At 43.7% G+C, this 52,664-nt stretch overlaps 3 protein-coding genes across 8 annotated transcripts; 2 read left to right on the top strand and 1 right to left on the bottom strand.

Moving 5' to 3' along the window:
• Positions 1–17,375: 17,375 nt before the first annotated feature.
• Positions 17,376–22,417, bottom strand: LOC100680349. 2 transcript variants are annotated; one of them, XM_016981106.2, is made up of 3 exons: positions 22,360–22,417; positions 18,551–18,994; positions 17,376–18,127 (listed from the first exon to the last, which is right to left on the bottom strand). In XM_016981106.2, the coding sequence occupies exons 1-3, from the start codon at positions 22,400–22,402 to the stop codon at positions 18,024–18,026; spliced, it is 591 nt and encodes a 196-aa protein (XP_016836595.1). In that variant the 5' UTR covers positions 22,403–22,417; the 3' UTR covers positions 17,376–18,023. The 2 variants fall into 2 exon arrangements, with proteins under 2 accessions (XP_016836595.1, XP_031789545.1); XM_031933685.1 differs by lacking the exon at positions 22,360–22,417 and adding an exon at positions 22,063–22,301.
• Positions 22,418–24,239: 1,822 nt separating this feature from the next.
• On the top strand, positions 24,240–25,876 carry LOC100115897 (protein roadkill-like). Of its 3 annotated transcripts, none has more exons than XM_016981105.3 (2): positions 24,240–24,459; positions 24,532–25,876. In XM_016981105.3, the coding sequence occupies exon 2, from the start codon at positions 24,620–24,622 to the stop codon at positions 25,652–25,654; it is 1,035 nt and encodes a 344-aa protein (XP_016836594.1). In that variant the 5' UTR covers positions 24,240–24,459; positions 24,532–24,619; the 3' UTR covers positions 25,655–25,876. The 3 variants fall into 3 exon arrangements, with proteins under 3 accessions (XP_016836594.1, XP_008216321.1, XP_001600488.1); XM_008218099.4 differs by having other exon boundaries at positions 24,242–24,459; positions 24,560–25,876; XM_001600438.6 differs by having other exon boundaries at positions 24,243–24,459; positions 24,557–25,876.
• Positions 25,877–26,201: 325 nt separating this feature from the next.
• On the top strand, positions 26,202–27,873 carry LOC100115936 (speckle-type POZ protein-like). 3 transcript variants are annotated; one of them, XM_003424605.3, is made up of 3 exons: positions 26,203–26,421; positions 26,511–27,060; positions 27,145–27,873. In XM_003424605.3, the coding sequence occupies exons 2-3, from the start codon at positions 26,571–26,573 to the stop codon at positions 27,606–27,608; spliced, it is 954 nt and encodes a 317-aa protein (XP_003424653.1). In that variant the 5' UTR covers positions 26,203–26,421; positions 26,511–26,570; the 3' UTR covers positions 27,609–27,873. The 3 variants fall into 3 exon arrangements, with proteins under 3 accessions (XP_008217344.1, XP_008217105.1, XP_003424653.1); XM_008219122.4 differs by having other exon boundaries at positions 26,202–26,421; positions 26,514–27,873; XM_008218883.4 differs by having other exon boundaries at positions 26,202–26,421; positions 26,511–27,873.
• Positions 27,874–52,664: the final 24,791 nt, after the last annotated feature.

Here is a 52,664-nt window from a genome sequence, read left to right as displayed (position 1 = left end):
CAAAAAGCAAAGTCGCGCGCGCTATTTATCGCTGACTTTTTCCGCAGCTTTGAGAGAGAAAGCGCGCTTTTCCGATTCTTTGATTTCGTATTCTAACAGTTTATTCGCGGAATATTAATTCGTTCTGCTCGCTACTTTGTATTTTTAATTTAAAAGCTCCGCATCTAAATAGCAAATCTCCCGTTTCAGCGACTCCCGAAAAGTCGCCTCCCATGACCGACTCGAAAAAATACCCATATTAAACACGAGAAAACGGATGTACTCGGACACGCTGTTTTGCGCGGCATCTCGTCCCGCGAGTTAATTTGGAAAACTTTGACCGCACAAATTGTTAGCATGGAAATGAGACCTCTCTCTCTCGTCAAGGCTTCTTTCATATCCTCCGCTGCACGAGCGGGAGATCGTCTTGGAGCGAGATAACTATGGAGCGCAGCTTCGAGAGGCGGCTCGAAATTAAATCCAGTGTATACAATCCGGGAGATTCGAGTAAAAAAAGTCTCCCTTGCACCACGCTCCAGAAAGTTATGATATTTACAATCGAATAATTAAAGCGTCTGGCGTTTCGCTGGTGAGTATACGCGTATGCATAGTCCCATGCGACGGCGTGTTATACAGTCGGTGTCTCGGAGCTTGGCATAAATCTCGCCATTTAGCGTAACAAATGGCCGCTGTCGGATGTTCTGCGTGTTTCGTGGACGATAAGACAGCGCGGCAGCTCTCTCTCTCTCTCTCCCCCTTATACAAGCGTCTGGAGACGACGCATCCTTTTAAACGTGAAAAACGACGACGCGTCCACCCGCTCGCTGCCGCAAAGAGTTTGCGCTTCGTTTAGCGAGAGAGAGAGAGAGAGAGAGAGAGAGAGAGAGAGAGAGAGAGAGAGAGAGAGAAAGAGAGAGAGAGAGAGAGAGAGCAGTGTGGGAGGAATTTATTTCGCCCGGATATCTCTCCCGCGAGGAAAAACAATCTCCTTGGAAATTGAATGGACGATCTTGGCTTCGACGAAAAAAAGGAGAGAGCGGAGAAACAAGCGCCGGCTCTTAAGTTGTCGGAGCGTCGATCGTGACTCTTTTCACCGGAGAGCGAGAGGTCTTCTTTTCTTAAACACGCCTCTGCGGCGGGATGATGGCGGCTGATGCTGTGCTGCGGTGGTGTTTATTTTATGAAAGAGGTGCGTTTCGAATAGTGGCTGCCGCGTGCGGGGAGTTGCGCCGCTTTTTTTCGCTTCTGACTCTCTTTCTCTCTGCGGAGGGGCTTAAATTATGGCTGCGCCGTTGTATTTACGGGGAGGAGGAATTCAAATTTTTCGATCTGCTTTAGAGAAGTCTAGAATACATAACGCAGTGGAAAAAGTCGGACCAAGTTCAAATATATGTTAGTGTAACTACGAGAAACAAAACTAAAGAAGCCCGACTGCTCGTCGTACACATTCATTACTGCAACCCCCTCGTCGTGCTTCATCTACGAATGCATCCCCCTCTTATATAATGTAAATACAGCATCAGCGTCTCGATCCTCTCCCCTCTCTCCAAGCCTCACTTGAGCTTCTCAGCCACTTTTCTATATCCTTTACCCCTAATGAGATTAACGGATCATCCGGTAAGCTCTTTGGACATCCTCCACTTCGTCGGAATATTTCAAACTGCTGCTGCTGCTGCTGCATAGCCTCTCTCCTGCGTATCTGTGTATAAATATATACACGCGTTGTTGCTCCGACTCTCGTGAGAAGCTGCGCTGCAGAGGGACCCTGATATTTTTTCATATACCGTCCCGCTGCTGACCGTCTGATCTGTATACACGTATATCTCATACATCTGGATCTAAATCTCGATATTGCCACGGGGCTAATTACTGTGATTTACAAGAGCCCGCGCGAGCGCAGCGTTATTACTGTATACGCGCAGTTTTTCTTCACTTCTTTAACGAGTCTCCAGCGAAAATTACGAACGCTGCACCTGCACTATACCTACGCGGATGATATATACCCCCCCCCCCCTAACCCCTCGTCGTCGACGTCTTCGGCATAAGCGTCGCTCTCTCGCATAAAAGGCGCAGTCGTCAGGCAGATTTTGCGACTGGTCGCGATGTTGTCGCGCGCTTTACCTTCTATTTTTTTCTTCTTTCCCGTTTATTTGTTTCATTGCAAACTGTGTATAAAAGTAGGGCTCTCGCGCGGGCTTTTATATTACATTTACGAGCGCTACCTATACACGCCAAGGAGCTTTTACGACTGATATTCTCTCGCGAGTAGTATAAAAGGGCAGCCCGGTATTTACCGCTCGCAGCAACGCGTCGAACGGCAGTAAAGGAGTGAGAGGAGAGGAAAAAAGTCACGAAATGTAAGTGTCGCTCTGTGATCGGCAAAAACACGTTTCGCTGGAGTTCGAGAAGTTTAGTGAAGCGGACTATGTGTTTGTTGTGGATGGGAGAGAGAGAGAGAGAGAGAGAAACGTAAGTGCGTGTGGAGATGTGCGATATGACAGTACGAAGTTGAGGTGCTCACAGGTTGGATTTATTGATTGTGCGATAATGTGGATCGCTTATATTTATATATTTTTCGGCAAGATATTGATTATAAAATTTTACTCAACAATAAAACGCGAACGAAGGTATTGCATCGATATAGAAACAGGTGCTCGCAGCTCTGCCACTCGGGAACGAAACGAGAAGCGAGGGGCGAATAGATGAACAAACACACGGAGTCTTTATATAGGAAAATCCAGAGCTGAAAAATGAATCGCGTATACACGCGGTGCAGGTATAACAAACGAGGATAGTCGAATGCGCTAACGCGATGCTCTAGTTGTCCCAAAAAAGCATAGAAAGAGAAATGGCCGAAGCATCAGGCAAAGTTGCCTTCGTCTCCTCTTGTTTACCAACTATGAAGGGGATATGGCGTGACGGATCTACGCGAATAAGCCGCCGGAGTTCGGACGCGGAAGAGATTTTCTCGCAAAGACGCGCGCTGAGAGGCAATATTTTTTTTCTTTCTTAATTGCTTCTCATCTTTGCGCTTTTTTCATAAGTGCTTTTTTGTGAGGTCATGTTTGCTATAATATCAAAGAAAATTTTAAACAAACTTTATCGTTATTTTGTAAATAACAGATCACGAGAGTTTTTTTCAAACGCGACGCGCAAGGCAAACGAACCGCGTAGATATCGACAAGGAATAAAAGGCGCAAAAAGCTCTCTCTCGTGCTTGCGCATAAGCAAAGCGCGTTATATTGGACAAATTACCAGAGGGCAATTAAAGAAACCGAAGAGGTATATCCGCTGCAGTCGAAAACAGATGAGAGATAAACAGAATTGAAAGAGCGGTGGCCGGCGAAAAAGCAAACCCTCGTGTCTCTCGCCCAGCCCAGCCGCGCAAAGTAATTAATTCAGCGTGGAATCTGCGCGACGCGCCGCCTCTGCAATGAAATTCTGTTTTGCTTCGGGCCATTAATTTGCCGAATAGGTTTTCGAGTTCTCGCCGCCCCACCACCGCTTGTTAATCTCGAGAAATTCGTGTACAAAAGCGACGATGGATGCGGATATAGGGGTTTTTTTGTCGAAGCTTATTCGATCGCTGGTTTACTACCAGTTTAGGAATGTGAGATCGGCGAGAAGAATTTGCGCATAATGAGAAGATCACTTTGAGGGTGCTGTTTTTAATTGTTTCAATTTTATAACTCTACAGATAATTGAATGTACTTAATTCCAAACGATCGTCACCTCGGAGAGCTCAGCACGTGGCGTAAGAGTAATCGCTTTCGAGCTATATGCACCTGCTTGGCTACCCGAGAAAGGTCCCACCGGGGGTGTGTATGAGCCAATTCCACGATTTTCATCTCGTCGCAGCAGCGCGTCACTCTTGGCCGGCTTCCATCGTATCTCTTCTACGGCTGAGTATAGTTCATGCTCCGCGCCGCTAATGCCGAGGCTTATTATTTATTTCGCGCGCGAGGATCTTCGCGATGATCTTTTGCTTGCTTTTTCCAATTTTTGGCGGCTGCAATATTGCTCCATTCTTATCTATACTATATATACAAGAAAGCGCGACGTGTTAATGGAATTTTCAAAGATGCCGAGTCGGAGATTAACAGGGGATGGCTTGGCTTTCGATCGCGGAGAAAATTTTCTTTTTACTGAAGAATTCGAATATACCTCAGAACGATACTTAAGCTTGATGAAGGTATATCTAATAAGAAAGAATGCCGCTGAAATCGTACAACACAAACGTGTATAACTTTTCTTTCACTTCACTGCGGCTCATCCCCACTATATAGTACGCGGCTATCATCCCGGCTCGGATTCATTTAAAACTTTGTTCGCACTCAAGGCTCTTTCCTCCCACAAACGATTGTGTCTTCTCCCCCTCTATAGTATACCAGCCATTTCATCAGCGCGAGCTTTTATTACCGTCTCTATCATAATTCGACGAAAGTCGAGTCGCATCCTCCTGTGTGATACACCTCCAATTTCATTAACAGAAACGCTTTTTTTCTTTCTTTTTTCCGTGGGCATATACCTTCCAAATTAAAAAAAGCGAGACGGCGACGCACCGGGGAGAAATCTCGTTCACGGCACAGCCGAGGAATGAAATTGATTAATGGTCAAAGTGCGTCGCGCGAGCGTCCTTTTGAAGTTTTTCGCGGGAGCGGAATAATCGATTGGTCAACAGAGGGGTAATATGCCAGTCCTTGAAAAAAAAAAATCGTCGCCTTCTATATAACCACGTTCGGTGTGAAGCTGCCCGACGAAGGAGGAAAATAGCGCTTTTTTCGCCGCGACGTTTGCCGCTGCCGATGCTGATATGCGCGCGCGCGTGCGACGCGGCTTTCAGCAAAATTGAATTTTGCATTAACCACCGCCGCTGCGAGTAAGCGAGCGAGCGCTGACGTTTATGAGGTCCAATCATTTTAAAAGGTTCGAGACGCGAGTACTTAACTAGCTATGAATGGCTGTAACTTTTTTTCGGAAATTAGTGCGCGAGCGGTGTACAGTTGCGCACACGATTTTCGCTGTGACACACACACACATATATATATATATATATATATATATATATATATATATATATATATATATATATATATATATATATATATATATATTTACTTTTTCGCGCCACACAGCCGACGTTATATCGAAAGAGAATCCGAACTAAAACAGAGATTCGAAAACAGCCGGTTGTTTCGTCACGAAACAGGGATCGCGCGCGAGAGGAGCAGGAGAAGTACAAGTGCACCGATCGTCTCTAACACGATCAGCTGTTGTATCCCGGTGTCACGGTGTATGCGCCTTTAAAGCAGTCGCAGTTGGGATTTTTCGGCGTCAGGCAAGTCGTAAAAATACCTTTCGCACGAACGTATAACGCTCTAATCGACGTATCATACATTTCGAGCAGAATGACAAGAGCGAATTCCAAAGCAAGCACCGCAGAATCAGTCCGGCAACATTGGCCAACTCATCAGCTTGCGGAAAAGCTCAAGTTTGCATAGAGCACACCAGTGGGAGAATCTCTCCCTCTCGCGCAGCGGAGGAATCGATCCGTAAAGACGTGTAGCCCTCGGGGAGAGAGGAGCAACGCGCGATAGAACTATCAGACCTCAACAGTAGCCTAAAGGGCTTGCTGCATCGTCCGAAAGGTAGCCCGGGAAACACACGGAGCCCAGAGCTGGATCCCAAAATAAATAGACGCGAGCGAGTTCTATCATCCTGGCTATTTCTCCCCTTTTTTCTTGCGTCTTATCGCGCGGGAGCGATGCTGAGTTGATGGATTAGCTGGCTTCGATGTGAAAAGGAAGAATTGCATATAGAGGAGTTTGCAGAATCATATTTTGCCGTTCAAGATTTCGTCTTCTCGGAATATTATAGGATATGTAGGGGTATGAGCGCGTTTGCATCGAGAAATAACGGGAGACTCGTGTATTCTATATGCTATAGAAAATAGCATGTCTCGTCTATGCTCATCCATTATAGGATAGGGATTCGTCGCGCGTTATTAAACATAAAGCATCGTCCTTATCAATGCATTATTCAGCGGAAGAAATGGAAATAAAGGGTATCCAGTTCTCTCGCTCTCTTACAAGAGTACCACGCCATGCAATGAAATCGATATATTAATGAAAGGCTTTATGCAGCAGCCCGATGTCGGCCAGATATACATTACTTACGTATGTATAAAATACGCAGCAGCTATAGCAGCCTCGGTTGCTGATGTATTACTTTGCCGTCGCGTGTAAAAGCCGACGCGAAGCAAAGCGAAGGAAAGAGAAAGAGAGCTATCCGGAAGATGGCCGGCTGCGATGGAAAAAACGCGAGGCGAAATAATTCGCAACAAGAATACGGCGGTTCTGATGCAGCAGCATCTCTCTTTTCCGCTGAAACACGAATAGAGCGAGATAGCGCCAGCGGAGCACCGAAAAATACGAAATATGAAATCGTAGCACGCTTTGTGCGCGCCTTTTGCCTCCGCCCCTTATACACGGCTCTCTCTCTCTCTCTCTCTCTCTCTCTCTCCTCGTTTTTTCTTCCTCCTCTCTCTCTCTCTCTCTCATTCCTTCGTCCCGAGAGCGCGCGAGTATTGAATATTCAAAAGTTTCCTCGCGCGCCAGGGAGAGGAGAAAACTTTCTTGTCTGCGCGCTGCTGGCCAGAGAGGAAGAAGAAGAAGAAGAAGAAGGAGGCGAAGGAATAAGTTCCTTCGACGCTCGTTCCCCGGATCGACTTTCCTTAGCGAGATTTTCTTTGCTGTATACCGGGGAGAGTGAGAAGGGAAGGATATGCAAGAGAGAGATTGTTGCTGCAGCGGGTATTTTTGCACTTTTTCTGATTTTATTACTTTTTGAAAAGCGTATACTTTTCCAGCGAGACTGATTCTGCAGGCTCGCGTTGTCACGCACTCGTGCGGTGGTGAAAGAAAGACGGAGCTTTTTTGCGATGACCTCTACTGTCGTTGTTGCATTGAACGACGTGACGCCTTTTGCTTTTACTTGGAGGCTTCGTAGGTATTGTTGTTGTTACGTGGGCATATTTTATTTGTCTTTTGGCTAGGATGTTACCGTATTGATTTTTAACACGTCATTGCGCATATCGAAGACGCTACAATGCTATATATTGATTGTACGTTTGAAAATTCAGCGACTTCAGTGTCTTGAAAGTTGCTGCAGCAGTGGAAACAAGCTTCAACAGAATCATATGAATGCAGAGCCTGTTATGAAAGTAGCGGAAAAATGTGCCTTTATTAACGAAGATGCAAATAAGCCGCAAGGTTTTCTGAAAGATATTGTATCGAATCAATGTAATTTAGTAAGTAATGCTGAAATTATACATGATTATTGGACATTATCATGGCAAACGTATGCACATACCGCAACAACGATTGTGATAGTAACAGCGAACGATGAAGCTGTATCTAGGAAAGTATATTTTTTTACTTTTTATTATTTTTTTAATGAATATGTCAATAGTAAGCCGACTTGCTGAAATAAAAACTGTCTCGGAAACGCGGTTTGTTAATTCGTTGCAGAATTTAATTAATTTAAATTTAAAACTTTATGGGCCTACTGCCTATAACGACTTAACAATTTACGAAAAATGCTCTGTTTGAAAGCAATCTATCCTTCAAATGTTCGAAAGATTAGCCGCTTCTTAGCAAAGTCAATTGGATTTTATTGAAACTAAGTTCAGGCGGATTCATTACGTTATTTTACAAGCGTCAAGAAATTTATTATCTTGAAGATCCTGATATGCATAACTACACTAAAGATCCTTATTGTATCCATATTGTTTTTACACAGAATATAAACACCTATCAACTCAACTCCAAAATTCAGTTAAAAAAGCTCTTCTATCTCCTGCCCACCTGACAACTCTGAATTATTTACACCTGATCATCATTGTCGCAGCTCGCAACCGTCATCCCCCCCCCCCCCCCAGAAGTCGACACCATCACAGCAGCATATCAACCCCATTTCTCCGCTGAAAGCGCGCGCAATAAGTCTCTCGCAACTATAAACTAAAGCCGCAGCCCTGTCCTCGTCCACTCCAATTACCACTAAGACCTCGAATTCCAGGCTCGCTGAACTAGCCGGTAAGAAATGCGCTCCTAAAACACTGTTCACGGCCGAGCTAGAACTTAAGCTCTCTCTCTCTCTCTCTCTCTCTCTCTCTCTCTCTCTCTCTCTCTCTCTCTCTCTCTCTCACACACAGTGCGCGTAACTAGGCAAAAGTTAGCGCGCGAATTTCGCGGACGCCCGGCGAACGTTAATCGAATCGCTCATTGTAGTGCAGTAGGAGCCGCCGCCACAAATGCATACACGCTCCATACTGCAGCGAGCGAGTTACACGGACATAGAGCGGCGTATGTGTTGTGGAAAGTCACGCAGTGGCTCTGTTTGGCCAGAGGGAGAGAAGGCCAAGCGTGTATATACCCTCTGTCTTTCAGCCCTAAGCAAGCCTCCCGCACCCGCGCTGCTCTGTATCGTAATTCAGCGCTGCATTCCTGACATCAAAGCGCGCTATTCTCTTTCCTCTCTGCGCTGATGCTCTTGCAGTCTTCGTCGGCGTGCATGTGTGTGTGTGTGAGTGCAGCTTTGCGCGCACTTATGTTAACACAGTCACCCGTGAGCGCGATAGGCATTTAACCTAATCTGCGGCCATATACCGCGCTGCTCATCCACCGACACTTTGTCGCCGCCGCGCGAGTGGATGGGGCTCTTCGGACGGATAAGGTGAAGGTACTACGTAGTGGCAGATTTTTTCCGATGCTTGCTTCTGTGAGAGCTACTGTATCGAGGGTTCTTGACGCGCGAACTGCTCTTTTAATTTAGAACTGTCGCTTTATACAAAGAGCTAATTGTCCGAACGAAACTCATAGCATAAAAGCTCGACGGAAAGGGCGCATCTCGTGTATAAGTGTGCGTGTTTGTCTATCGCTGCATCCACTCCGGTGCTCTTTTGTTTAGACACCGCGGGGCCGATGTTTCGTTTGGCATCCCGCGGCGTGCAATTACCTCCCGCCAGTCCCGCCGCCGTTTACACGCGCTTACCCCCTTGTCTTCTTGTATACGTGTACACATATACACACAAGTGGTCCGCGAAGTTGACGTTGAAGAAAGGCCTCTGCGAAAGCAAGCTTGTGTAATCCGAGTCTACTGTGCGTGGCTGATGTGGATTTCACCAAAGAAATATCGCGCGGGTGTTATGGAAGTAGAAAATTTTTATTCGTTTTAAAATAAAGAGGAGACGCTAGTGGACTAAAAATTTCTCCTCGCGATCGGTGTTTTATTTGCAGCGCATAGCCCGAAAATTTTCTGCTAAACTAAGAAAGTTCGAAAGCTCAGCAATCCTTGCGAGAGAAGCTAACTCGATTCTCGAGGAGCGCGAGAGGAGAGAGAAAAAAACAACAAGTATAAAACTCCCTGAAATTCGTCGCGTAATCTCTTTGACTCCTCTCTCTTTCTCTCTCTCTCTCCCTCTCTCTCTCTCTCTCTCTCTCTCTCTCTCCCTCTCCTTCTATCTTCGTCTTATACTATCTTTAACTTCGTTTACTCTCTTTATCTCTATCTTTCATTTTCACTTTGTACCAGCTCAACCCCTGCCTTCGTAACTTTCCACGCTATTGCTATACCACGTATTGCCTCTTCCGCCGCTCCGTTTTACGCTACTCGCGCACTTGTAGCCTTGTTCTTTTTTCTCTCCTCGTCTTCTCAATCTTTTTCCATTTTAATCTCCTCTAAATTCTGTTAGCTTCTTCGCTTGCCAATTTAGTCGTTCTCGGTTCGCTCGAAATTAACTCGGTTGTATGGAGCTTTTTGAATTGCCCGTATATTCATTTTATACGAGTTAAAAAAAATTTTATTCTATTTTTATGTATGAATAGAGCTTGCTTCAACTTCGGAGTTTTCTATTTTGTCAAAATCAGTGACTAATCTTTCAAGCAAACACGTGTTCTTTATAAAAGCAAAACAAACTATATCTCCCAACCTATATTTCCACCACAGACTCGAGAAAAATTCTCTTGCACCAATAAAACAAGCAGTCTCCTCTTCGAGAGTTTTCTTTCGCATCGTGTCTCTCTCTCCCCTGCGCAAGAGCCTCTGCAGTCAGCAGCTCGTGATGGACGGGTTAATTCGCGAAAAGGCCGAGATTAGAGACACGGAATTTCTCGTCGCAGAGAGAAACGTCATATCCCGAAAGTGCGAAAGTCAACTCTCTCGTCGTCTACCACTACCCCCCCCCCCAACTTCCTTCCCTATACACACACACACACTCACACTCGTGCACGCATAAGCGAGCTTCCCGCGCCGACTTTTCATGCAGCGCAGCTTGAATTCGAACGGGATTACGCAGCTAGGCGCGAAATGCGATAAGTTCAAATGCGAAAATTCCTCGCGCCTCGAGTGAGAGAAATATTTAGATATACACGCGCTCGCGCAAAAGTTTGAGCTTTTCCCGCCTTTATTTACGCAAATCAGCGGCGTTTTTTCTCTCTTTTGCATAAATGCATTCGCTTGCGTACAGCGTGAGATTCGAGAATCAGGACTGTTGGTAACGTCTCGTCGCTTTTTTTTCCCCCTCGACGCGACGTACGTCTTGCAAAGCTCGCGATTTTGCGTAGTCACTGTTGCGTACGAAGCAAATATCGCAAGAAATCTGCGAGTTTGCACTTTCCTTGCCTGCGGTGAAAATTTAAAATATAAAAATCGGCTGTATGCATAGACAAAAAGTTGGCCAATCTCAGAAAAAAAATGCCCAACACTCGCAGTCGTCAACATCGCATAGCACGTGCTTATATAGTCGCTTCTAAAAATCGCGTCTAGCCGTGCGGTAATTTTTAAAGTGCCAGCGAGAGAGAGAGAGAGAGAGAGAGAGAGAGAGAGAGAGAGAGAGAGAGAGAGAGGGAGAGAGAGAGAAAGAGCGCGCGTAAAATCCCCGGCGTCGCGCAAAACGTCGCCGCTAACTGGATTATACTCGGCGGGCGCGGCAAGCACTCGCGCGACTGAATAATGCCGCAAAAAGACAAAATCAGCAACCGTACCAACGAGAGGCGGCTCGCGAAAAAGCCGGCTGAAAATCGCGTCAAGAAAAGCTCTCTCTCTCTCTCTCTCTCTCTCTCTCTCTCTACGGCTAATCTCGTCCTCTAATGACGCGCCGAAAAAAGCTTTATCTCGCGCTCCGCAGCCTCATCAACATTCTTCGCGGCGGATCGGAAAGTCCACCAATATGATAGATTTCTGGATTTATATGTAATTTTTCCGTCTGCGAGCGCAATTCCTACTTTATTTATCGCATTATTCTTCTTATAAATAGAGGAAAGTGTAATAAATTAAGCTTCCGCGTATTGTGTACGGACATTCCTTTGTCATTCTTTTCCCGCGTAGGCCGAAGGGAGGATACAGTGACTCAAGGCGAAAGTAAAAGCCGAGGAATTAAGAGCCGCGAGCGAAGAAAGGAGGATCAGTAAATCGAGTCGGCTGTACAGTCCCGCAGTATATAGTGGCCGGGAGAAGGAAAAGTGCTTTTACGCGTCAGTCCGAACCACCTATCCCCGCAGATATCGCGTCTTGCAAGTAAGAATACACGTGGCTTCTCGATGCCGATTTTCACCGCGGATGGAAAGACTCATTTATTATGCATAAGTCATTGAATTATGCATCCGAGGAATAGAGAACTGTGCCTGAATTGAGGAATAAAACTTTCATTAGCCGCGAGAGCTTTCAATCGCGACGTATATAGCGCGAAGTGGTGATGAGATTTCGAGGATCCGCACAGGATTGATGAGAATCGAAGGAATCATATTATATCTAGATCAGAGTTTGAAATTCTTGACTGAAAATAAACTCAAAATCTCTCCAAACACCGCATTTTCCTATATAACAGCCACACACAGCTCGATCGGAGTAGAATCGCTCGACAAAGAGCGAGAGACGTAGAGAAACAGCGACACGATCGCGATTCGACTGCGAACGTGCTTTCGTCTGTTCTGCGCTACTGTGCCGCCTGTCGCTATGTATATACCTTCTCCCCCTCTCCCCGCGCGTATCTCTACGTGTATACCTAAACCCCTGCCGGAAATTTCCGTTAACGAGCTTGATTGGAATTACTTGCGAGAGATGCTATACCGGCGCGGAGTACACGTCGGCTCGCTTTGCGTGTCTCTCTTGCATCCGCAGTATGTATAGGTTTACTTTGGAATCTTCTTTTGGACTCACTGGATGATCAAGAGGTGCGGAGCTTTACCTGGAATCCTATTACCTGTTTTTATACTATAATCCGATTTTGAACTAATGCGAATCGCGAATCATCATCAATGCTATACAGATTATTGTTTTCAGTTCGCAAAAAACGCTCCATTACGTAACGAGCATCGAAAGCTCAACGCTGCATTATCAAATTACTCGAAATCCATTACGCGATTATAATGCAGCATCCTCACTGAAGAAAAGCCCTATATTTATTCTCAAAACCTCGGCCGCGGGGTGTACGCATACGTAGGAATTCCTCCCTCGACAATCGGCCGGGAAACCATTAGAGCGAGCGTTGACCTCGAGCGAGCGAGCTTATCGTGGTCTAGCAGAGAAAGCAAAAGGAGAGAGGAGCGCGAAAGGGACCAGCAATAGCATAGCGGCGTCTTATCCAATTGCCGCGATAACCTCGGCATATCCGGTGTGCAGTGTATATCCTCGAGACCCGTCGAGTCTGGAGACGGTTTCCTTAGCTCGGGATCGGAAGCCTTCGCCGACACTTCCGGCAGAGAGCGTGTATAAAGTCTCTCGCCGCTGCAAGTGTGAGTCGTCGAGTTTTGACAGCGACGCTGTTACATTAATTTTGGCAAAATGATCTTATCAAATTACAATTTTTTTTCCAGCAAAACCTATACTCTCTCCACTATACGTTCCTGAATTTTACAGCCAAAGAAACTCCGCAGCAACGCCTATAGTTATATCGATATACCAGCCCGATACACTTCACGTCCGACAAAAAAATTTCACGCGTACACTATATAAGCCTTCCCTTCCAGTGTATAAAAACTGCTGAGCAGAAGAGCTTTCACGTCAGTCGGTTAATAAAATCCAGAAACGCTCGGGCGACTACACTGCGCGAAAAAAAGGGCCCAGCGTGGAAAAACTCTTTCTAGCCCGCGCGCAACAAAAGCGTACAAACAAATGATGTATCGCAGCGGCAGCAGTGGTGAACGGTTAGCTGGCGCTGATGGCCAAGCGCACAGGTGGATGATTGTGATGTATCGTTCCTTTGAATGAGCGTCGAACGTCGCACATTCACGTCCCGGAGCTGAGTATGACGTGCCGCTCGTTGAAATAATAAAAAAAAGAGGTCGAGAGAGTAGTTTAGTGAAAGGCCGACTAGAGACTCGACGAACCATTTCTGTTCCGATTGTGGACGCGATCGTACGTGGGTGTGTGGAGGTTTGATTTTTTTTTTGTTGGCTCTCGCTGTGCACTTTTGTTCGGAAGAACTGGAGTTTCTTGTATTATAAAACTCGAGATTTACTCACGGGGGAAAATTCTCGAATCGAGTGCATTTTAATGCATTCTGTCTACGTTCGCGCGGCGGTTGGTATTGAATATGCTTCGAGCGGAGGATTTACATTTTAATTCAAATATATAATTTCAATAACAAAGAATGACGTTGACATGGAAATTCGAGGGAATCCGCTGGCGAAAAGCGTTTTTATCCGACTTTAATGATGCGCATCACAATGTGAAAGCGTGCGCACATCGATGCTGGATGTAACAATCGTCAATTATCGGTATGTATGAAATCTCGTTCGATTTTCTTTTTATTAGAAATAAAATCTTCGACAGTTCATTCTTCCTCTATACACACTTATTAATTTCAAAGTCACCAAGATTTTCCCGCGATTATATAAAAACTCGCAAACACAAATGCTGAAACTCATGTCTACACGCTTATACCAGCCATATGATTAATAGTCCCCGTCAAGATTCTTTCCGTATCGCCGTCGCGTTCCCATACATAATTCACACTGTCTTATATTCGAATTTCATCGTAAAAAAAAATATAGTCGCGAAACAAGGAAACCCGACGAAGATGCACGTGCGGAAAGACTCGCGAAGCGAAATATTCCACGCTTTCGTCACTCTCCAAGCTGTGAAATAATAAAAATCGGCGAATAGCTCGCGAATCATCGAAGAATAGCCAAGTCCGAAGAAAGACGAAGCCGCCGCTGTATAAGCGGTATAGTCGTAGCGTATATGGTTCGCGCGAACTCAGCAGATATTCCGCTCACGTAGGATATATATATATATATATATATATATATATATATATATGCGTGTGTGTGTGTGTGTGAGTCGGGAGGAGTGCGTATACGCGATACTACACGCCAATGCGATCATCATCGAAGACTAGAGAGTGGGGCCGGTGTACGGGTACACCTAGTGCCGTCGCGCTGCGCGCCGATGGAATTCTCGCGCGCGATTGGTATCGCCGACACGTACGGGCATTCAAAGTATTTCGAAATATTCAAAGTGTTCCTTGAGCCTTGCTATAGCTCTGGTATCGATTTTTACGGTGGCTTTATACGCCTGGATTACGCCGCGGAGAGAAACAATGAGGACAATGCGTTTGTTTTCAAGGACGTTCCGAGCTTTTGCTTTCGTTTGAATGTTTTGACGCTTTGAATGAATTGCAGCCGCTCGCGGTTGTTGACCTTAATTTTCGAGATATGCAATTAGTCGCTCCAAAGTCCAAGGATTATGGTTGCGGCGACGGCAAGCGCGAAAGAAAGATAGCATTGTTTCAAGGACGTTTTTTCGCTCGGAATCGCGTGAAAATAAACGTATTCGACATTCGGCATAAGGAAGAAACTACTTTGTTTTCACGCGCATCATCATACAAAGTGCCGAATTATCAAATCAACGGAGAGCACTATATATTGAATTTAACATAACGCTACAGCTGCAAATCTCGTTCTTCGCGTGTCCTTATACACACATCCTTCTCTTATTATCGCATACTTCACGCATTGAAGATAAGCCCATCTGTATGAACAAACACATCTACGCAGCAATTGCAGCTCCTAATTAGGAACTCGTCGTTTGCGACAATAAACTTTTATACATACGCACGTCCATATGCATACGCGACAATATAAAGCAACGAATGTTTTTTCCGGTTCCCGATCCTCTAACGGCATATCAATTTACGCGTTATATGCTAAAGACGTTTTGTATACCGACGTACGCGAGTGATGATGCGAATGCTCGCGCCAGGGCTGTGATATATACCGAAAAAAATTGACGTGGAACTCACGTATCTCATAGACGCAAACGCGTATAGCGGAGTCGGTGCACACTCGCGGAAGGAGATTTTCTTTCTCCGAAGTTTTATGGATATAGACGCGCCGCGACTCTGTATATGCAGGAAGTTCAGAGAGCGACGCGAAGGACAGTCGCTTTTTTTTGGCGAAAGACGCGCGTTTTTCTTTGTATGACGTTTCTCGGCTATGCAGCGTGACACGGCGCAAAGTGGATGTGGAGTTGCAGTGGGAAAAAAGACGCGTGCGATTTGCATGTGTCAAGAAAAAATTGTTGAAGGAAGCTGTTATTCGGAAAAACATATAGTCGTACGGTTTTTAGGCGTTACTATGTTGCAGTGATGCAACGTTGACGCGCGTTTTCTGGTTCTAGGTTTTGCTTATCGGGAGATGCGATTTTTTTAATTTAGATATGCAATTAAGTGATTGCATTCGCTGATAAAGTATACATTTATGAATCATGCGTGGTGTATTTGTCAGAGCTCATTACAATTAAAAGTCAGAGCTGTATATGTGTATAGGGAGCGCATAGTTATTAATTAACTTTGTGTCCTCGTGAGTATTTTGTTCATTGCAATGACGTGGTTTAATTGATCTTGTCGAATATTAATTAGAGCAGTCTAATACAATCGTGTCGTTCGTCGCATCAAAGTATAGGATTTTTTAGATCGATGTATGTGTGTCAATGAAATGTCGAGCTTATTAGTTAGGTAAATTAGTTATAGAATTGTCTGCAGTATATATGCGCAGCAATGAAAGTTTGTTTCTAATATATTATATATAACAGCGATGCTCGCGCACCCTAGCATTGTAATTAGCAAACGGCAGAGTGCATATCATGGATGATTTACGATACAATTATCCGGTCCTTTGTGAAGTCATAAATTAACGGCGCAAAGTTAACCAACACAAATATATATTACACGCTGTATACACTGCGCTGTCGATATGATAATTAAGCAACTTGTGTATATGCTGTACGTGTACAATTTCACAGCTTCAGTTTTAGATAACTATCCCCAAAACCAAAAAATTCTCACATCCCATCACGAACCAGTTCCTCCGATCAAAACAACTATACATCCATCGCGCACTTCAGGCGCGTAAACAATTATAAAAATTCAGCTCACATCCGAAATCGACGACGACAACACCGTGTGTGGCATAGGCGCGAATGCCTACACAGCAGCAGCAACCGCATATAGCCACCGACGGAGTCCGCGAGGCGGAAGTAAAGCGAGAACTCGGGGATCGAGTTACGAATTAGAGTCGGCGGACATGCTCCGCGGACCCTATTAGTTATCTCTTAGCCGGCTGGATACAAAAGCCGGGCTTGTCTAGCCTAGTAATTTCCCCGGTGACGAGTCTCCCCGTCTCTCTACTGCTGCTGCTGAGTCGAATGGATGGGCCGAGAGATATGAGGGTAGCTGCTGCTACTGCTGTTCGCGTATGGAGGAAAAAGGAGGAGGAATTATTGCGGACCGGCTGCTGCTGCGCCCGTGAGATTTCGGTGCGGGTTCGTTTGTGTTTTGGTTAGCAAGGAAAGTCGGAGATCGATGAGCTGTGTAACAGGTTTACCGGCTTTTCTGCGCGGGATTAGCTATGTGGCTTTGGTTTATTCTCTGTTTTGGAGCTGTATTATCGATCGTGTTATTCGTTAGTTTTTAACTGGCCAAAAGTTGAGTGACCCCCTGCTGACCGGTCAACAAAGCGATAAGCTCGTGTCCTTACAATATACTGTGTGCGGATCACCTTGAATGCAAGGAATAATACAGCTGTGCGAGATGGACGAACGAGAAATAGCAGGGACAAAGTTTTGTCGGGGTGGGCGAGGGATTGCGTTTCGTTGACTCGAGGTGACAACTAATAATTAACGCCGATGTATGCATTCGATGTCGCCCGAACGAGTCTACTAATTAAGTTTCAGAATTACTTCATCCGGACGCTAGATTTCGCCTTCGCGGTTCACGTGCTGCAGCTCGTTTCATCTCGGTGGTTGCTTTACTTTTATCTGATACACCTGCAATTATATTTTAGAGTTAAATGCAATGAATGAGGTTCTGGTAAATAACTGATATGCGAGTCTGACGATTTTGTTACGAATAAAAAACTTTATCAATAACAAAGCTTATCGGTAACAACGTTGTGTATACCATAATTATAATATAATGAACAGACCTTAGAGTTAATAAATAGTCTTACGTCCTAGAATATGCTTATACACATTCGTACAAAAGTGCATCGTACAGCGCTGTGTGTATAGATTTAGGCAACGCGATAGTAACGTCATCGCCATAGTCGCAAACTGCAAACGAGCGACTTATCGCTTTCATTAACATGTTTATAAAATATCTATATTTTACAGCGATCGATTCGCGATTTCTCTCTGACGCATCGCCATTAATCGCGGAGCCTTGAACGTGCGCGGACATAATAATGCGCGATAATGTAACTTATATTGCGCGTCAGTGTAAAATTTAATTCGCCTCCAGTAGGAGATATCATACATCGACTCGTTGAGCTGCGCGAATGATTTTTCTCGAGGTGTTCTATACTTGCGATTTTAAATTTAAAGTCACGTGTGAATTATTTTTACAAAAGGTTTTTCGAAAGCCTTATAAAAAAAGTAATCATATGATCGTTATAAACTAAATAGTATCGAATTTAGATTCGGAATACTTTCGTAAGTAAAATCACAGCAGAGAGCAAAGACGTGGAACACACTATGCGTTGGCGATCTTATCCCCGACTCAATAAGCTCTTCTCGGTGACGAAGCGCACCATCAGCGACAGAGCCATGAGGAAAACGATGACCGTTGCGGCTATCAGGATGGCACCGTATTCTGGAAGACCAAAATAGCTTATTTTAATTTTCATAAAACTAGAAAAGCTGATCTCAGAGAAAAGATACAAAATTATATTAACAGAAGAAGATATCGTGTTACGAATCGCGACGCAACATCTGATCCATCAGACGCATTTTTTGCTCGGTGGGAAACAAAAAGTTTGACCACCGATGTTATCTTTTGTTGCAAAAAGTTACTCTTTTTGCGCGTTATTTGATCGGCGTCAAAAACACAATGTGAAACGATTATCATATTTCTTTTGCAAACTTTAATACCTTCCTCATCAATTCGATGAATGAATATTGATCAAACTTTTTTCTCTTTCGAGATCACTCATTTAGCGCTACGAAAATAGTCATCTATCTATTTATAAAACCTCTCAATCAATCGCCGAATAAAAAACAAAATTTGGCCACTCACTTCTCGCCCTCCCGTTGGAAGACTTGACAGCTGGTCCTGGCTCGGACATCATGATCCTGGGCATCTGCGGCTGCTGCACCTGTGACATAGCCGCTGCGTATCTCGGTGGTTCGATCTTAAAGATCCCATAGCTCGTCAGAGGTATGGAAACAAGCGGCCTAGCGATCGTTCGATTCTCCGGGGCTCCATTTCCGGACGCCCCCGCGGCAGCATCGTATCCCGGCAGTCCCGGAAAGACGTAGGACCAGGTGACCCGGTGATGTCCGGGCGAAGCGTTGATGAGCGAGGCGTAAGGCGGTGGATCATCTTCGCAATGCCAACCGGCTGCTCCCAGACGCTCGGTGATACAGTTGCTGCAACGAGGGGCAGCATCGCTGGAACCAGGAGCGGAGGGACCGGCTTCCGCGGCGACCGGAGCCGAGGCCAACCGGTCCGCTGGACTTGCTTGAAGGAAAAAAGTGAGTATGAGGCTCGGTGCTCTTGAACTTTTGACCTTTTCGGAGCTTTTGAGGATTTTAAGGGATTGAAAATTAATTGTATAACGAATTTTAGGAGGAATTAACTGTATATTTCTACTCTTTAAAATATTCGGTTGGAGAAACAAAGCCTGACTGCATACCGCGCAGCGATACGCCGCGGGAAGCTTCGGTGCAAATATTTACGGTCGCTCATTTATTCAAATATTCGGATATTTATTCTATTTCAACGCTTCGAATATTCTATCGTAATTGGAGTAACTGAATTATTTTGAATCTGATGTAGTTTCGCATTCAAATTCAGCTCGAATATTCAGAGGATTCAAACATTACAGCGCTACTGGTTAACGTCATTATTTCATGTGAAACTCAATGCAGAGGAAAAGTCGTTGGAAAACAAAAATGCAATGTAATAAACATTATAGCATAAAACAAAGAATTTCACTGTAATAGAACGCAGAAAAGGGCAGATGCTAAAAAGAGGTCTAAAAGCATAAGCTTCAGCTATATCCCCATACGTACTCGTCTGTTACTACTTATAAAATTCATGCCTCCTCGCTCGCTCACGCGCGCATACGCTTTCACGTATTATGTTGGTCAGAAAATTACATAATGCAGGTGTAATCCATATAACACGTCCCGCGGGCATCTTTCGATCGTAAACTCGCTTCGTTTTTTATGTATTTTTAATATAGGCACTTTGCTGCGAGCTCGTTTTTTCTACGAAAAGTCGCGCGCGCGCATACGACTTTCACTATAGCGTAACCGCTGCGCCGCCGTTGATGCCGGCATTTTTAGTGAGTAAAACGAGGGTCTCAGGGTATGCGCTTTACGTTATACACGCGCGCGCGCGCGTGTGTGTGTGTGTACGAGCGCATACGGCCGCGGTGAATTTTACTGTGAAAGCTCTTTTGCAAAAACTTTATTATTTAGATCGGCAGTAAGCGATATTTACACGGCTATCTCAGAGTGCATTTTAAAAATATGACGCGTGCCGCTGGAGATATGCTTCGTGTGGTTTATATTTACATGTGTTCTGCTCTTATCGAGGATATTATACCGTTTTAGTTTGAAAGCGCACGATTTTGATCTTGTTTGCGAGCTTGAATGAATAGCGCGTTTGTTAAAAAATCGGCTATATTTATACTACTGCGTGTTTCGTTATACGTATGTATAATTGGCTTCTGACTTGACAAAATCGTGCATTTTCCTTGGTCTTCAAAAAACGATTTTAATTGCCGGTATTTTCAAGATAATTCGTTGCATTAAAATATTTACTATACTTGATCCAAGAAAATCGTTAATCATCGTTTTTTTACTCTTACTATCCTCTAATGACATCACCTAGAGCCATGGATAATTTTCACCACATCACAGTGACACAATAAATCACGCACTGTGATTAATTATTCTCTTTAATATTTCGAGTGAGTTTTTAAAGTTACACACTGGCGTAAAAAAACAGACCTATGAATAAATTTAAATCAAGTATGCGCGAATTCTTCGTGTAATTTCTACGGTATTTACTTTAATCAATGAAGTAGTTGGAGCGAGTATATGGAAGCTACAATTAAAATACCAGGAAACAATAATGAGTTTCAAAACGGGTTTTATGAAGTTGAGAGGCATTCTAAAAATACTATCACAACAAGCTCTAGTATAATGTAGGTAATACTTGATTGGATAATTTCTCTAACGCGATAATTGTTTCCTCTTTTACTCTTCTGGATTATTTTAAACGATGCCAACGTAACGGTGATGGAGAAAATGAGATCATTTTCACTTCGAGCACTTTATTTGCAGTAGTTAATCTTGAAAAAAATGCTTATCAACTTTTTGTTTAGACTACAAGTAGTATCTTAATTTTATCAGTTTTTCAAAGCGGCAGAGTAATTATTGTGTACGTGAACGTTACTGGTAATATCGTAATGAGATGACACCACAATGACGAGTTGCAAGGCATGGCTCATTGAGCCATAGCCATCGCGACACTTCCTCTTTCAGGAATCAATTGAGCAAAAAACGATAATCACATAGCTTGTGCACCGCATAACAATGCAACGCAAGAAAGGATGGCAAAGTTCAACATGTGATCATTTATTGATTTCATACGCAAGCAAGCGTAGTTTATAAAAAAAATTAAAAAAATACTTGAAAAATTTAACTGATTCTATTATCGATCGACACCGAATTTTCCCGATTACAATTGTGTAATAAGCGTTTGAAGAAATGCACGAATTATGCCATTACGGCAACGTTTGAAGCATACATTATCTCGACATAATTGTAACCTATTACGTTTTGTAACGCCGCAGTGCTCATCTCGTTTGGCTCAGCTGTGTAGAGTATATTGAAATAATGTATGCGGTGTCGTAATCGCCTACTTTCTAATTCATGAAAAACAGCAAGCTAACTACATGATTGACAGCTCACGAAAAAAAAGGATCGGCGGAGCGAAAAACGAATGACGGCTGATGCACATGCGTGAGATAAACAGCTGATCTCTCTGATACGGATAATACCTGTCGATTTATTTTAACGCTTTTGACGTCTGCTTTTTATTTGGTTCGGAATGAACTATACAACGAGCTAGCTATGGATAAGTGATCATCATTCGTTCTATATAATATGAATTACACCTGTTGAGTTTAAAGTGTACAATTATATAAGGAGTTTTTATATTCAATATACGTTTTATGTAATATGGAATGATTTTCCTATATAGAAATATATAATTAGATTAGTGTACGTTGTTACGAGAGGAACACATCGACACGTTAAAAATTTGAAGTTAAGAATAATTTTTAATTATTATTATGTAGATTTAATTTTTCGCGATGAACAATAAATTTATAAATAATCAGTTGTTCATAATTTAGCAGATCTAAAGAAAAAAACAAAAGTTCAATGCAAACGAATCAAGTAAAAGTTTAAAAAGTAAATTAAAACACGATTGTCTTTCTAGAACATTCCATAAATCCTACAATAGATACATTAAATATCCTTCCATTCACCGAAAACTAAACAACAACAAACCCCGCATCTCCGTATACTTGTCAGCCGCGTCGTCGTCCCGAAAATCAAAAGAAAACATCATTCTCAAATCATATAAATTCTTTCCTCATTCGAAGCAATAACAACAACAACAACACTAAACCGCACCAAAAATTTCAAACGATCACATCATCCGATCGTCGATTGATACACATCCGACTCTACGCGCGTCAAAGTCCTCGACGAGATCCTCAACACAAAGCACGTCCGCACAATCAAAGTTCGAGGCTTTTTTTGTTGCTCCAACTCAACCCCCTACACACACAAACACACACTCACTGAGGCCCACCCTTCGGGGCAAACAAAGCCTCGAAAACTCCATAGATTTGACGCGTCCGCAGATATGTATAAATAAATATATATATATATATATATATATATATATATATATATATATATATATATATATATATATATCCGTACCTCCTTCGGTGCGGTCACACATGTGTGTCCATTCCACGCACGACTGCGGCGGACTATTGCCTGTCGGCTGTGCAGAGCTACTTCGTGACCCGACTCTCCTCTCTTTCGTCTGTATGTGAACGCGTCGCAAAAGTAAACACATGCACGAGGAGGAGGAGAAGACCGCTCGAGAGTGTTTGCGTGCCTATATACGTATAAGTGTATACGCGCGCAGCTGAATCGGTCTTACGACTTTTCGCCTTTTTTTCGCCTGTGTCCTTGCCGCGATGATGATTTTTATGCGCTACTCTATATGCATACTCTTGCGCGCGGGCTCTTTCTTTTTCTGGAGTATATAAGCGCGGCGAGGCTGGCTTTTAGCGAGGATAATTATGTAGATTTTTCGGTTGGGTTCTTTGGCTTCGTCTTCTCTTTTTTTTGAGTTTGATTTCGGGATGCCTCTCGTCGCGTTAGAGATTCGAGAGAGGAGTGTACGTGTGTTTGCGAGGAAGGAATTTTATATTTGGATTTTCGGCACGAATTGATTGCGTATTCACTGATAATTGGCTGTGTGAATCCAAATTGGATATCGAGTCTACGTGATTCCACCAGGAAAATCGAATGAAAGGAAGAAGTGGTTATTATATATACTTCTCGCGGGTTTATTTGCATATTCTTCAACGTTTAGGAATGCAATTTATTGCTTTTCTCTTCTGTATTAGACAGATACTTGATCGACGATTCTCAATTTTTTTTTAACACTTCGCGCTTTACGGTTTTTTTAACTTCTTTTTATCTTTGAGCAAACACGGCCTGTCGCAGAGAGGCAAGTACGATTACGAAATAAGAAAAAAGTTTTTTGTCTCGGAACTCACACATGTAAAGTTCGCGGGTACACTCTGAGAGCATATAATATATTATTTCCAGGCGAAAACTCAAATTTTCGTAGGGAACAACGATTTCATCATTCTCTTCACAAACGCCGATTTATCATCTACCTGTTACAAAACCGTATAGGTAATCTATCATGAAAACCCGACGTAATCCGTCTCACCTATAAGCACTATATAGTACACACGGAACCGCGTTAAATAACGTCAACGTAACCGTCATACTCTCTCAATCCGGTCTCACTTACTCGGCGCGTAATCTCGCTCGATTCGAAATGAGTGCAGCGAGTGCACTACGTGCCCACTATGAGAGTATACGTACATATGGAGGAGAGATTATATCCGCGGTATTTTCGCTCAAACATCACGCCTTGACACCTTATCGGGAGTCTCGTCGCGTCAAGTTCACCGAGAAAGAGAGTGAGAGAGAACGACGATCGTGCTCTTCTTGTCGGAGACATGACCGATTGCGCTTGGATGTATCGAGCGCGAGATTTGCCCGCCAATATTCAAAACAAGCGCGCGATTGCGCGGCGTGTGACTTTCACAGTGAATTATTGTTTTCTTCTTGTTCTCGTATCGAGTTGTTGTTGGCCTTGCGATGGCGATTGTTTGCCAATGTCACGTTTCGCCATTATCGTAACCGTTTTTTTTTAATTTTCATCATTATTTATCAGGAGGTATAGTATAGGTAGCGGTATACCGCTGATTATCATGGTCAATGATATATACATATCAAAAAGATTAAACCAATGCACACAGGTCCCATAGACCCATTTTTGAACCGACGGCATCGATACGCATTTAGGACGAATAACAGTCGTAAGTGACATACCGATTCCATACTAGCCTCAAGGTACAACACTCAGGCACACGTTCAAGCATCAGTCATTTTGGCCCGAGTTTATCGTGCAACCAACGGATCCATTTAGCAGTGCTTCTATACCAAGTCTATGTTCATTGCTGGAACTCCAGTCCTCAGGTAACACATCAGTCGGTCAGTCGACGGCCTCGGTGAACAAAGTCAAAATCGTCTTGTTCGTTATTATATCTCGTATCGAAAAGAATCTATACTAGATCGCGATCGGTAAGTAATCGTACATTAAACGTTATGTGTCTTTTAACGATTAGATTCTTGGAATAACAATATGAAAACTAGCGCATCGTGATTCTTTTGATTTCAGCAGCCCATAACTTTTGTATACAGCTGTACCGCCAGTCGATTAATCAAGGAATATACCGTCACGATGCCTAGAGTTATTGCCATTGGAGACGTTAATGTATTAACATCCTGCACATGCGTTGCGACATATCAGTGGGAAATAAAAAACGTTTGGCTTTGTTGCACTGAACCTGGAACCGCCTTGGTTTCTCCGGAGTTTTTAGCGTCACACGATAGTAATCCTGTCATTCGGTGCCAGTTTCTATTATACCCAAAAGGCAGGACAAACGAGTTCAACGACTATTTCTCAGTTTTTGTGAACATCATTTCAAAAAGTACTGCTATAAAAGAAGTTTCATTATCGATTTTCAATGATGAGTGTGAAGTAGTAACACGATTATTTCAAGAACCTGTGGAGAAGGATATGGGATTATGGGGTGCAGAGAACTTTGCTAATCGATTCGTAATGAAGTTCAGGGCGAAGAATGTGCAAAAGCGTAGCAATAATTTTAAGATTTTTGTCAAAATCTTCACAGTGAAAACTACAGGCTACAAGGGCGTTATGCAGTCGCGTAGAGTTATGGGACATAATATAAACGACGATTTTGAAAAATTCGTCAACAACAACGCGTTCAGTGACATTGTGCTGACGGTTGGAAGAAAATCGTTTGCAGCCCACAAGATTATCCTCTGCAGAAAGAGCCCCGCTTTCGCTAAAATTTTCATGAGCCAGATGAGAGCGAAGCAAGAGGTTAAAAAGTTAAGAATCCCCAATATCAAGTACGACGTTTGCTTGGAAATGCTGCGCTACATATACACCGATAAAGTGTACGGCATCGACAACATCGCTAATGATCTTTTAATGGCGGCTGAGAGATACGCTCTTCCCGGCCTTAAAAGTATGTGCGAGAAGAGTATGATCAAGAGCTTGAACTTTGACAACATCATAGAGAGGCTTCAACTCGCATTTTGGTGTAAAGCCGATATTCTGAAATATGCAACGATTGGATTCGTTATCGAACACTCGATTCGTATTGTCGGCAAGCAGGAATTCAAATTGTTGCCTGATGATATTTTAGACGAACTTTCTATGGCCGTTAATAATTCGTTAGCATACTGAGTATTTAACAGGCTGTACATAGATTTTAATTATGTCGCGTCGCAGGCCGAAGTGCATCTATATTGTTGAATGTTTAAAACTTGAGTGGATTTAAAATGTAACAACATTTTTTTTTTGTATTTGTATAAAAAAAACATCGATTTTAATTAGATAGCGAGAATTATGAAAACTGCTTTTACGATTTATGTATTGTTTATTGAAATGAAGAAAATATATTTTTAAGTTGAATATTTTGATTTCTTACCCTCGTTCTCTATTTTTCCTCGATGTACCTAATGAAAATGAACGAAAATTTCAGTAATCGCTAATTATGATGATGACATTTATTTGCTTTAGTTGGAAAAACATTACTAGAATTTTATCTTGGTTACTGATAAAAGCTTTAATTTAAAATTTTAGACATATAATTAATAATTCAAATGATGATTGATAGATGAATTTGCTTTACTTAGATTGTCGAGTTTTTCACTCTGACACTAGCGCCCTGTTCAGGTGTTTACGAATGAAAATATAAATACCGTCCAAAATGTTTATTGTCATGGAACGGAACGAAAGCAGCCATTCTTGTCCGAGTGTATATCGTGGAACCAACGGAGCTAGACTTCATAGGTACAGTAGTGCTTCTATTCCAAGTCTACATTCGTTGCTGAAATTGTCCTTACGTTATAAGTATCAGCTACTTTGTCGGCGGCCTCGGTAAACAAAGTCAAAATCGTTTTTTTCGTTATTATCTCGCATCGAAAAGGATTTATGCTAGATCGCAATCGGTGAGTATAATTACACATTGAACATATTTTCTTTGAACGATTATAATAACAGTGTGAAAACCAACGCATTTTGATTATTTTGATTTCAGCAGCACGTAACTGCTGTATTCTGTGCCGACAGTTGATTGTTTAAGCGATATACAGTCACGATGTCTTTGATTTCCATTGGAGACGTTAGTGTAACTCCATGCTGCACATGCGTTGCGAAATATCAGTGGGACATGCATAACTTTTGGATTTGCTGCAAGGATTCCGAAGACATGTTAGTTTCCCCAGAGTTTTTGGCGGCTCACGACAGCAGTCCCATTATTTGGAGCCAGCTGGCATTCTACCCAAAAGGCAAGACAAACAAGTACAATGCCTGTTTCTCAATTTTCGTGAAGATTATCTCAAGGTGTGCCGATGTCGATATAACAGAGGTTACATTATCGCTTTTCAACGACGAACACGAATTAATCAGCCGAGTATTTAAACAGCCCACGCATACCGATGCGAGTCTATGGGGTGCGGAGAAATTTATTCATCGAAGTGTAGCCAAAGAGAAAGTAATGAGTAAAAAGGAGCCTAACGATAATTTAACGATTTATCTCACAATGAAGACAAAGAAGAGTCAAGGCTCAATGGGCGTCCTACGGTTCGGTAAGCATATCGAAAGTATAAACAATGATTATGAAAAATTGCTGAACAACGAAGCATTCACTGATATCAAGCTGGAAATTGTAGGAGATAAATCGATTCGAGCCCACAGGATTATTCTTAGCAGAAGGAGCCCGGTCTTCAGCTTCATTTTAATGGGCCGGTTAAATCAGGCACAAGAACATAAAATCGTTAGCGTCCCAATCTATATTAGCTATAATGTTTGCTTGGAAATGCTGCGTTTCATGTATACAGAAAGAGTGAACGATATGGACGCCATCGCCGATGAGCTTTTGATCGCGGCTAGTGAATACTGTATCGAAGATCTCAAGCGTTTATGCGAGATGAGTTTGATAAAAAATTTGAACGTGGACAACGTCATACAGAGACTTGAACTTGCTCATTCGTGTGGTGCCGAGACGCTGAAAGCTACGGCGATTGGCTTTATGGCTGTACACTCGGGTCTTTTGATCCAAAAGAGGGAATACCGAGCGATGGCTACGGACGTTTCATACGAAGTTTATACGGCTCATTATAACAGGTTTACGTAAACTCTGTATATTTTAATTATGTTGCGTGGAAATCTTAAGTTTTTAGTATTATATATGTCTTAGTTATCTATAACATTTTTAACTTTTTTTTAGTTTATTTCAAATTTTGAAAAAAATACTCTCATCCTCTTGTGCTCGTGTAAAAACGTGGTTTTTATTAGAGAGTGAGAATGATGAAAATAGTATTTGCGATTATTATAAAATTCATTAGAATCTGAAACGTGTATTTTTTACGAATAATTAATAAAAATGTAAAGTAAGATAATTACACTTGTTTGCTTTTTTGATCACTTAATTGTTCATGCGCATTCATTGTCTAAAAATGTTACAATACATTTTTTTTTTAAATATGCCATTCATGATTCACTTGACTCCATTATCAGTCCTTTTAACTAGGTCGATTGAACTCAAAAATCACTAGTCGAACCACGATGCTTACAGGTCTCAAATATAGACTCTATCATAAACACACATGCGCATCCTCTCCGCATCGAGTTCCTGCGGGCGAACCTAAATCCAGGCGGATTAAGCCTCGCGCTCGCAGGAGCGTCGCTGCAGCTTTAGAGCCGATGGCATCGGTATACAGAGAGAAACGCACTTTGTACGAATGGCAGTCGTAAAGGTGCGACGCACACACCTATACGCGCGTCTTATACTTATATATATAGAGGCGCGATAAGTCCAACTTTTCCGCGGAGCCCGCTCTTCTTATGTGTATTTCGATTTTCTTCTCCCATACCTTTTTTTCCTCCAGCTAAAGAAAGAGAGAGAGAGAGAGAGAGAGAGAGAGAGAGAGAGAGAGAGAGAGAGAGAGAGAAGTAATCGCCGCGCGATTTTCAGGCCGTTGCGCGCGGGCTATAAAAAAGTATGAAGCTGTGCGCCCGCATATAAGGCGATAAAAGGACGGCCTTGCACGAGCACTAAAAGCTCTTTTCTCTCTTCCTCCCTCTCTAGGTCTCGGGGAATGATAGCGAAGGTAAGTGACGGGAATTGGCTGGCGGAATGACCCGGGAAAACGATGACGACTGCTTTTTGAAAGCTATACAGGCCAGAATCGGAAATGCGATTCCGAGAGATAAGGAGATTGCCCTGTACGACTGCTGTTTTTCTTCTTCGTGATGCCTTCAATTCTTATTAATCAACAAAAGATCCCGGTTTATAGCGGCAAAATTTCGTTCGCGCGAGGCGCAAAGCGCGCCGAAAATTGCAAAGGCCTTTTGTTGCTTGTATATATAGGTATACATATAGAACCGTCGTCGTCGTCGTAGTCGACTCCTCTCTGAAACGATGCTCTCCTTTCATTCCTGGCAGAAATTAACGACGGTCCATAGAGTAATTGTCAAGCATTAAGCGAGAGCGCGAAACGTAGTTACAGCAGGACAAAGAGTCCCTTGAATGCGTCCAGCACTCGTTGGCTCTATCTTTCTCGCCTTTCCTCTCTCTCTCTCTCTCTTTCTCTTTAGCCCTGCAGTGGACGACACGTTGATACCTTTGAGTGTTGGGCTGCAGAGCAAAAGTGTGTGTGCAGCAGCGGTTGCGCGGAGAAAGAGTTAAAGAAGGTGAATGCCGGGGAAAGGTGTAAAAGTATCGTAGGAGGATTACGTTGTTAGATAGTGGACTTAGTGTGATTTCAACGATAGCCATAACAGAGATTATTATTATATTACACTTGATTGTTCATTTCTCAACTACAATGATTCCTTACAAACTTTCTGTATTACATCACATACACGCACTCCGAAAACCAAAAACCGTCTCTTCTTACGCTCTCCCTTCACCTCTTATCCCAGCCATTCTTTTTCCTCCTTTCGCGCTGCAGAACGCTCGGTCCACTTTCGGCGTGTCTTATGCATCCTCTCGCGTTATCGGCGCGACTCACTGTGCAGCAGCCGTTTCCCAGCTAAAGTCGTGGAATCATACATACAACGCACAAAGCCACGAGTTCGCGGAGCAATTTAAAAGTCCATTTGTTTTCGGATAACGTCGCGCACTGCTCTGCCCTCTCTCAGCGGTAAAAAAAAAGAGAGAGAGAGAGAGAGAGAGAGAGAGGCGCATAAAGCCGCGCCCGCGCTACCCTAAACCAGCTTGACGGCTGCTGCACACGCGGCCTCGGAATTTTGATTTTCTGCATTATGTACACCGGTTACGTGTAAGAGAATTTGATATTAAGTGTCGAAAACGAGTGTTTTTTTTTTGGGTAACGTCCAGGGTTGAGAAAAAAATACCTCTTTTAGATCGAGCTTCGATTTCGATATCTGCGCGCGCGCGGATATGCGTAAAAAGCTTCGGATACCGGATTTTCCGATATATAAAGGAAAAATTCCGCACCCCTACGTGCGCAATTAACGAACGGACAGCAAACTCGACTCCGATAGAGATTTCCTTCTATTTTCATCAGAGGCGCTGCAGGATAAAAGGCAGCGCCAAACGCGAATGTAATCCGAAGGATTCGGAAAATTTGATATTCCATTGATCGGGCGCTCGGTCATCGGTGCGCAGCATGCGAAAGTTCGCGCGATGCAAAGAATAAACGGTAATGCTCGACTTCGCGGCATTTGCTCGTATAGTGTAGGTATATTATAGATTCCTGCTTCGCACTGCTATTCTTAATATTTAATCGAGAACGTCGAAGTGGACGACGAGGCAAACAATTGAATTTCTCTCGATTTAAAGGAGTTACCACATTTAATTAATTATTGGCGTCGATTCGTAGAAGTAAAATTCAATTACAGTTGAATCTGATTGCCGATTCGCAGAACACTGTGCCTGGCAAAGCGGATATTTCTTAATTATGATATGTTACATAGTTTATTTGTGTTAATACAATGTTTTCGAGATAGAATAATTAATCTTCCCCGTAAAGTTGCGTTACATGATGAAACACGAACTATATAGATATTAATTCATATTATAATCCGCAGCGAGCCTTTTTACGTTTTCATCACGCCATTAGGAACTTTTCCAAAACAGATTCAATCCAGTTAAGTCGGAGCTCTCTCCGCGGCTTTAACGCACGTGAGAAATAAAAAGCTGCACATCTCCGAATGGCCCGATTAATGGCGTAACAAAAGTAAAAAGCAACGTTATTAATTCTCGCGCAGTCCGCCGGCGGTGAGCGAGGAAATTTCTCGAAACGGAACGAGGAAAAATAACAAATTCCAATCGGCCACGAACGCAGAGGCGAATAATTAAAAAGCAAATACATTCCTTTTTCCAAATGCAGTCTGGCCGCGCGCGCGGCCTTCGGAATTGCCTCGCGCCTGCGAGCTTTTTCATTACACTAGGAGCTTTTCCAAAACAGATTAAATCAAGTTAATCTTTGTAAAAGGAGCGAACGAGAGCGAGAGGGAGGGCAGCATCTAAAAAAAGAGGAAGGGAGAGAGAAACACTGGCGGCGCGGAGCGCATGCCTTTACCAAAATTGAAAATTCGCGAAAACACTTTGTACACTAGCTGCTACAGCTCGCGTATCTCTCCTCCTCCTCCTTTCTTTATTGTTATTTCAAACGCACCGGTCGCCTAGTTGGCGCCGGGGTGCATCGATTGCAGTTGGCGCCGAGTCATTTTTCTCTCTCCGCGAATTTTTGGCACGGTTTCGCCGCAGCGCGACGGAAGTCGGCTACCGCGTGCAAGCTCTCTCTCTCTCTCTCTCCCTGTGTATACGTGTATAGGAGAGCTTCACTCGCTTTCCTTCCATATCCTCGCAACTTTAGCTCGTCCTGGACACTTGCCTTTAAAATTGCAACCGCTCGATTCGGCATTAACGCGGCCCGTATATTTTATAAACGCGAATGTATAAAGGAGGAGCCGCTGCAGTGGGTGTATTTTAGCACACAGCTCGGCCGTAAACAAAAGGGAGAGGAATGGAGAGAAAATAGAGTGTGTATGGAGCAGGAGAAAATGGGATTAATGCGGCTCTAGATCAAGTCGCGAAGTTTATGGATTTTTACCGCCGTGTTGAATAATGTGGTTAACGCCACTTTCTGTTTTTAAGTTCAGCATGAAGTATCCCGGAAGAGAAAAGTAAAGACGTAAAAGTAAACATTTTCAGTTCTTGAAACTCGCCGATTTTAACGAATTTCTTGTAAAATAACAGAGCTGTATGCTACGTAACAATATTGCTCGCAAAAGAGCCACGAAAAGGGATGCAGATATTATTTACTCTGCCGAAATTGGCGTAGCTTTCTCTCTTCAAAATAAACATCGATACTTCAGTCGAATGATTTCAGTTTGCCCAGAACAAACATCCATTAGAAAGGAAAATAGAATTCCCATGATCCATAAAACCTCTGTTATTTGCTAGAAGAGCAAATACAATACTGCGTGTTTGCCCGGTACCTATAAATACTACAAAGCGCCGATCCTGAAACTATGAACTCTAGAAAGCGTTGTATTGAAAGGTTCACTAATTTCGAATAAAAAAAATACACTATGTAGCAGATATCATAAATCAGTTCCATCAGCCATCACAGACCTCCTCGCACGACAAAACACAAAGGCCCGAGAACGAGGCAGACAGTATCTAATATCGCTTTCTCTCAACGAAGACAGCCGAGCCCGGAGGAGGTGAATCCTGGTTGCATAATCCAGGCGCTCGAGCAATCCGGATCCCGGCGCGCTCTGAGGCCGATAGTAACGGCACACTCGAGTATCGCTCTTCGAGGACCTCATAAATTTTCGTCCGCCGACAGCAGCCACTCGATTAATTGCCTTATTAAATTAATTAGGAGCCGAGCGACTCGTGTATCGCTAAGTGCGCCCTGACGACGCTCTCGGCTATACATATATATATATATATATATATATATATATATATATATGCATATTGCAGGCGGCCTCGTTGCCAGCGCCGCGAGCTTTTGCACTCGATGACGGCGCGATGTACCGGATGAGAAGCTATGTTGCTCCGCACGTGAGAGGGTGATTTTTCCCGGCGTCGACATGACGCTCCTCGAGTGCGCATGAAAATTGCACCGGCTTTTGAGGCGATTATGGAGGAGGTGTTTTCAGTTGGCGCATGATTTGAAATATCTTGAGAAATTGCGAAACGACTAATTTACTCTACATAAACCCGACGACGGAATTGCGCAAAAATCTGGAAAACAAAACCATATCGGACTAGCGCGCAGCGATAAAAATAACAGCTATCCAGAATTCCTTGCTCACCGTCATTCACACAATGCGTATTCGGCATCGCGAGAGCGTAGCTCGATATAAGCCGCAGTAAAATCAGAAAACAAAGGAAAGACGCTGAGGCGAACGAACCCAAGGTTGCTGCAGCAGCAGCAGTTATTTAATGTCTTTGGCTCGTCGTCCGCGCGTCGACCTCTCTCTCTCTCTCTCTCTCTCTCTCTCTCTCTCTCTCTCTCTCTCTCTCTCTCTCTCGGTGGCGTTGTATCCTTATCGAGTGAAACGATAAAGAGCTTCAGCAGGAGCGTTGCAAATCGCCGCTGTCCTGCAGCCTGGCCCGCCTTCCTCCTTCGCCTTTCTGGCTCTCTTGCGCATTTTCATGAAATATGCATCCCGCACCGCGTGCTCCATTTGCAAGCTCGGCCATTCTTCTTCTTTTCCACCTCCTCTGATGTGCTTTTATAGGTGTGTGCGCATTCGCAATTTTCATTCACTCGTTCTCGCGTCTAATTTCAGCTGTAAAGCTTCACACACGCGAAGGTGTAAGAAAAAGCTCGCTGAGGCAATAAATGCATCGCCGCAACTACGCCGACAGCCTTCGCGCAGTTCATTTTTGAGGAGATCGGAAAAGGAGCGAAAGATCATCCATTCAGCACCTCGGCCCTTCATTTCCTCGGCTGCAAGCTCCTATAAACGCGCCGTAAGAAGAAGAAGAAGAAGCTGTATAACCGCGCGTTATACGTGCGCGCGAGTCGGAAGTCTCGCATCGACGTGCGTTAAAGCTTTCTCTCCTCCTTTTTTCTTCTCGCAGCTCTCTGCGATCGTATAAAGCTCGCAGTATATAGGGGAATCCTCATCGCCCTTTACGCTCGTCAATGACGAGTGCAAGCTCGTTTCCCGATGCACTGCGGGTCTCTTTAAAGAGAGCGAAGATTGCGGGGGATTCGCGATCCCGCGGGAAAGAAAAGAGCCGTGTCTAATCCTGAAATGTGCTTCCGGATTTTCACGACCTATACTCACATCAGCGATAAGTATTCGAATTCAGGTGTATCAAACTAAAGTAAGCTCATCAGCGATTCGAACGAAGTGTATCGCGAAGAAACGATCGCGTACGCGATTCTTCTCTTTAATCCCGCGCGCGGTGCAGTAGTACCCGCAGTAAACATCGAGCGAAAAGATCCCCGCAGCATCTAAACAGAGGCTTAATCCACGGCCGCGTCCTTTGAGCAAAAACGAAACGAGCTTCGTGTTTAGATTACCCAACGGATTCTCCGCTACACGTTCAGCGAGAAAAGAGACGGCTGCGGCAAAATAAGAAGAAGAGCTGTAGAAGAAGGAGGAGATTGGGAGTAGCACTTAAATTTCTGGTCGACCGGCGGCCGTAATGTCGCGCGATGTGCAAGCTTGTTGCAGCGCAGCTCCAAGGGATAATTCGCGTCGATTGCGTCGTAAAGTGTGCAACTCGCTCGGATCCAATTAACGGCGCGCCGCGCGCTGCAAGCTCTCTTCTCGTTCTTCTCGTATTGTGTACGCTTGATTGAACCTGGCGAACCGCTTCGGCACATCGCGATACACCTTCGGATTTTTCTGTACCGATGCTTTTTTTTTATTTACTCGCGTGCTTTATAGCGGGGAGAGCTTCGAATGCGGCGGCGGCAGCGGCGTCTTTTCTCTCCTTGTACCTTTTTCAGCAGCTGTTTACTAGCGCAGGGTCTTAGATGCTGTTCTATGCTCTTGCTCTAGGCGGCCGAGAGTAGCTGACGCCGCAGGTCGAAAGGTGAAGGCTGAACGATTGACGTGCGCTACTTGGTGTTCGCGCGGTGGATACGCGAATTTCTAAGTATTTACGTCCGTCTTGGTGCATGAGCTTGTTGAGACGTTTTGTTTAGGCACGATTTTATGCTTCGTTGATTACACTAGGATATCTTGTAACGACCTAGTGTTGCAATAAAAAAATTGAGGAATTACCTATATCAATAAACCATAACATATCCCTACTATTTCTCACGTGGTTTCCCAGCCCGAACTAAAAATCGGCAGAATCCAATACACCCATACACGCATATAAGTATACATATATATATATATATATATATATATATATATATATATATATATATACCAGAAGTTCTCGTTCTCATCGCGGCGTGTCAGAGGTCGTAAAGCAAGAAAGACGCCGCGCCGTCTGCAGCAGGAATCAGGAGCTATCTTCTCTCCATCACGCTCCTTCCGCCCTCTTTCCTCCTCACGCGCGCTTCCCTCTTACTTACTTTCCCTTCTTCGTCCTTCCATCTCCTCCACTTCCGCTCCTTCTTCCTCCTTTTTTCTATTTAGACTTTCTCCTCCTCCTCTACTTCTTCTGCTTCTTCTTCTTCTCTACTGTCTCTCCCTCTCGAGATCGTTAATTCTGGCTCGTTCTACTTCGGCGAGCACACCTCTTTGATCCTTTCCCGGAGCTTCTTTCGTCCTTCGCTGTAGCTCCACCTCTCTTTCTCTCTCTAGGACGAAGCGCGGGTTCGAACGGCGTTCGCCGATTGCAAGAAGCTCACCGGCCAGTGCCAGAGCGCTGCACTGTGTGCTCGGATAAGATACGTGACGTTACCTTGTTTTAGTTCCTCGGAATTACGTTGATATTTATGGCGGGCTGAGAGTGCTTCTTTCTCTCGATCCGAGCTTCTTTCCTGTGCTTTCTTCTCTCCCGCGCGGTCGAGTGTCGACGAGTTTTATGGATTTTTTTTGTAGAGAGCAAGCTAGCTAGCTGCCGCTGAGTTTATTAGGATGTATCGTTTTTTTGGTATTTTATAGCTCTACGATCAGCGTTTTTTTTAAATCTTTAATTATTTGACTTTTCGTTTAGCTCGTTTATGCGCTTCATCTGGTTTCGCTGGAAACGCATGGTGAACGAATAAACCCGTTTGTTTACGCTTAGCCGAGTGAAAAATACACCGACTGTTTAATCTGAAGCTGTTTCAAACTTTTTCTATTTTATTTTTCCGGCTCAAAAACCGAACGAAAATATCCATCTGATCTATTCTATAATGACGCAGTACACTCCGAACAAAAAGTCAACATCGCTACACCACGTCCCCGCACACAAACCCCTCTGCATAGCAAAAGACGTCATTCACCTTGCGCACACTCGTGTTCCTGGCTGGAAGGTAGGCCCTTTCAGCAATTTTCCAGCGGCGGCAGCTCTCAAACGGGAAAATATCAGCCAGCAGCGAGCTCTTAATCTGTTTGCCTTCGCTACTTTCCCTCTCTCTCTCTCTCTCTCTCTCTCTCTCTCTCTCTCTCTCTCTCTCTCTGCACAGCCGTATATGCGAAGAGAGGGATCCTTTGCGCGCATAGGCTGCAGATTGTCACTCACTCTTTGCGTCCCTCTGCGCCGCTGCTCTTTTCCCCGGGAAATTGCATTTTAAACTTAAGCGAGTAGTGCCGCGCGCGCCTGCTCTTTTGGTCTTCTCACTCTCTGCTGTGTACACTGCGTTGACTTTGCAGCGCGCAAAAGCCCGTGTATATTGTTGAAGTCAATCGAAGTCGCGGGGGAAATAAAGAAAACTTGCTCTCCCGAAAAGTGGCAATAAGCTGCTGAAACAAGGGCCAACGCAAGGAGTCTTTGAATTCGACAACGTTTCGCGGAACAAGGTTGGGGACGAGGCATTGCTCTCTATATATTTACCGAATTTTGTTACACGCTGGAAAAATACGTAAGCCGTCGGTTGCAGCTGCTATTCTGGATTTATGAATAAATAATAATCCCTCGGTTCGATCGTCCTCGCGCGTAAGTATGATCGTACGCGAACAACTCGGATGGAGAAAAAAGCAAACCGGAGTATCCCCTGCGGACGAGAGTCGAAAAAATAAGCCAGCCGACATATGTGCAGCGAACGTCGGACTATTGGAAACGGATTACTCCTTAAGTCTGATAACTAACCGTTCCATAATGCATGTACGTCGCGGCGAGAGACGAGGTACAGTCGGCGTTCGGATGACCAGTCGCTTCTATTCAGAGCTTAAAGTTATCCCGCCGTTCGCGTTCTGGATCTACTCGCGCCCGGTGTCTATACCCCCAGCAGTGGATGATGCGGCCTTCGTTCTGATGGCTTCTTCTACTCTGGTTCTTGTTCGCTGGGTTTTCATGAATACGTTTTCTTGTTTTCGGTTGAGCGATGAGGAGGATATTTTTGGCTTCTATTGAGACAACTGGCGTATGGAACTAATTTGTTGTGGTTTGGCTAACTTCAAATTTGCAACCGAAAAATAATCTCAAGATTTTATTCATCGTGCAGAAAGTATACGATACTGATATGGTAAAAGCTCGTCTAAAAATTGTTTTAAATTCGTTTTGTATTGCAAAAAACCACATTACTCGCTGCAATACTATACTTCTTACGCTCGCAATACTCTTGTGGATTCGCCAATCGTATACGGCGCTGCGATCAATAAACACATGGTGGATTCAAGGATTATTGACGAGTTGAACAAGATAGCGCATCGGCAATATTACGACGGCATCATGGGACTGTCAGAATGTGAATTATGAGAAGTGCAGAGCTCCAAAGGTAATACTTTTGAAATACTTTATGGTTGCGACTGTTTAATATCATCTATCACACATTAGACGTGATCAATTTGGAGAGTTTTTGCAAATCTAAAGTTTAATCAATTTTTTTCATAAATGTAAACATATCCATCGCTGAAGCATATTTATCAGTAAACAACGTTAATCGTATCGAAACATACTGCCGCAACTATTCACCTGGCCAACATTGGCAGTACATGGTGGCTTTATACGTGTATGGTTTATGTTTCACTTTCCATCAGATGAAATAGCAGCCATCGTCATTTTCGAAATAAGATATACCGATCCCAACTCCCAAGTAGCTCCGAAGAAACTCGTCAGGAAATATTCACGAAATTCACATACGTGTGCTTAGTACGATTAAAATAAAAATTCAGCGTCAATAAACCGCTTTCGAAACTTCACCCTCCCCGTAGAGCAATCATAATTATTACCTGAAACTCCCCGGGATCGGAGTATACACAAGCTTTGCATGACCCGATTTTCCGGGTACCCGCACCGGGTCCAGGAACAAGAGGTAAGATGGATAAATGCTCTAGAATCCTTCATGGAATAGAGTGAGAGAGAGAGAGAGAGAGAGAGAGAGAGAGAGACTTAGCGTCGCTGCACACATCCTCATACTTAGTTAAATAAAAGTACCATTAAAGAAATGGAACTCTGATTCGTCGTCGATCCGCCCGCATAAATGCAAAAGTTCCTCTCTCTCTCTCTTTCTCTCTCTCTCTCTCTCTCTCTCTCTCTCTCTCTCGCCAAGGCTGAAGAAGAGTTATTCTCTTTTAGGCGGGCGGTTGGCGTAATACTTCCTCTCTCTCTCTCTCTCTCTCTCTCTCTCTCACACTCTCTTCCTATAGCTTTCTTTCGGATTTAAGTGCGACACGTGCTTCAAACGGCAAGCCCGAACTCTTTGAGCGCTCGCTCAATCTCGTGCGAACGAGCAGACAGATACTTTGGGAATCGGTCGGATGGGTTTCGATTTCCGGTACGTACACATCAGGAGAAGCGCGAGAGGAGGGCGTTTTACCCTTTTCCGCGTCGCTCAGCTCTTGCTCTCCATGCCCCAGTCTTGGCAAAGTAAACTCGCGTCGTTTCTTCGTGGAAAAAGGTTCGGCGCGGATGCAGTAGCGCGCAGCCACCACGACGACGACGACGAGAGGAAGAGTTGGCGCGAGAGCTGCATCGCAAAGTGGGGCTTTGCTTAAACTCTAATCGTTTCGATGTTTGTCTTTTAGTCGAGCTTGTGCGAGTGTCGTCGTCATCGTCGTCGATAACTTACGCTATGGGAGTGCGATGCGTTTTCGGATATTTTCAGGTCCTGTACGTTGCATAGTTGATAAGAATTTGATTAGTAAATAAACTGGAACCCTTTTGTTTTATAAGGAGGAATCTACTTATCCGTTGTTAGAGTAATGAATTGAGAAGCAGTCAATTACAAAAATAATTAGAAAGCATAGACATTGTACAATGTAGACTAATTCAATGTTTCAATTGATATCGTTTGGTAAATAAAAATGCATCCTAAAAATAATAAAATTCCTCTGGCGCATTTCCACGACTCCTGTATACCATAGCCATCAGACATTACCTCACCAACCCTCTAAACCGCGTTAACCCCGCATCCAGCGCCTCGAGCAACTGGCCTTATACGCGAAGCACATCGATGTATCGGGCGCCGGAGTTAATCCCGCTGCATAGTGTTTGTCGCGCGCGAACTGGCCCCAAGGAGCTGCAGCAGCTACGGGGATAGAGGAAAGCTAGCATTAGGCGACTTTAATCGTAATGTATGTAACGGCTCCTACTGCAGCAGGAGGCTAGCCGGCAATTGCATAAGCTCCTTAGGATAATGCGCTTAACACACGTGGATTCCTCGCGTTTCGCGTTTCCGCAGTAATGATGTTACTGCTCTCGCACGCAGTACCTGACGCGGAGTTGTCCAAACAGGTGGCTGACCGCAAGCGCGACGCGGCTGTATACACCGCGCCGAAGCGACTTTGACACTTTATCGGAAGCGAATTGCTGGCTCTTTTTTCAATTGGATGAACTTTATACCGATTTAATGCGAGGATTAACGCTGTAGCATAATGGAGTTTCGCGGTCGCCTTTGCCAAGTTTCCTTATCCTCTTGCGATAACTAAACTATGTGTTCACAGAACATTGTTTGATGGCTTATGATAATGCTTAAAATCGCGATTAATTCCAAAAGACGAACTCCGAGTAAAATAGCTGAATCATACTGGACATCGACTCGGATAAAAAATATCGAAGAAGCCAACTTGCCCGCACACGCCATCGATCGTCGTACCTAAAGATACCTCTCCACCGCATCAGCTGCAACAGCATCTCCTCGCTTCTTCACGAGCCACAAATAAATTCGACGCCACTGCTCGAGACAGAGACGGAGCACGCCGGTAATTGAGAATGTTTCGCAAAAGTTTAGCCCGCGAACGCGTAAATCGAGCTGCCGGACGATACGGTTAGACGCGAGGAACGAGTAGCGAACGCTTTAGCACAGCTGGGTGTATACAGCGATATTCCGTTGGTGGTGAGAGTGTGGGACGGTTTCACGATCACCTGTCCTGATGCGCGAATTTTGTTGCGGAGATATAAGAAGCGTTATAAGATGCTGAAGCAATGCAGCGATTGCTATCTTTAACCAGAGACTCGAGAGGCGGAGAGTTGTAAAGAGGTAAACAATACATCAGCCTATAAGACATTGCGTTTAAATAACCTTCATCACCAAAAACTTTTTTCCCCATCAAAAAGCAAAAAATCACCGCTTCAAAGTCAGCACACTCCCCTTTCGCACAATAAAAATCAAATCACGTGCGCGACACCTCACGCAACAAGAAAATCGAACCCTTCGAAGCTCCATTAGCCGCATCCACCCTCGCCAATCAACAGGTATATAATTAACGACAGGGCGACTTCTTTCCTTGCCGGTGACGCGCAGATCGTATATAGCCTATCTCCCCATGCGAAATGCATGACGCGCGCGCAGGCGAGGGGCTAATTCCATCACGAGTCGATCCAGCCTGATGCAGGGGGCACGATATCGGGGAGCATTAACGTTCAAGTTCTGCAGCACTTAAACATGCGTAGAGCCTGTGTAACGTTGCAGCGCGCGGGAGAGTCGGAAAAGCGGAGGGAGAGATGCAACAGTATATGGGATGAGAGAGAGAGAGAGAGAGAGAGAGAGAGAGAGAGAGAGGAGAGAGAGAGAGAGAGAGAGAGAGAGAGGGGAGAGAGAGAGAGAGAGAGAGAGAGAGAGAGAGAGAGAGAGAGAGAGAGAGAGCTGCTCGATATGAAGGGCAAACCTCGTTACACTCGACGTCTCGTCCACCTTTACTTCGATTTGACAGAGTGCTGTGTACTGCGGGAGTGTCTGTTTGTAGGTGAGAGGATTGGCGTGACTCGTTAGGGCTGACGGCTTTGAAGAGGGAGAGTTTGGTTTTTTGATTTTGGATGCTTGAATGTTGAATGAACTGTGGGGGAATGGAGTGGAAAGTGGAAATAGTCTTGTGTATGAGTAGATTTACAAATTGTGTTTGTTTTGTAACATGAAGGTATTTGTGATAAAAATGTAAAAGCGATTGATTCAGGCGATTCGTGAAGCAGGTAACTCGTTCATTTATTGAAGTGATAACTTCTTATGGGACGGTGAACCTACAATGTTTGTAACTTCTGGAATGCGTTAGATCGAATGCGTTACAGTGATGTCTATAGGTATACTAGTATAGGGCTCTTAGTTCTCGAGCCGGCAGGCCCCCTTCTCCGTGCGCAAAGCTAAATATAGATGTACTCTCTTAGGACCTTATACACTCTCTCCGGGCGCAGGGATAAGTACTGTCTTTCTTCTTATTCTCTCTGTACTCATCGTTGGTATATCGCCTTCTACAGACAGTGACACTGTGTATTTATGTTACTAGGAATGAAGGCGCGCTTCGCGCGCTCCTTATTCTATCTATGTCTAATAACCCTGGTAGAAAAAACAACATAAGTTTTGGGTACACTAATTTCTGCTAATATTTTTACCATATTACCTACCATATGTTACCATATTCTGTAATACTTTAAATATAAGTATATTAACAATGCCCAAAGTCGTTGTCGTTAAGGTCTGAGAAGTGAATTTGAAGAAAAGTTCAGTAGAAGAGTCAGTGAGTATAAGCCTATTATTACAACCCTATTCATTTGCATTGTAAAAAAGCTAGGCAATTGAAATTTTACACAGATACTTGATATGCTACCTATAAAAACATGTAATCCAGATGATTTTAATTTAACTGTTTTCATTCATATTTTCACATTGAGGCACATGTGAATTTTTTAATTTGGCGGGTCACATTTTGCTTATAGGCAATTACGCAGTAAATACTATCTCTAGCACATTGTATTTTTGGTTTTCAGTGTATTTTTACATGAAGAAAGTGATAAATATTTTGCCTTTCTTGTCAAGACATTAATAAGAATTTTAACTCTTAACAGTCGTGAGAGATTTTGAGATCGATGCCTATTTCTCTATTTTTGCATTTGCTCTCATTCGAAAACTAACGGGTCTAGAGAGCACATATTTTACATATAGATTTATTTTGTGTCAATGAAACAATATACAAAGTTCAATTAACCTTAACTGAAATACTTTTTATTTCGATTCTGACACTGATGTGAATAACTTATACGACTAAATAATTATCATGTATGTTGAAGTCGAAATCAAAAGTATTTCAGTTAAGGTCAATTCAACTTTAAATATTTTCACAACCAAAACAGAAATATATATGCAAAAAATGAGCTCTCTAGAAATTAGTTTTTAAATGAGAGCAAATGCAATGCAATGGAAAAATCTCAAAATCTCTCACAACTATTAAAAGTAAATATTGTCATTAATGCCTTAACAAAAAAGCCAAAATATTTATCATTTTCTCCAGGTAAAAATACACTGGAAACCGGAAATACAATGTGCTAGAGATAGTAGTTACTGCGTGACTGTCTATAAGCAAAATGTGAGCCGCTAAATTAAAAAATTCACATTGCCGTTGGTGTGAAAATATGAATGAAAACAGTTCAATTATCTAGATTACATATTTTAAAATTTAAAGGGCATTGTAGTGATAAACTCAAATTCACTGACTCGGATACTGAACTTTTCTTTAAATTCACTTCTTAAACCTCACCGTGGGCGACTTTGGGCACGGAGACACAATATATCTTTATACTTTTTATTCTTTTAATTGCACTTCTCACTTATATTAAAAAAAAAACTAAATAACATACACACACACACACACACACACATTATTACCTACTTCAAATAGGGTTAGGGTGACACTTTTCAATGCACATGTTTCAATACTACACTTTTGGTAATGATTAATTTATCAAGATTTCTTGTTGGTAATATTGCATATATTTTTTTCTGAATCCACTATTCAGATTTCATACTATTTAACCTCATTTCATTTTATTTTAAACACCTGAAAAATTTCTACCAGGGTTATGACTGTTATGAGGGTTATGAATTTAAAGCGTGCGGGTTCTCATCTGTTACCTAGGCAACCGACCATAGCAACCAATCAGAATCACGTATTAAAGGCTTCACAACCAAGTCCATCATTTTTTTAAGAGAGGATCCAGTGTCATACGAATTGTTGAATGCATAATTGTGAAAATAATCGAGTCAGCTCTATCGGTACTTCGAGGAGGGTAGCTTACCGATCGGCACAGCTGATTCGGACACACGCCAATTTCGGTTATCGATACAGAAGGATTGCCATACGAGATCGTGTTTGTACGGAATAAATTTTGTATAATCACAACCAATATTAACGTAGTAGATGGGCTTGCGAACGGTGCAGTTGGAAAATTAGTTTACATTGAAACTAACGATCAAAATGAAATTACACGTGTATGGTTGCACTTTCAAGATTCACCAAAAACTGGACAAAAAATAAGACTAAAGCTGCTGCTCACATAACTAAATATAATATCCATCCTCAAGCGGTGCCAATAGACCGAAGAACTGCAACTGTTTACTTAAATAATAATAAAACCATTATTACAAAAAAAAAATCATTTCCCGTTAGTATCAGCATGCTACTTTGAAAAAAATACTTCTTTATTTGTATAATCCTTTCCAAAAATTATATTCATTTGAATAATAAATAAGTTCAATTTTAAATACTTTCTACTTAAATCAAATTAAGTTATCACTTCTGCCGGGCCTCCCGAGACGTACACATTTTTTTTTCGACGATGTCGGTTTCGACTGAACCGTAAAAATTGGATCCAGAAGCTATTACAGTACCGAAACTGTGTACGATTCGTTGTACGAAAAGACCATTGAAATTGTATTCGATTAAAAAGCACTTTTTGGAGTAAAACTATAATCGACTTTTCAGATTGTTATTTTGCCTATCCTTTCCTTGTCGTTCCAACCACAAGCATATTATCTTTTTTGAGTTTAAATGAAAACAGTTGATATGTGCGTTATAACGTCGTTCAATGAATTAATAAGTATACGAGTATAATAAATTACGAATATAATTAATAAAACGTATTCGATGATAATAACGCGTGTCATGTCTACTATACCAGCGTAAACATTTTTATAAAATAAAAATGCATAGCGCAGAAAACATCCATTTGCCCCCAAGAAATAAAGCAACTTTTCCCACGTCACTCAAGCGTCAAGCACGAGAGTATCGGCATCCTCGTTCTAGGTAGACCCCCTCAAAAAATAAAGAACAAAATCCTCGACTTGTGAACAAAAATAAACATCGATAACTCCAAAAAAGTAGCTTCCGTCGGAAGAAGAAACAAGCTCTGCACAACGAGAGGTCAACATATATTAGTATACCCACACATACGTTATACACACACCGTCGTTCCCTTATACTGTCGGAATAAAGCTCCGGGCGGGATTTTCTCATGAGTCGCAGGCGCTGCATCGCGTAAACGCCAAAGAGGTATACACAGGCACTCGGCTGCAGTTACGTCGCGCCTTAACCCGAGCGAAAGCTCGGCGGCGAGCTTTTTAACGGCCGACCCTAGGATCGCGCGTGCTCCCTTTAAGGCAGCGAAGAAAGCGAGATTTTAGGGTCGGCTTGTAACGCGCGCGTACACACACACGCGCGAGCTTTTTGGCGAGAGGCTAGCGGTCGTTTCGAAAGAGGGGCTTTTGTGGCACCGTTATGCTGCGTTGATTGCATTAATGGACACTTTTGTATCTCGTGAAACGGCCGCTGCGCGCAGTTTCAGATGTTGCCGGCGCGTATATAGTTGCAGCTCTGCCGGATGGAAAACGACGTTGGAGTTTGATGGTTCAGAGGGGAGTGAAGAATCGGTCGGATTCGAAGCAGTGCTTAGGGTTTGTTTTGTTGACAATTTCGATGCGTCGGACCCTGACGGCTAGTTTAATAATTTAAACTACTGATAATGCATAAAGTGATAACACCGCTTTTACGACTGACGTTCTAATTTGATATTTAAAAAAGCCCACCTTCGAAATTACAACTTTCCTCCGTACCTTTTAACGACACTTTCCCCCCTACCCGTTTGCAAATTTTATTGTGAATTAAGCACAAGGTACCGAGGGGCCACGCGCGTGTGACGTTCTTATACGCGCGCGCGAGTTGCCTCCGAAGACTCGTAAAGTAGCAGGAGCAGCGAGGAAGAAAAAATGCTTCCAGGGGACATAATCAGAAAAAATATCCGTTAAAAATGCCAGTTTTACGGTTATTTTATGTAGTGACGCAGGGGACGACGCGCTACTGCTCTGCTACCGCTGCTGCTGTAGTCGATAAATTCAGCCGGCGTGAACGCAAGCTCGCGCACACGCAGTTACCGAATAGCCCTGGGTACGTCTAAAGCTTATTTTCTCACAGGGATGTTCTTATGGCTGGTTAAAAGAAGATTTTTTTTCATTTGGTAATTGGCTTGCTATGCCGCAACTCTTTATAGCGCTGAGATTGAAATGATATTTTTGCGATTTTTATGGCTCCGTAAGAGAGATTATTCTATTGTTCATGCATTTTCAATACCTCCCGAAAAAAACCAACCCCTGCGGAACCTATATACTAATTCATCGAAATCAACGCTCCGCCGTCTGTGCAGCGTTTTCCCTCGTAAAATCAACTGCATACACAACTCTGCCTGCTAATCGCGTCAAGGCCGATGCATAATCCGCCATATCTACATTTATTTTGAATTTGCCGGCGGTAGTCGCGCGCGCGATGACTCGCTCTCCCTCGCGTTTTTCTGCTTCTCCGCATGCGCGAATCAGCTGTAATTGAAAATCGCTGTCGCGAGCTTTGGAGCTACGCGTGTAAATCTGCCTTTTATCCCGGCCTTATTCTGGAACGACACGATGGAGCTTAATGGATGAAACATTCTTTTTTCGTCTGCCGGTTTTGCGCAATTGTGTATATCTGGAGTTATGCAGAAGCATCGTTATGTATATTGCTGCAAATATAATCACGGCATATTTGCTTGTAAACTGATACTGGATTTTGGAGCTTGCAGCGTTTAATGGAGCTTTCGATAGAACGTGCCCGTGAAACCTAAATAATGTTGTATATGCATCGATGAAATTATTCGCGCTGTAATAATAATAGCAGCAGAGTGATTTTCCACGGAAATTTATTATGAGGAGTAAAATCTACACGTGCTGTAGTTGTCAATTTATGTAAATTTTCAAATATATATATATATATATATATATATATATATATATATATATATATATATATATATATATATATATATATGTATAGAACGAATTCAGTATCTTCTTTTTCTTCAAGTGCCTCATCTACACGGAAAAAAGAAGAAGCGGAGGACGACGAGAAGCAGCGTAAGATAGTGAGAGGTTAAAAAAGATTGACTGTGATTAACGACATTTTCTTCTATCACGCAGCCCTACATAGCCGCACAGACACCGTATCATCTTTATTTTTACGATTAATCAACGTCTCCCCCCCTCTCTCTCTCTCTCTCTTTCAACTCGAGACAAAAAGACACGCGAACTTCCTCGCACGGATTTCCCAAATTTCCTCGTCTTTATTATTATTATTATTATTATTATTATTATTATTATTATTATTATTCCTCTGGTCACAAACAATATCGCTCGTAAAACGCCGATTGTCCGGCCGGTCGATGTCAACCGGATTTTATATACATTATATTATTATGTATATTATGCATTTTATTTCATCGACGTTGTGTGCGAGCAAGAGAGAAAGAGAGAGGGCAGCAGCTCGCGCGCGGTTTTTAATATTCCGCGACGCCTCTCGTCGACGTATTTACTTTTGCGCATAAATGTACGATTTATTCATTCGCGTTCTCTGGTTCGGTTGGCCGTGATTATTATAAACAAAATTCTGACCGCATACGGTGCCTGCGTTTGACAGAGCGACTGGTCGCAAGGGGCGAATCGACTCGCGCGAAATGACAAAACCAAACGGTGTTATTACTCACAGCGCGCTTTATTCCCCCGAACTTATTCCCAACGTTTAACTGTACGGAAAGAGGATTAATTTTCAATGTTTTATCGTACTCGCGACGAGCGCCATTGTCGCGGCTTGAATTTCGAATCCGTCGCTTTGCATATACTAAAGATACCCGCAGCCAGTGCAGCAATATCCGTGTCTGAAAAATTCAAACGATTAAATAACTCAGCGGCAGCAGTCGCTCGTAGCCGTGAGAACTTGTAGCCTGTCTCGAGCAGGTACAACAATCGTCCTGCCCAGCTCTGAAAGGGCTTCCTCGGCAGCTCGGTATATAGTATAGGTCCAGCCTCCTCCCGAGAGAGAGAGAGAGAGAGAGAGAGAGAGAGAGAGAGAGAGAGAGAGAGAGAGAGAGAGAGAGCTAGCTGCCGATCGGCTCGAAAGAGCAGCAGCAAATACAGGCTTCTCTCTCGGCGGGGCAGGTACAGCACACAGGCGTCGAGCTTGCACTGTAATTTGCTGTATATGCATGCATCCAGAGATGGATAGTAGACACCGTCGGCGCTGGCGGCGGTAGCGGCAGCAGCCTCTCGCAAGATCTATGGATTTATGCAAATGCAGGCAGTTAGAGTCCCGAACAGCCCGGACCGCCCTCCTCTCTTACCCGCTCTCTGGTTGAATAATGCCTTGATAAGATAGGAGAGAGAGAGAGAGAGGGAAGCTCATATGCCTCGCTCTCTCTCTCTCTCTCTCTCTCTCTCTCTCTCACTCTGGCGCGCGGTCCCCATTGATTTGTCACCCTTCCGAGGTTGCGTGCGCTATAGGGTATACGTTGTCTTTCTCTGTCTCCGTATCGCAGAGGGTTGGAGTGTGTGTATGTGTGTGGGTGGATAGCTCTACCTGATGCAGGCTTCATCTTCGACAGCCGAGCGATGTGTACATGATCAGATGATGGGCCGAGGGTCTTGCTGCACCAGGCCATTATCTACTGAGAGTGCACTGGAGCCTGGAGATGCCGGGGGTAGTATGTAGGTTGGATCGCAGTCGAGTGCGATTCGAGGGATCTAGATTATGACTCGTCGAGGAGGATATGCCAGTAGCGTGGAATGTCGACGATATATGCGGCTCCTAACGATTTTACAATGATTTTGTTTAAAAACTTGTCGGCTTCGATTTTTCAAACGTTGAAACTTTCCTCAGGTATACCGGTAGACTCATCAGGAAGCATTACAAACCTCAAGCGAAACTATCAACTAGTGTAAAACGCAGAACTGACCATCGGAGCAAGCCGTAGCAAATACGCACCTCCTCTATAATAAATCGTCAAGCTGTAGAGAGAGATACAGAGCTGCTCTCCCGCGGCACAAACTGTCAGCAAAATACATATATATATATATATATATATATATATATATATATATATATATATATATATGTATATATATATGTATCCCAGGGCGTAACTTTCCGTTAAACACCAGATGGGATTTGCGAAGTTAACCAATTGCTTTATGCGCCCGAAACCCAATTATCTCCCTTAAATCACGCTTTCCACGCCGAGCATCGGACGGACGGATGGACGTATATGCGGAACGACGGCTGAAACTTCACCCGATTCTGCTGCTGCTGCATCCCGATATATATATATATATATATATATATATATATATATATATATATATATATATATATAAACACACACACACACACACACACACGTATATATAATACTCTGCGCTCTCTCGCGCATCGAAAAGAAAATACATTCAAATTGAGCTGCTGCTGCTGCTGCAGCAGCTGCATAACCGCATTTATTAAAAACTCTCCACGCGAGCTCGCGCAGCCAAAAATCCACGTCGTTTCGACCAATTTCCACTCGGATAATCGAAAAAGCTCTCCCTCTAATTATTCCATATACATGCGCGCGCGAATTTTACTTCTCTCTCTTGCACTGTACCTTGCGCATCGGTACACGCGGGAGGGGAGTTTCCCGTACTTTGCCTTGCATTCGCGCCGAAAACTTTGTTAGGCGTTGTGGCGGCGGCGGCGGCGGCGGCTCTCATTCTCTCATCCTATTTCGCGGCTCATCAAAATGCAACGGGCAAATCCGGGGACGCGAGTAGCGCGAAATTTACTTTTGCGCGCAGCTGATGGCCGACGTGCTCTCCCCCTCTCTGTCCTCTCTTTCTATCTTCTATATAGGTATACACACATACACGCGCGCGTAATTCGAAGAGGTAGTGGCGGGAATTTCGAAGACGCTCTGTGTGTCTCGTCGAAAATATACAGCGAGAGTAAGAGAGACGCCGTCTAATTGCTAAGAGAAACAGAAGGATCTTCGGGATTGGTGATGCTTGGCAGCGCGCAGCGCCGAGCGGTTCGTTAGCGCCGGCGCTGCGAGAGAGGGCCATGAAGGAGAAGGTGTAAATACTAGCGACTACGTGTTCTGAGCTTTCGCGGGACACGAGCGTCTCTCTTTCTCTCTACTACTGCACGCGAGGCTTGTTTCTTCTGTGCACATCTCTTTTTGCGTTAATATGAAGCTGCTGCTGCGGGGATGTCTCTTTTACGCGGCTCATCAGTTAACCCGACGCTGTTTCCTTCTTTCGCTCCGCCCCGCGCTCATACGCGCCAAATGAAGTTATGTTTTATGACGCTACTGAGTATACGTGCATAAGCACGTCTTGCACTGGACGAAATTTAGTTTTCGAAGAGAAAATTCATGACTTTCGCAAAATATTACTCCGCAACTTATAATGATCCTGCGGCAAAGAGACACTTCTAGCTCTTCACAAAATAAAAAAACATAATTATCATCATCGCAGCGGGGCGTAAACAAACTCTTGAAAGTCGCGCTTGAAAGCTTAAAATCAAGTTATACGTCCTTTCTTCAAAAACTTCATTCTTCGTTTACCGCCGCGAGGACGAAGGGTTGAATTGCTCACCGTCGTCGCTGTTGCGCAGTGCAAAGTGCAGCCAAGTTAAGTTAGTCGAGCTGTAGAGCGTCGCGGCGAGAGACGCTCGAATGTCTCTGACGGCATTGGGACGAGCAGTTAATTAACACTTCGCGCAAACGCCTCCGACCTGTTTCCCCGCGCGGCTATATAATGCACGTCCAGCCTGCGGTATTATGCTTGTATTTAACCATTTCTTCTTGCAGGCTGGCGATCTGTTGGTAATTATTCGTTCCAGTTAATGTAAGCGCGAACGAGGAGGTCGAGAGGAGAGCGCTTTTTACGAGGACTGAAATTTGCCGAGAATTTAATTTGCTCGCGACCGTTTGGAAACGTTTTTATGATGAAGATATTAATTGAAGCGTTATTTTTCGAATGTTTGTGCTTATCGGGCTATTTTCTAAGAAAATTGCATTTCAGAGGGTGTACACAGTATCGAATTTATGAAAAGAAGGCGATCAGCTAGAAAAAGTCCCACTTTTCTTCCTCTAAGCTGCTTCGCAATATTTATCAAAATATAATTCGTCGTCGAAACTATTCCGCGCCATCTCACCGCAGCTGTATACATAAAACCGGAATCATTTCCTCTCTCTATCTCTCTCTCTCGCTCTCTCTTTCGCGCACTCAAGCTCGCTCGCGTTAAATGCATTTCCGATGAGAATAAATCGCGGCCGTGAAAGTACTTTTCGATCGAATGATTTTCCATCGTTCCGCACAGTATCTAATTTATACACATATATTCGCCAGAGCGGAGAGACAAATGCGTCTGGAAAATGAATTCGGCGAGAGCTGCCTCTTATCTGTGGGCCGTCAAGCGGCGCGCGAGCGCTTAAATCGTCGTTTTCGGTGATGTGTTAGCGGCTGCATTATCGCTGGAGAGAGAAAGAGAGAGAGAGAGAGAGAGAGAGAGAGAGAAAGAGAGAGAGAGAGAAAGAGAGAGAGAGAGTTGCGCTGTGATCTATGTAGGTATAAGTGAGGCTGAGGGTGGCTGTGTTTGGCTTGAGACGATCGAAAATCGATGCGGATGAGCGTCTTGGATGTGGGTGGGGAGAAGTAAACGGTGAGCGCACTGTGATCGAGAAAAAGAAAATGTAGCGGTGTGGATTACTGTAAAATACTTAGGAGGAGAGAATAGAAAACGCATAAATTTAGCAGCCATACGCGCAGAATAGTTTCATGGTATGGTTTTTCAAAAATAGTACAAGCTCAGCTGGTACACCGGACGATTAAACTGAACGGTTGAAATACACGCGTTTAGGCATATCTCGCTGCATTTTATACCGTAAGATGATATTATAAAAGCATTAGCGTTTCTAAACTGCGTCTGGAAAGAAAGCACGTTGCTGTACCCTTTACTCTTAGCTAAGCGAAGGGTTATATCGTGAAAATTTGCAATTTGCTTGATTTTTTTTAATCAAAATGTCCATACATTCTGCAGAAATAAAGCATGAATAGAAAACACCACAATCATCGTAATTGAATACATTTTTTCGATTCGTAAAGCTCGGAAAAGCGCGCGATTCTCAATTTCCAAACTATTTCCAATCCAAAGTGAATATTTTTTTTTTGAAACACAAAACCACAAAACCTGACTCACCACCCAAAACCCGACGATCCATCTCACCTTTCTCTCTCACGGCGAATCGTCCCGCAGCATATATCGCAGCCTCTCCCGTGATTTCCCCCTCGGAAAATCAAACCTTCTGAAAATCCCTCGCGCACAAGGGTGAGTCCGTCCGTTCATCCGGTCATACCGCGTTTCGGCGGAAGGAGGCACGCGCTCGCACAGTGTATATAGTAGCATCACCGCAGCGCGCAGCTCGGCATGTGCGCGAGAGGGTCGCGCACTAATACGCACCGAGAGGACGGCGTTAATTGATCAAATTACAGAGCAGCAGTATCGGGGGCCGAGAGAGAGAGAGAGAGAAAGAGAGAGAGAGAGAGAGAGAGAGAGAGAGAGAGAGAGAGAGAGCTGAATTGAAATTGCAGGGGCGATTAGGCCGAAATTTTGCGAGAGAGAGAGAAGGGCTGCCGCTGTTTCGAAAATGACGAGAGAGAGAGAGGCATCTGGTAACTACGTATACACATATACGACGACGGCAAAACGCTGTACCGCGCCACTTGATGCCGCCGACTGCACACATAGCTCTGCGCACAGCAGAGCGCGCGAGGAGCGAGAACCGGTCAAGTGTTCATTGCCGGTTCATTCGCGCAAATTCCGCTTTTAATTAGCGACTACGCCAATGATTGATCGACAGTATCGCTGATTGCCAGTCAAGTCCCACCGCCGACGCATAGCCGTTGATTTGCTGCTAAATTTATCTCGTATGCAGCGCTGCGGCTACGTATATGCGCGAGAGAGGTGAAATTGTAAGTGTCTGTGATTATGTAAACTCGCGCGAGTGTGCGCACGTGTGCGTGCGGCCCCGAGTATTTTGTGCGTTTGGGGCCAAGCGCTGCGGGGGTTGAAAAATTATCCGCGGATTTCGATGTATGCGCGGCCTCGTGACCGAATGCGCAAAGCATTGATGGGTGTTAACGCATAAAATTTGTTGATAATTCACTGAAAACGTTGCGTTGTTTAGCGAATTTTCGTTAATATATAAAAAATTCTTGCTCAAAAAATATGCATACAGAAACGGGCACAATTTATACGTCTTCCTCGAATTTTTCAAGCAATCACTCCCCGCTTCTTGTTCTCTACAATATACGCACGTCGTATACCGAGAAAAGCTACATCGCGCGCAAGCTCCCACGCGCATTCATGGCTCAAAAAAGTGACAGTCGCGCGAGAATTATACTACCCTCGGCTCTCTCTCTCTCTCTCTCTCCTCGCATATTATACGCATACCGAAACAACAGAGGGAGCGAGAAATGTTTTGCTCGCTCGAGCTTGCAGCAGCGATTTCAGAGTCGGGCGACGTCGTCGTGGGTGAGGAAAAAAAATA

The sequence above is a fragment of the Nasonia vitripennis genome, chromosome 1, assembly GCF_009193385.2.
Source record: "Nasonia vitripennis strain AsymCx chromosome 1, Nvit_psr_1.1, whole genome shotgun sequence".
NCBI lineage: Eukaryota > Metazoa > Arthropoda > Insecta > Hymenoptera > Pteromalidae > Nasonia > Nasonia vitripennis.
The sequence above is the reverse complement of the archived record's forward strand: the minus strand, read 5'-3'. Positions and strand labels throughout refer to the sequence as shown.

Coding starts and splice junctions, on each gene's coding strand:
- LOC100115936 (XM_008219122.4), top strand. CDS start 26,571: ATGTCTTTGATTTCCATTGGAGACGTTAGTGTAACTCCATGCTGCACA.
- LOC100115897 (XM_016981105.3), top strand. CDS start 24,620: ATGCCTAGAGTTATTGCCATTGGAGACGTTAATGTATTAACATCCTGC.
- LOC100680349 (XM_031933685.1), bottom strand. CDS start 22,123: ATGATGTTTTCTTTTGATTTTCGGGACGACGACGCGGCTGACAAGTAT. Junction 18,995..22,062: donor CAAGTATACGGAGATGCGGG/GTTTGTTGTTGT, acceptor TTTTCCTTCAAG/CAAGTCCAGCGGACCGGTTG. Junction 18,128..18,550: donor TTCCAACGGGAGGGCGAGAA/GTGAGTGGCCAA, acceptor TTGGTCTTCCAG/AATACGGTGCCATCCTGATA.